This window comes from Notolepis coatsorum (genome assembly GCF_963971535.1).
Source record: "Notolepis coatsorum genome assembly, chromosome: 3".
NCBI classification, from domain to species: domain Eukaryota; kingdom Metazoa; phylum Chordata; class Actinopteri; order Aulopiformes; family Paralepididae; genus Notolepis; species Notolepis coatsorum.
The window spans coordinates 18,712,913-18,785,001 of NC_140167.1; the positions used below are offsets into that span (position 1 = coordinate 18,712,913).

Below are 72,089 nucleotides of genomic sequence, written 5' to 3' on the forward strand. Positions count from 1 at the left end.
AGGAACTCTGAAGACGCCGTTAGAAGTGTGTTCAGTGTTCACCGATTTCTGAAGCAGCTGTATTCTTAACCTGCATTTGGAATCCTCATCTTCTTATCTCAATAATTCAGTATAAGCAGCCTCCATAGCATTCATTAATCAAGAGAAAGATTATTAGTGGGTATTATGTGTATAACCTTACATGTGACACGATATGAATCGAGAAACCATTGATGCAATGGACAAACCAACTCCTAAATATGGCTGCTTTTTATTTAATTAACATTTTTTAATACAAACAGAATTGGAATGTATTTGATTAAAGGCCCAATCAGTGTTTTCTTTTTTAACCAAATGAATCTAGGGTATATATTAGCATACATTCTTGAAGGGTTTGCTCTGTAGATGGAAAATAACCCTTTTTTGAACCTTCCTTGTAAATCAGATTATAGGTCTGTTCTACTCAAGTGTTTATATTCGTTGCCATTTACATTCTACAGAAAAGTACAGGAAGTCCCAGGACTTATTCCTACTATCTGTCCGTAAAGCCTGTACGGAATTAGGAAAAAGGGCGCTTAAGTCGCTCCCTTGGAATGCTTGGAATCAGTTGCAAAATTATCAGAATCTTCGGGAGCTGGTCTCACTGGATGCGTTTAAACTTTAAAGTAATTCTTAAGGACTTGGAGGCACATCTGGCTGCAGATGTTTTGACTAATATATATTGCCCCTGTATGAACCCTGATGTTGATGACTTGTGACGAATATTGATGGTTCGTGTTTATATTTTGTGATTCTGCAATACATTATTTTATTTGATTGTAAATTTTTGTATGGTTTCATGTTTGCAACCCTGTTAATTGGGCTGCTGACGTCCTGGCCATGACACTCTCAATTCGATATTTTTCCTGGTTGAATAAAAAATTATAAATATAAATGTAAAAAAGTATTTTCTGGCCCCAAAATACAGCAGATATGATTTAAGAACTCATATTTAACTGTTTAGTGTTAGTCCTTGTATGAAGAACATGTCTTCATTCACATTTCCCATCTTTGATGCTGGGGCTTCCCACTTGTTTACATCTGGATCACTGATTGGGCCTTTAACTTACAAAGTGGCAACTAACCCTCCCTGGGGTTGCAATAAGAAGGTAGCGGACAAACTGCCGCCTGTCTGATCATTCATAAATGACTTAAAAAGGTCCAGACACCGTGGCAATTGAATCTAAGTACTAATGGTCTTGTCCATCTGTATCATTAGAGGACTGGATTTGCGACCCCCCCCCCCGACTCTCCACCCCCTCCCTCGGCTGAAGTGATCATCTTGATACATTTTTCACAGGGAAACAAATGAGTGCAACGATGTGTTCCTGAATTTAAGAAAAGAGTGATTGATATGATCTGGAAAAATCCAAACAAAGTTGTGGTCTATAAAAGGGCCTTCATGGGGGCGGGTCTCGCCCCTGTGATGCACCATGTGAACTCACTAACTGGGGAATGAGAGGAAATAACTACCCAGCAGCCTCGTGCCACAACTGGTCTGAGAACAGTGCTCACTCTGACTGTGCCTTTTGATGAACTAGTCTGTATAGTCTGATATAGTATCTGTAGATAGATCTATATCTGTACATATCCCTTTCCCTACTCTTACTATTTACGCTGCTGGCCAGTATGACTTCTACCATAGTGTCTTTATACCTGTATCACTGTACATATTAATACTACAACTCTGTACATACATCTGATTAGCACTATACTCAATAGTACTCATTTATATATTTTATACCTAGTTTAATCACCTGTATATTGTATATTACTATTGGTAAATGGCTGCATTTATATAGCGCTTTTATCCAAAGCGCTTTACAACTTGTTCCTCACATGTTACCCATTCACTCACACATTCACACACCGACGGCGGAGGCAACCATGCAAGGTGCCAAGCTGTTCATCAGGAGCAATTAGGGGTTAAGTGTCTTGCTTAAGGACACTTCGACACACTGCCCAGGAAGAGTGGGAATCGAACCGGAAACCTCCGGATTACCAGACGACTGCTCTACCTCCCTCTACCTCACTGTCACCCCCTAACTATTGCACTTTACTGTTACATTTTCACTCTGGTTAGATGCCAAACCTCTTTTCGTTGTACTGTACTTGTGCTGTATGATGACAATACGTTTGAATCTATTCTAATCTAATCTAAAAGATCACCCTTTTGTGGCTCTGATGACATTTCCAATGTCACTCAAAATTCCAAACTTTAAAAATGTCATCTTTTCGTTGTTTAATCTGACACAGGCCAGTTAGATTGGTGTTAAATATGATTAACAGAAGTCCATAGGCGTCTATACTGTAGTTGAGGAGATAACAGTGATGACTATGATCAGAATATATATTCTGAGGGCGGCTGAGTGGCGCAGTGGGCAAGGCGCTCGCCACTAACCATCAAATGCACACAGCACACACACCCACACGCACACACTCACTCAAACAAACAACACACTGCAGCACCCACTCTCCACACTTTAGATCACACAAACACACTTACACTTTATATTTATTGATAAAGGATTTGCACTACAACTCGTACACCTACTGTGAATTGTACCTAAATTGCACCTCGTCCCATTTCTCCATTTCTGCCTTGCACTATATAGTATTGTATATTAGTACACTGCACAGTATTGTATATTGTATGGTAACTACGTCTATTCTGCATCGAACATTGTACATATGTCTAAACTGAACACTGTGACCTCTTTTTTTTTTTACTTCTAATTTTACTATGTTTTTATTTCATACTTATCTTGTCTTGCACAGTCTCTGGAGCGCAACAGTAAGAAGCATTTTGTGCAAAAGTATTCTGTACTTCTGTATGACAACTATTAAAGAAACTTGAAACTTGAGATGCTGGTATCGAGCCCAGCTCTCGGCGTTGCTACCGGCTTGGCCGGCCGTCATACTAACACAATTGGCAGTGTTAGAGGGTGGGAAAGCCGGTGGGTGGGGATTGGACGTTGTGGACAGCGACTCCTACAGGTCGGTTGGGTGACGCCGGTGCGGCGGGAACAGGATGTATCAGGGGCAGCGTGAGCCTCCCACGCGCTACTCCTCGCCACTGAGAGTTCGAGCTGCTGCGGTGAAAAGATGCGACAGGCTGCCTCCTCGTGAACCGGAGGGGACACGTGATGCAAGGCTTCTATTCTCACTACAACCGACCAGTGGGAGGCATAGTCTAGCAACGTTCAAGACAGGGGAGGGGAGAATTGGAAATACGAAAATTTGAAAATGGGGAGAAAAAGTGGATTTAAAAAAAAATATATATATATTCTGGTATATATATATTCTTATATATTCTCTTGCTTCTATTAAATATTGAAATTATCGGATGCATGGAACCCCCTTCAAGGAGCCCACACTGAGAACCACTGCACTAGAGATCCACGTTCTGGAAGAAATACCAGTGTCATAATAACTAACTTGTATGTCTGGACTTTATGCATTGTTACATCTAAAATACTGGGTTGATAATATGTCTATTTTATGTGTATCTGCCAATATCATGATTTTATATGTGTATCAGTGACAATCAAACCGTAAACAAAGAGGCCTATTAAGATGTTCGATCCTAATATGAAAAACGATGTGATTTGATGTTCTATGCCTTATGTTGACTTTGTCTATTTTATGCTCATGTTATGCTTATTAAATGCCTTTTATGTCTGCACTTTATGCATTGCTCTTGATCTGCCAATTTTGTGCTCATTTTATGCCTATGTCCAAATAAAGTTGATTATTATTATTATTATTATTATTATTATTATTATTATTATTATTATTATTATTATTATTATTATTATAACTACAATCCTGGCTGCCGAGGGCCCTGGTCTGACACCAGCTCTCAAGTTCTTGACTTCGCTAGAAAGAACAAAGAGCTATACTATACCCACAAGGTCACACTATGTTCACTGTTCAATCCAATTTTCTCAAAATGAATTATACACATGGGTAATTAAAGGCACAGTACAAGTTATTAGTCAAGACTGCCACTGCTCTCACTTTTTTCAACATTTGTTGTCACTGGCCAAGGGTTGTTAGTACTTCAGGGGGGTGTCATGGGATAATCATGTGACAGTAATCTCTCTCTCTCTCTCTCTCTCTCTCTCTCTCTCTCTCTCTCTCTCTCTACAGTCCAAAACCTCCCAAGGCTGTTTTAGACCTTTTGGACGCCTCTTGTGTTATGAATGGACTCCGTTGCAACTGACACTAATAGATTTTGAGAGCTAATTTCAGAGAGGCTCAGGTTGGAGAAAGTTCAGCATTTGAGAAGACAAAGTATCCTTTAGCTTGACTGGTGCCTTGGCCAGGTCTCTGAGATTTGAATCTCAACAGAACTAACGTGGTTAAATAAAGGTTGAATTAAATTTAAAAATCTGTTCCACAATGCAGATCACTCACTATCAGATTTTCAAACGTCAAAGGGGATGGAATAACGACTGTACAGTGTACACATACTTGGTCTTGTTGTCTTTCCCAAACTGAGGCCCTGTGCAAACCCTGCTTCAACTCCGAACGTCTCCTCAACGCCTGTTTTTTCACAAATCTCTTTCACAGTGCTTGAAAGTGACCAAACAAGTGGGGGAGGCATAGTACCAGTGACAGGACAGGAATGGAAGTGTCCCTGAGACAATCTGGGGTGGTGGTGGTGTTGGTGTGTGCCCTGAGACAATCTGGGGTGGTGCTGGTGGTGTTGGTGTGTGCCCTGAGACCATCTTGGGTGGTGCTGGTGTTGGTGTGTGCCCTGAGACCATCTGGGGTGGTGCTGGTGGTGTTGGTGTGTGCCCTGAGACCATCTGGGGTGGTGCTGGTGTTGGTGTGTGCCCTGAGACCATCTGGGGTGCTGGTGGTGTTGGTGTGTGCCCTGAGACCATCTGGGGTGGTGCTGGTGTTGGTGTGCCCTGAGACAATCTGGGGTGGTGGTGGTGTTGGTGCCCTGAGACCATCTGTGGTGGTGGTGGTGTTGGTGGGGTTAGGGTGCCCTGAGACCATCTGGGGTGGTGGTGGTGTTGGTGGGGTTAGGGTGCCCTGAGACCATCTGGGGTGGTGCTGGTGTTGGTGGGGTTAGGGTTAGTGTGCCCTGAGGCAATCTGGGGTGGTACTGGTGGTGCCCTGAGACAATCTGGGGTGGTGGTGGTTTTGGTGTGCCCTGAGACAATCTGGGGTGGTGGTGGTGTTGAAGTGTGCCCTGAGACAATCTGGGGTGGTGCTGGTGGTGTTGGTGGGCGGGGGGCACTACATTGATTATGTTCACTTGTAGAGTTGAGTTATTTCAGGAGTCAAAGGTCAAATGGTGTCCAGTTAAACTAACGTAAATACAAAGCGTACAAATGGGCAGGTCTGAAGATAATGATAAATGATAATACACTTTTATTTGTATAGCACTTTTCGAAACAAGAGGGGTTACAAAGTGCTTTACGGAAGGGAATAAAACAGTAAAAAATTACACACAAAAAAAGAGAATGAAATTAAAAGCACTTAACAAGGCAGAGGAAACGGCTTAACCCATAACAACAGAAAAACCTCTATCAGTGAGATAGGAGTTAAATTAATCAAAACCCATTTTCCAAGATGGTTCATTAAAAAAGTATGATCAACTGTGTCAAAATGATTAGAATGAGCAGCGAGCAGTAGATCATTTACGACCTTGACCTTGAGCTGTTTCGGTATGTGTAGAGCACAAAAGCCTGGTTGGAATTCCTCAACATTGTTATTGTTATTCATAAAAGAGATTAGTTGTAAGGAAATGGTATTTTCTAGAGTCTTTTGATAAAAATGGTAGTTTAGAAATTGGTCTAGAATTATGTAAAACAAGAGGATCTAGAAGAAAAATATGCTTATTTTGCTCTCTGATATCACATTCACATGTTCAGGGACAGGGCAAACCGGAAAATAAAATCAAGTCATGTGCACGGAAAGACATAATTCATTAACAACACTGACAAGAAGGAAGCGTGCAGTTGGTCGGAACTACTGGTTAAGAACTGTGTGTTCACCATATGATCTGATCCCTTTCACAGTTACATACTATTTAACACACCGGAACACTGAAAGGTGAATGAACCAGGCTATACAGTTTTGAAGTACAAAAGTACACAGATACCTCTTTCTGCTGACGAAATACCAGTACAACTACTACATTACTTGATATTGACCATTTGCAATGGCTAAGGGGGGAGGGGGCATTCTTCTTAGTTACATTTCACATTTAGAATCTAACCAAATGTTAACCTCCCATTTGATAGATAAATGTAATTTCATGATCATTAAATGACATTGTGCGCTACAGTAGTACTTCGGATGAGACGTTAAACCGAGGTCTCGACTGAATTCGGTCCTTAAAGAACCCAGGGCGTCTATCGCAAAGAGTAGGGGGTTCCCCCGACGTTCCTGGCCAAATTCCCAATCAGGTCTCCGACATCAAGGCCACCTAATCATCACCCCGCCCAGCTTAATTGGCTGATATTAATCCCTGTCTCCTGAGCCGTTCAGCCATTGTGTAGTGTGATGTGTGCCTGGTGCCAGTGTCTGGCAGCCATTGAGCCTGTGTAGCCCAAGGTCGGGTGCTACCCAGTGGTGGTGGAGGAGGCAATTTCACCCTACACTGTAAAAAGCACTTTGAGTCTAGAAAGAAGCGCTATATAAATGCAACGATCATTCACTCATTCATACTTGGTTATTGGTATCAGTGACATTCATCAATACCATATAGGCTACACCTGTTTTAGCCGGTCGACCTCTTACTTTGAAGGAAGTTGACGAGATAAAGTAGCCTATAAATCCATGACAGGAATCCAGAGCGTACACAATTCTCCTGCTCGGGACGAGAGCGAGGTGGTGCTTGTAATCGATTCCGTTGGTGTGAGCATGCAGATTCCAGCAGGGCAGTCATGGATGGATGAATGCCTGTCTGGAAACGTACGGCATTTTCATTTCATTTCAAACCTTTAAGCTCGAAAGGCAACTGAGGTTTCCTTTACAGTCACGTCGAGTGTACACATACGTACATAAATAAGCTTAAAAAAGCATATAAAATCACACAGCGTATATAAAATCATAACAAAGAGACAACAAGACGAGGCAAAAAGCAAGGATAACAAATCAATTAAAACACGTTCAAGCTTTAATGACTGTTGGAGATCATTCTATGAGCTATAGGGGCATCACAGCAAAGTTTACCCTGTTCAGAGCAAACTCTCTAGAACGGGTTTCATAGGTTCCAAAATTACATTCCAATAATGATGTAGTATAAGGAGGTAGCTTACCAATAAGGGCCTTAAAAATGATCGGGTATCACAGTGGCTAAAAAGCTGATAGCATCACGATGGTTACAACCGGAAAAAAATTGCCAAAAGGTCTGGATTATTACATATCTCGATGTGATCTATCAAGAAATATCGACAGCAAGAATTTTGGGTCTCAATGAATCCAAAATGACATTGTGGTTAGAAGTGGTGGAGAAAAAAAAAGCTAGCATATAATGGTAATGTCTGGTTAGGAGCGAGGGAAAATGGATGGATTATCCAATGGGGGGTCCGGGAGGGGGGGGGGGGGTACGAGCTGGAGCATATGTGTGTAGGTTTTTAGATAACAGGTATTAAGGGTATATCCTATATATGACAATTAACTAAAATGTGATTTCATTGGATGTGCACTGTCAACTAATGCTTGTATATCTTATCGTGTGTTGTCATGTTTGTTTATGTGTTTGTTTAAAAAATAATAAAAAAATAAAATACAAAAAAAAATGAACAAATACCAGTGTTTGTTGCGCCTCTCTGTCAGAGAGGACCAACCAACCTTCTCATAAAGGACACAGTGATGAATGCACCCACCCACCCCCTACTCAACCCCCCCCCCCCCACCTTCAATGTACAGTCCCCCCCCCCCCCACCCCCAACCCCACCCCACCTACCCAACCTCCCCCAATGTACAGTAAGTTTCTACGTCAAATGTATATACACTCTTTTTCTGGACACTTTTTGTATCACAAACAGTACTGTATTTGCAAATCTGGTATGTCATAAATGTATAGATGTAGCAGTACTGTCTATCTGTATGTCGTGTGTGTCATATATGTTATGATGAATTAGAAATGGGGGACCCTGATGTAAACAAGACGAAAGTCTTTCTCTGGTCTGCATCCGCTTAACAATTGTATGTATTGAGCTGTACTGTACTGTACCCATTCTGCAATCTGTTAATACACTTTTCAATCAATCAATCAATCAATCAATCAATCAATCAATCAATCAATCAAGGTCGTATCTATCATTAGTGATGAATCTGAGGGCAGAGTGATAGACAGAGTCCAGGGGATGTAAGTAAGTCAGTATGAGCCTACGCTTTGTGTTTGTGTGTGTGCGTGCATGCGCACGCAACTCATCCATGTGCGTATGGGTCTGTGTGTGCATTGTGCATGAATCCATGCACGCTTTTTGTTGTAGCTTATGCGTGTGTGTGTGTGTGTGTCTGTAAGACTGTGTGTACAATGTGAATATCTCTACACGGTCCAGCAGGCTTCCAGTGCCTTGTGATGCTGCAGATGTCTCTGGGAACATGGGGCTTGTTGGTTACATGGGGCTTTTACACTGTATTTCATGGAACTGATGCGTGATTACAAGCGCTGAGCGGCACTGACCTCTCCGGGAGCCCCAGCACACTCTCCTTATCGCTCCCAAAATCACATACCACTGCCTGGAATCCTTCTGACAGGAGGTCGGCCGCAACGGATCGATCTAGTGCTTCAGTTCAAACCTTGAGACTTCACTGTGTGTGCAAACAAGCCATGAAACACACACCCTAGGAGTTTATGTCTAGTTTACAGGGCTGGCCCAAAAAATTGCCCCATTAAAAAAATAAATCTTTCAAGGTTGGGTGGGGATTTTATTTTGGCTTTGGTTGAGGAACATAGGTACATAATAGATTCATCCTATGTAACACAAGGCATTGATAATTGATAATTATAAAATGTGATTAATATAATTGATTCATTATGAATATAATATTAATAAATTATTAATATAACAATTCATATAATATGATTATAATTTTGCATCTTGGTTGTAGACTTATCTTGCTATCTTTGCGCTGCGCCTGAAACAACGCGTACTGCTGTCCTTCTGGGCCCGCAGGTCTCTCCTGGAAAAAGAGATCACGATCTCAACGGGACTAACCTGGTTAAATAAAGGTTAAATTAATGAATTAAATAATTTAATAAAAGGTATTGGCGGCATGAGTCCACACTGCCGATACGCCGTTATTAAATTATATCATCGCTGCATCAAACACAAAGTGACGTTTCCTGTGCAGCGTTCTCTGGAATTGAATGGAGGTCTGTCAGTCAGTGTGCTGCCTACCACTATATAATGGAACTGAACCTTCTATCTGAGGGCCTCACATGTATATTCTACACCAGGGGTTCCCAAACTTTTCAGGCCAGGGCCCAGAAAATAAGGCGTCAGAGAGCCGCGGCCCAATGCACATCGTCTGGCTTTTTTTTTTTTTTTTTTTTTTTTGCCATGCGACCGATTTTTTAAGCCAAATATCACTTCAATCCTATTAAGTTAGTTCAAGTTAGTTATTCATTTATATGTGCTATTTATGAGAGGGCTAACTTGTTGCAAAATAATAATGATAATAATAATAGCCTCATTAAAATACTATTGTTGCTTCGGTTGTTTTCAGCGTTTTATGTGCATAATCTGTTATTTAGTTTGAAATGTTCGTTGAAATAAGTAGATTTTTCGTTTTTGTTTATTTATTAAGTTAATATAAAACCATATAGTCACATTTTAGAATACAATAGAATAGAATTTTAGAATACAACTAGAAACACTGTCCTGGCCTGCTTCTAAGTTCAGTGGCCTGACAACATTTTTATTTTTATTTTTTTATTTTTTTTATCATCTCGCGGCCCACCCGTGGCTGCTCACGGCCCACCTTTGGGTCGCGACCCCGACTTTGGGAACCACTGTTCTACACAGTATCTACCAATTGAGGTTTGTGTGTGTGTGTGTGTGTGTGTGTGTGTCTGTGTGTGTGTGAAGGATGGGGGGGTGCTAGGTCTTTGCTCATACTCGTCGTCTCGGACCGTGGTGCTGCATGTCTTCTCAATGTGTTCCCGCTGTTGTGTCTGTCTGCTTGGGTGTTTGGAGTCGCTGCCTTGCTGCGTGGCTCGTTTGGGCGTGGCTGCAGGTCCTGGGGCGTGCAACCTGTCATTCCTCCGTGGAGTTTGGGGGTTTGGGGGGGTGTGGGGTTCGCTGGTTTCCTCGTGGTGCCCCGTCGCCGTGCATGGCGGTGTGAGTGGCGCGCGGGGCTGTTTGTGTTTTCCTTCAGTCATGATATGCTTGATATATGTGTCTTGGATGGGGATGTGGTGGGGATTGATGCTTTTAAATACTTTTAAGAAATTACTCAAATATAAGGTGATACATAAATATAAAACCTCATTATTATCCTAATTATATTTTATCTATAACATAACTGTATTCAGGGGCGGCTGGGTGGCGCAGCGGACATTGCACTCGTCACCAACGCTAGAGACACCGGGTTCGACTCCGGCTGTCGGCGTTGCCTCCGGCTTGGGCCGGCCGTCATACTAACTCAATTTGGGGGACTGGCTGTTCCGGGGGGGGGTTCACATGCCTTCGAGCGACACCGTACTTATTGTAATTATTTTATTCTTATGTCTGTACTTTCTACGTTGCACTACTTTTATTGTCCTTTATACCTATTCTTATATCTGCACTTTATGCTGTCAACTGTATACTAATTTTACGTCCTATGTTAATTTTATGCTATTTGCTGTGGGGCACTTCTTTGGGCTGCAGTCCATGTCTGAAAGGTGCTATATAGATAGAGTTATTATTATTTATTATTATTATTATATTGTAAGTCTCGACGACATTGAAAATGAGGGTGACCTCAATATTGTCCTTTTTCGAGAATAAATAAAGGTTTGAATTGGATTGAATACCACTGTGGTCCTGGCTGTTCCAGCTTGGTGTGTGTTTGTGTGTGTGTGTGTGTGTATCAAGGTGTGTGTGTGACGTGTGTGTATCCAAGGTGTGTGTGTATGTATCATGTGTATGTGTGCGTGTGTGTGTGTGTGTGTGTGTGTTTGTGTGTGTGTGTGTGTGTATCAAGGTGTGTGTGTGACGTGTGTGTATCCAAGGTGTGTGTGTATGTATCATGTGTATGTGTGCGTGTGTGTGTGTGTGTGTGTGTGTGTGTGTGTGTGTGTGTGTGTGTGTGTGTGTATCAAGGTGTGTGTGTGACGTGTGTGTATCCAAGGTGTGTGTGTATGTATCATGTGTATGTGTGTGTGTGTGTGTGTGTGTGTGTGTGTGTGTGTGTGTGTGTGTGTGTGTGTGTGTGTATCAAGGTGTGTGTGTGACGTGTGTGTGTATCCAAGGTGTGTGTGTATGTATCATGTATGTGTGTGTGTGTGTGTGTGTGTGTGTGTGTGTGTATCAAGGTGTGTGTGTGACGTGTGTGTGTGTGTATCCAAGGTGTGTGTGTATGTATCATGTATGTGTGTGTGTGTGTGTATGTGTGCGTGTGCGTGTGCGTGTGTGTGCGCGCGCGCGCGTGCGTGCGTGCGTGTGTGTGTGTGTGTGGGTGTGTGAGGGATGGGGGGTATTAGGATTTTGCTCCTACTACACTGAGACATGCATGTGGTCCTGGCTGCTCCCGAGGCAGCTTGGTGTTAGAAGACATCTGCTGTCCGTCCCCCAGAGACACGACCCGTCCTTGAACAACATGTCCCGTGAGGGCGTCTGAATGAACGCTGCGTATACTAACATCTTTTTGGACGACGGCTGCTCTGAGTGCAAGTCTTTCCTTTTATAACCTGTTGTTAGGGATGTGACCCGTTTCAAATGTAGGTTCCCATCATATTGTCTACTTACAGTATAGCAAAACGTTCTTCACTAGGGTCAAAATCTTATACAATATCCTCTCACATAACTCCTTTAAAAAAAATAAGAAATGTATGTCAATTTGTTGGGCTGTTTACAAGTTAAGATAAGATAAGATATTCCTTTATTGATCCCCTTGGAGAAATGCAGGCGTCATAGCAGCATGGGGGAGGGGGGAGGGGAGGTACAGGTATGGGCAGGGTAATAGTAGAAGACATAAATATAGGCAAATTATAGTACAGATAAGAATAAACAGTGTAAACAATACAATATAACAATATAATAAAACTGTGAATATAAGAATATGAGATATAAGAAGTAGGCAGTGTAATCAAAGGTTCCGATGAGGGTCTGCATGCCCTATCAGTTATATTATACGTTACAATAAATATGGTCAATAACACTTAGAATCTGAATATATACTATGAGTAAGTAAAGTATACACAGGTGCACTTACCTCTCTACCTCATTTAGCATTTTTGCATTTGTTTGCATTTTTGTACATTTTTGTATAGTGTTTGGTCTTTATTCTTTTAACCTTTTTTATTGTATGAAGCATAATCTCAGGAGGCTCATACAGAACCAAGCATTTCACTGTAATGTACCTTTATTTGTGACAAATAAAACAAAACTTGAAACTTGAACTATACATACCCTGACTGGCGTGGTATACGTCATACGCTGTAGTCTGTGTAGTTCTTGAGAAGCACTATATCCATATACAACATATTATTAGAGAGACTAGAGAGAGAGCCGATATAGACTTAGGGGAACTTGTGTATTCAATATCGCAAAGGCAAGGACAAATATAAAAAGTCTGTATATCTGTTAAAGGGGCAAAACTATGGAATAGCTTTGACAAAGAAGTAAAAAGGTGTAGTTTGCTACATACTTTTAAGAAATTACTCAAATATAAGGTGATACATAAATATAAAACCTCATTATTATCCTAATTATATTTTATCTATAACATAACTGTATTCAGGGGCGGCTGGGTGGCGCAGCGGACATTGCGCTCGTCACCAACGCTAGAGACACCGGGTTCGACTCCGGCTGTCTGCGTTGCCTCCGGCTTGGGCCAGCCGTCATACTAACTCAATTGGCAGAGTTAGCGGGTGGAAGTCGATGGGTGGTAATCTGGACGTTGTGGACAGCGACTCCTACAGGTCGGTTGGGGACGCCTGCACAGCAGAGACAGGAAATGGCGAGGGTAGTGTGAGCCTCCCACACATTACACCTCGCCAATGAGAGTCCGCGCTGGCAGGTGAAAAGATGTGACAGGCTGCCTCCTTGTGTATCGGAGGGGACACGTGATGCAAGGCTTCTATCCTTCCTACAACCGGCCAGTGGGGGGCATATGCGAGCAACGTTCAAGACAGGGGAGGGGAGAATTGGAATCACGAAATTGGGATGGGAGAAAAATAGAAAAAAGAGGAGAAAAAGCGGATAAAAAAAACATAACTGTATTAAAATAGTGACAAAGGGAAAAAGAAAAAAGAAAAACATATATATATATATTATATAAAAATTTATAAAAAAGTATTAAAAAAAACATAAATAAATGTGTATATACGTTTTGTACATAAAACTATGAAACGTTTGTAACCTTTGCTAAATGATATACTGAATTATGTTTCTTTTTTGTAATTCTTTTTGTGTAAATTATGTAATGTAAAAAGGGTAGGCTTCGGCTACACCTCAAGAACTACACAGATGATCCAAATATACAACCATAAACCTGGAGAATTCAACTTTTGCCCTGTGCTCCATAACTACGAAGAAAGTTGTTTTGTTTACCATGTGACACGGCGGAGAGCATTTCTGTGTTCGCCAGACAATAATTGATTCATGCAGTATGGAGATGTTTTTTGAACCAGGGCCAAAACTAAATGCTGTATCATCGTGCAGCTCATAGCCAAAAGAGCCAAAAAGTCCACACTAAAACCGAATTCACGTCATTCCTATAATACTGTACAGCTCGGTTTTGACTTGTGAATATGAACCAGGAAGTCTCTCCTTAAGCTGAGCGCCAGAAAGACAAGGCTCTAGTGTTGATGTCATCAAGAGATAAATCCCGGAGCTGCTCCATAGACAGTGAATAACGGGACTGCTAGGACACTATGACAGTAACCATGGAGATTGTACTGGGATATCATCAGTACATTTCCCGGTTCAGTTTAGGGTGGATTTTTCCTTTAAAAAGAGAGACATGATCTCATTTCTCTGCATCTGTCCTGCCGTTACCGCGGATTCAGATATTCAGCAATTACTTATAAAAAAAAATGCACCGTCACCGTAACTGACACGTGTTCGATTGATCTATTGTGACATAAGTTCACAGTTCTTTCTGCACACTACGTGGGAAAAAACAACAACCTCATGATAAGTACATACACAAATGATACATGATGACCTGTTCTACTACAGAACAGAACACGGGATACGACAGCTACCTGAGGCTCAGAGCTGTCCTCCTCACAATAACGCTGCCTTGCATTTCTGCACTATCGACCCGGAGCACTCGGCCCAGCATAGCTAATGCACTGCTAGTTTCACTCTGGGGGTCTAAGCCTCACTTAGTGCTGCCCATCAGATACGACGTCGGCCTAAAATACTGGATTGGAGAGGATGACACACAACAACAGGGGGAATGCGTGTAAACGTTTTAGATAAGATAAGATATTCCTTTATTGATCATCCTGGGGGAAATTCGGGTGTCATAGCAGCATGAGGGAGGGGAGGTACAGGTATGGGCAGGGTAATAGTAGAAAGACATAAATATAAGCAATAAAATTTGATCTGAATATAAAAATATGAGAAAATAAACAGTGTAAACAAAGTTGCAGATGAGAGTCTTCTGTATGCCGTATCAGTTATATTATACATTCGATTAAATATAGGCAATAAAGAATTTAGGTAACCACTGTTCAAACAGGGTATGGCTTTCCCTAGCTCTATTGGCGTGCTTTGTATGCAGTGTATATATTAGGGGTGGGAATCGCCAGAGACCTCACGATACGATACTATCGCGATACTTGCGTCACGATACGATACTATCGCGAATCCTAAATATATCGCAATACGCTGAAAATCAAGTTCTTTAATAGTTGTCATACAGAAGTACAGAATACTTTCATACAAAATATTGCGATTTGATTTTTTTTTGCTCAAATTTAAGTCATTACCTTTTTTCAACTGCAAAGTAAAACTTTGTCAACATGTTTTATCTAATCAAATAAAGTTCAGTCTGTTCATCTCACTTCAATCATTTTTATTGCAGAACATGGTATTTTCTCAAGCAGACAGATGTAATCTGTGTTGCATGTACCTGACAAACTGAACTGTTTGTATTACAGTCATATTCCATGTGTGTGTGTGGACTACTGTACTATTACAGGTATTGAAATGAACAATGCAACTTCCTTATACAAAAAAAATAATAATTATATTTTTTTATGAATAATTAAATATTGATACTTGGCGTCCCTGTATCGATACAGTATCGTCACGCAAAGTATCGCGATACTACTACGTATCGATTTTCCCCACCACCCCTAGTATATATATTATATGCATGTAATATACAAAGCTGTATAACGAACCGCTGCAGATTCTGAGGGTTAAGTCAAAAGTCATTATTGCAGGTTGTGTTTTCGAAAATTACCCTTTTCTCATTTCAAATCCTCCAGTTGACGAACACTACTAGGAATGTTTGTATTGCCTTTTTTGTTGAATCAACTACAGTAAATAGGTGACATCAATTTAAAATGTTATATTCCCTCTCTCCTATTTAGTTGATTCAGCAAAAAACAAACAAAAATGTTCACTTGAAAATATTAATATTTTTTTTTATCCACTTTTTCTCCCAATTTCTATCTTTTCTCCCATCCCAATTTCGTATCATCCAATTCAACCCTCCCCTGTCACGGACGCTGTTTCTTGCCTCCCACAAGCCGGCTGCAATGTGGACTAAGTCATACATAGCACGAGTCCCCTCCGGTACTCGAGGTAACAGCAGTCGCATATTTTCACCTGCGCAGCTCGATCTCTCAGTGGCGAGGAGTAACGCGTGGGAGGCTCACGCTGCCCCCGACACTTCCTGATTCTACTGCGCAGGCGCACCAACCGACCTGTAGGAGTCGCTGTCCACAACGCCCGATCCCCACCCATCAGTTTCCCACCCCCTAATACGGCCAATGTGTATTAGTACGGACGACCAGCTAAACTGAAAGCAAATGTGGAGCGCTGGGCTCGAACTGACGAGCCCAGCGTCTCCAGCATTTCGTGGCGAGCGCCTTGCCCACTACGCCACGTAGCCGCCCTACTTGAAAATATTATTATTATATTATTATAAGACAACTTGTGTGATTTTTTTTACAGTGCTCACCAATTTACTAGAGGTGACAGTGGCTCAGGAGGTAGAGCGGTCTCTGGTAATCAGAAGGTTCCCGGTTCGATTCCCGCTCCTCCCGGGCAGACACTTAAGACACTTAACCCCTACTGCTCCCGATGAGCAGGTTGGCATCATTTACTAATTTCTTCAACTTTAGCATAGACAGTAGTAGACACTTTCTATTAACAACTTTATCATTTAAAGAAGTGCAGTTATGTTACAGTTAAGGGTGCATCGTTATCGGGTAGATACCATGTAAGAACCAGGTATCGGTATTGATACTGGTATCAGATATCGGGCAGATACCAGGTTAAAACAGAGTATCGGTATTGGATAATTTCACCCAATACCAAAATCAGATACAAAGAAATGTGTAACATGTCAGAATTCGGAGCAAGGTGACTTGATCTTCTGTGCACACACAGAATCACGTTTGATCTCTCTAATGCATAAACTAATGCTCTAAGTCTACACTGTCCAGATCAGTACTTGCTGTTGAACGATACTGAAAGATCGAAGATTCATTGGCGAAACATGCTTTTGGGTAAAAAAACCTTGTATCTCCAATAGTCAACTTTCAAGAAATGAAGATTCTTTTTACTGAGTTTATTAAACGTTTTATTGTTATTGACTTTTATTGTTTAAAAATCTCTTATTGAGTTTTTCGGATGCATGCACAGTCTTGGGGAGGCTTGTAGAAGAAGCATCTCACTGTCATTATACATGTACAGTATAATGTGTATGCGACAAATAATCTGCGACTGTGACTTCAGACTGACGCCCATGTACTTTCAAAGTTATACTACATTGGGTTTTGGGTGTGTTCCATGGGCCCAAGGCCATAAAGGACCATGTAACGTTTTAAAAACATGAAGATGACCACAATTGAAGATACAAGGTTTTCGACTACGATATTACATCTTGGGCCTGTGTGAATGCGCCGCTAGACATTCCTATTGTTTTTTTTTTTTAAAGTAATTTTGGCTTTATTAGGCTTGCATGATAGAGAGAGTGACAGGAAAGATGGGATATGACATAATGCTAAAATCAGAGGTCGAGAACCAGATCTATGTTATACGCCTTATCCCAGGCACCAAGACACCCGACAGGCCTCTCTCTCTATTATCATGAGAGGGGCCAATGCAGGTATCCAGGACCTGGGACAATATTTTACGTTATTAGCCATACTTATGGGTTATGGAAAGAGTTAATACTTAACGTTATTAACCATACTTATGGGTTATGGAAAGAGTTAATACTTAACGTTATTAACCATACTTATGGGTTATGGAAAGAGTTAATACTTAATGTTATTAACCGTACTTATGGAAAGAGTTAAGACTTAACGTTATTAACCGTACTTATGGGTTATGGAGTTAAGTTGCACTTTATTGTCCCAGTGAGGAAATAAGTTTGGCTTCCGGACTGGCCACTCCACAGAAACGGCCCTCATTGCGGTCACAGAGGCACTTCACTTAGCAAAAGCGAAAGGCCTCTCCTCTGTCCTGATTGTCCTAGATCTATCTGCAGCCTTCGACACAGTCAACCATCAGATCCTCCTCGCGGTCCTCGCAGGAATGGGAGTGGCTGGATCTGCGCTGACATGGCTGACATCATACCTCAACGACCGCTCCTACCAAGTGTCATGGAGAGGGACTCTGTCGGCCACCCGCCCCCTCCGGACGGGTGTCCCCCAGGGCTCGGTCCTAGGACCCCTTCTCTTCTCCCTCTACACTAAATCACTGGGTAACATTATCACGTCTCATGGCTTCTCATATCATTGTTATGCTGATGATACTCAACTCTTCCTCTCCTTCCCTCCCTCAGATATCCACGTCTCTGAGCGGATCTCGGCCTGTCTGTCCGACATCTCCGCCTGGATGACGACCAACCACCTCAAACTGAACCTAAGCAAAACAGAATTGCTCCACCTGACGGCCAAATCCTCCCCCCTGACCGACCTCTCCATCACAGTCGAGAATGCAGCTGTGACCGTGTCGCCGACCGCCAAGAACCTTGGTGTTGTCCTCGACGACCAGTTGAACTTCTCCGCTCACATCGCAGCAACAACCAGAACCTGCAGATTCCTCCTGAGCAACGTCAGAAGGATACGCCCCTTCCTGACAAAAGAAGCCACCCAACTCCTCGTCCAATCAACAGTCATCTCCCGCCTCGACTACTGCAACGCACTGCTAGCTGGCCTCCCGGCCACTGCCACCAAGCCTCTTCAACTCATTCAAAACGCAGCGGCCCGCCTGATCTCAAACCTACCGAAGTCGGCCCATGTCACCCCACTTCTTAGGGACCTGCACTGGCTCCCCATTGCTGCACGTATCCGCTTCAAGGCCCTCGACCTAGCATACCGAGCGGCAAAGGGAACCGCTCCCGCCTACCTCCGGTCAATGGTCTCTAACTACACACCCTCAAGACCCCTACGCTCTGCATCTTCTGGCCGCCTCAGACCTACTCCTATCCAAGCTCCCGGAGGGTCATCAAAGAGAAGCCGCCTATTCTCAGTCCTTGCCCCACAATGGTGGAATGAACTACCCATCCCAGTTAGGACAGCCGAATCCCGTCCAATCTTTCGCCGTCGACTAAAGACTCACTTCTTCAACCATTATCTGAAATGATAAAAAAAATATAAAAAAAATATAACCCTGACTAACCTTACTGTCATGCACTTGTCCTAATAAACTAACCTACACTGTAACACGCAACACTTTGATGAACATTGTTACTCAGCTGATAGAGTTGTACCCTTCTTGCTGTCTTGTCGCACAGAACTTGTAAGTCGCTTTGGATAAAAGCGTCAGCTAAATGACTAAATGTAAATGTAAGTTAAGTTAAAGGGGCACTTCACCAAAAATCAATGCTGATTTATTTTGCACATAATCTCACACACATCCAAATTCATTAATTTAGTTTGACAATTATTGAGAGTAAATTAGACATATAGACTATGGCCACCAGTGATGCCATCGGGGCACACTGAATCCTTGTGTTGTGTTAATTAAACACAATGAAATGATACGGTCCCTATAAGTAATTTTCATCTACATCATTTCATGGAGCTGTAATTAACACAACACAAGGATTCACTGTCCTTGATGACATCACTGTGGTGGCCATATTCAAACTCATTCACTCTCAATAACTGTCAAACTAAATGAATGTGTGCAAAACGGTTGAGAGTTTTTGGATGTGTGTGAGATTATGTGAAAAATAAATCAGCATTGATTTTTGGTGAAGTGCCCCTTTAAGTTAAGTTAAGAGTTAAAGGAACATGCCAACATTTTGGGAAAGAAGATATATACCAGTTTCCTCTCTGTGCGTTCAGTAGAAAGCTATCTGGCTGCACGTTAGCCTAGCTTAGCACAATGAAGCCTTCGGGAGAGGTGTTAGTTGGACAATGCCTAGGCTAACTGGCCGCTTCCGCTTCCATTCATTGTGCTAAGGCTACAAACAGTGTAGTACAGTGTAGTACCCTCTAATAGGCAAAAACAATTTTGAATAGATATCACTATGAGACTTTCCCAGTTTGTTATGTACATATAAACTAAGAAAAAATATATTGCAAGTTTTCTGAATTTCATGTTTATATATGCAAATGAGGCACTTCCCCATTAAATATGTGCACATTTATGGATGCAATCAGGCAAAATGAAGTCAAATAAACAACTAAATGTGTGTTATTGACATTTTATTGTCACTAGTTTCATAGAAGACATGTTTAGGAAGCAAAATATAACAAAATCTCAATATCGTCGGGGGAAAAAAAAAACAAAAAGGCAATTTTGGGGGTGCTGTCTCGCCTTAAGTTGTACTTTCTTGTCCCAGTGGGGAAATAATGTCCTCTACATTTGACCCACCCTCTAGCTCCTTGGGAGCAGTAGGCAGCCCCACAGTGCAGCACCCGGGGACCAACTCCAGTAGTAATGCCAGAGACTCAAGGGCAATGGCAGCATTATGTCTGAGTGTCCCTTATTTTCATTCGGTACGGGTACAGGCTCCTCTTGCCCCCATGGGCTCCAAGCCTGGGAGAGTTGTCCTCGCACGACCCCACAGCTACCCCCCCCCCCCCCCCCCCACTCCAGCAGCCCAGACTATGAGTTAGTACCGTCTGTGAGCTCAGGTGGCGAAATCATTCGGGATCCACTAAAAGCAAGGCATCTCGTGTATCGCTCCCAATGGGCGATGCAAGGTGGGGCGTGATGTCCCCAATGAGGTTAGGGTTAAGGTAAGGGTTGGGTTTATATGACACTTTATAGAATAGAGTAGAATAGAAAATACTTTATTCATCCAGAGGGAAATTTGGCACTACAGTACAGATCACTCACAGTAAACAGTAAACATTTAGGTAGTCAAAAACAAAAGTCAGGAATACGAATAAAAATAAGACTAAGAATAAAATACGGTCCGGGATATAAATGTTCTATGTTATGTATATACATTCTAATATAAAATATACAGAAATATACACAAAAAATTTGGAATTGTACAGTGTCGATGAGATGCCTGGCTTTTATGGAGTCCACACACACACACACACACTGGAAAATGTATTCCCCAAGTGGATCAATAAAGAAACATCTTATTTTATCTTAACTTAAAATGACCAATGTACTAACACCCTGGTCTAGCCAACATATCTCTCAACTTCTATTCCTGACTTTCTCAAGTTGTTTCTCTCTCTCCCTCTCTCTCTCTCTCCCTCTCTCTCTCCCTCCCTCCCCCTCCCCCCTCACGCTTTTCCCATCATGAAACAATATAATGCAGATCGTCTTGCTCTGCGAACGACACCGAGGAGATATGAGATTGTGTGTATTGTCTCAATCTAATCATCCCGCATCTTTAAAAAAAAAAAAATTACATCTTATTCCTCCCGTCCCGTCACAGTAGTTCCTGCTGGAGCCGGGGGCTTTAGTGTCCTTGTCCGATTAGAGAGATCGATGGAGCGGAGAGGAGAGGAGAGGAGAGGAGAGGAGAGAAGGAGGAGGAGGAAGAGAGGGAGGAGAGGGAGGGGGCGATGTAGCAGCCCCTCCCATAATTAGGTTAGCGTGCTGCAACCAGGGGGTTGGTGTTTACAGGGCAGAATAGGGGAGAGTTGTGCTTCACTCTACAGTGGACCGCTCTGGGCAACGGATGCAGCAAGCGAGTCCCTCTCCTCCGCCACTCGTTCGCTCCGCGCACCCTCCCTCCACCGTCTCTCTCCCCCTCTCTTTCTCTCTCTCTCTCTAACCCTCCACTCAAGCCTCTCCCGCTCTCTTCCTCTAGCTCTTGTTTTTGCAACTCATCCTACTATTGCGCTGTGACTGAGCGGGGAAAGAGAGAGAGAGAGAGAGAGGGAGAGACAGAGGGAGAGGGAGAGAGAGGCGTGTAGCTCCGGCCCGTCCGGGACCAGGGGGCGTAGGGGTGGGGTGTGGGGGGGAGAGAGAGGGAGACGGACATAGCCCCGAACCTGTCAACAGCGGCTCCAGCCAGCTGTCCCTGGAGGGACGAGTGTCCTCTCTGCAGCAGCAGCAGCAGTCATCCCTAACCAGCCATCATGTGTGACTGTTTCCACCTGGCCTTCCCCAACTGGCACGGCGCACCAGGCACAGGTGGGCATCCATCTCTCTATCTGTCTCTCTTTCCTCTCACTCTCTCTCTCTCTCGCTCTGTCTGTCTGTCTCTCTGTTTCTATTGTTTTCCCAGAGCGATTCACTGATTCAGCAGCAGGGTTCAGTAGTGCTGTGTGAGAGATTGTTTTTGTGTGTGTGTGTGTGTGTGTGTGTGTGTGTGTGTGTGTTTCAGTGTGTGTGTGTGTGTGTGTGTGTGTGTGTGTGTGTGTGTGTGTATGTGAGAGAGAGAGTGTGGCAGGAGTCTGGCGGTGCTGATGCTGGTGTTGTGTCACTGACCTGCTGTCTGCAGTGGGCGCAGGGTGTGTCTGCAGTGTGTGGGGCCGCTAGGTGGGGGGTGGGGGGGGGGGGGGGTTCGGAGATGCTGTCATCCTCCCGGGCCGCTCTGCGCTGGTGTCGCTTCCTCCCTGTGCGCGCAGAGAGAGAGAGAGAGAGACGAGGTTGATTATAAAAGGTGGTACTGGACACAGTTTGAGCAAGTTTTTAAAAAGTCATGCATACGGAATGTCAGCCGTTTATGTCATGAATATGGAGGAGCTATAAACTTCAGTGTTGTGGAACTGTCCCATAATGAGCCCCCTCCCAGATATTCCTAACATCCCGCATCTGCCTCAACTGAGGCAAGGTGTTGTTTTACATGTCTTACTGCCTGCCTCGTCATCATTATAGCTTGCAGGAGCAATGAAAATCCTATACGTTCCACCATGAATATGATTTTGATCAGTACATCAGTGCATCTTTCTTTTCAACATTTAAGTTGGAACTGATGGAGAACAGGAGTGTGTGTGTGTGGCCACCGCATCCCTCATTAAACCCACTGTATAGAACGCATTAGAGCTCAATGCGTCACACTTTGCGACTTGTGTGACTTTGCGATAAACCGCATCTTCCATCATGTTATAAAGTATGGGGATGAAAATCAATATGTCTTTAATCTATACTCCATATAAACATACGCTATCTAATAGTGTATGTAGTCAGTAGGAAGGAAAAATAAATGTAAAAAAAGATTTTGATCAATGATATGAAATAAATCCCTAAAATTGTAATACATGTCATTCACCATGTGGTTTGGAAGTGGATTGGATTCATATAAACTGCAGATCTGTACGAGGATTATATACTATAACTATAACTTTGAAAAAAACTCACGATACCGCCAGGAGCTCTGGTTAAAGGCGCCCACCGAATGGCGTGTGTTTCGATAACTAGCTTGTGTCGTTACTTGTGGATATTCAATGCACTAACTTTAATACAAGTTTCAATGGATATTTGTCGGGAATCTAAACATGGGGTGTATTGCGACAACAAGTTTAGTTGGTGAACATCAGCGATCCGCCCCATGCATTTTTGGCATCAGCTGCTCGTAGGCCGTGGATTTCGACGCTCGCAGGCGCTACCCTCGGAGAAGCACCGGCGCCACATTGACGTTAAAGGAACACGGCAACATTTTGGGAAATTAGCTTAACGTCTTCTCCAGAGAGAGACAAGAAGATAGATACCAGTTTCCTCTCTGTGCGTTCAGTAGAAAGCTATTGGATGCGACCCTCTCTGCGCCACCCCCATGCGTCAAATAGATCCGCCATCAGCTCTATTTTTCAATCTTTCAAAATGTTCAGTTGCTATTGCATGCACTTATCTGTGTTTCATTACACACATGAGTGCATGCTTACCAACTGTTTCGCCTGTTTTACTGCAACACACCGACATCTAAGAAGGGAGATCCCCCCTTGAACGTCCCTTCTAAGGTTTCTCTCCTCCACATTGCCTGCGGTGCATTTTTTCCTATTGCTAGGTTTTAGTGAGTTTTTCCTTACCGTCTGGGAGTGTTGCATTCATTTATTTTATTTTATTTATTTTAAAATGTTTGGACTTCATGGTGTTTTTGTTTTGTTCTTGATTTATTGTGATGTTTCTTCCTGACTTGTTTAAAGAAGACATGTCCGGCCCATGGGGACATTAACGTGTGTTGTTGGGCCTTACAAATACATTTGATTTTATTTGATCTGGCTGCATGTTAGCCTAGCTTAGCACAATGAATGGAAGCGGACATGACCGGCCCTTTAACTTTCCACTGAGGCATGACGTGACAGTGGAAAGTTACATAATATAGTGAATATTTGACCAATCAATCCTTTTTAGAATATTGTATTTTTTTGTTATTATGTGAACATTTAGGATACGTTCCTGTTTTTCCCCCCACATTTCCAATTATAATCTTTCATTATCATTATTATTATTAGTAGTAGTAACAGTAGTAGTATCATCATCATCATCTGTAATTATATAATTAAAGGCCACCTATTTTGAGATATTCACACATGTTATTTCTGTGCCCAAGGACAGTTCAGTCAATATTTGTGAACACGCACCACTCTCTCCTAAAGAGAGAGAAAGAGAACCCGCCCAGCGGTGACGTCACCTGGATGTCAAATGGAGCTGCTTCACAGACATCTTCTTTTAAATCTCTCAGAGGATGTTGTTGATGACAGAACTTGGCCGTGCCCCGGATGTCTAGAGGCCAGGTGAAGGTCACAGAGTGTGAATTTATCTGTTCCCAAGAGAGCCAGGCCTAATGCCAACGAGGGGCAGAGAGAGAGAGGAGAGGAGAGAAAGGGAGAGACATTGTCTATGTATGCGAGAGGGAGTGTATGTATTTGCGAGTCAGAGAGAGAGAGAGAGCTCCCAAGGACTTTGCCAAGACAGTTGATCAACAGTACAGCCTGTAATGTTGGCCTACTTGAGTGCTCAATGTTTTCCTACCATTATATACCATCAAGTGTATAATAGCTGATATATCGAGAGGTTCTCATAGGGGGTCTGACCAATACTGCCGTTTTAAAATCCATAATGCGGATAACTCTATAGCTGATAGGTGTATGTCGTTTGGTGCTTTATCCCTTTGCCTTTTTTTTTTTTTTTTTAAACAATATTTTTATTGTATTTTTTCTTTATATATACATACATACATACATACATACATACATACATACATACATACATACATACATACATACATACATACATACATACATACATACATACATACATACATACATACATACATACATACATACATACAGACAGTAACACAGGACAAAAACACATTTCAACCCCATCCCTTTGCTTTCTGAGTGAGATTGTTGTTGTGTTGTGTTGATGTTGGGTTGTATTGGTGGTGTTGTGTTTGTGTTGTTGTGTTATGTTGGTGTTGGGTTGTATTGGTGGTGTTGTGTTGGTGTTGTTGTGTTGATGTTAGGTTGTATTGGTGGTGTTGTGTTGTGGTGTTATGTTGGTGTTGGGTTGTATTGGTGGTGTTGTTGTGTTGGGTTGTATTGGTGTTGTTGTTGTTGGTGTTGTTGTATTATGTTGGTGTTGGGTTGTATTGGTGTTGTGTTGATGTTGTACCATGTTGGTGTTGTTGTGTTATGTTGGTGTTGGGTTGTATTGGTGGTATTGTTGTTGTGTTGGTGTTGTGTTGATGTTGTACCATGATGTTGGTATGTCGTGGGAACAGGGACAGATTAGAAGATCTGAATTCCACAGCTACGATGAAACTCCTTGCACATTAGATCCAGATTACTAGATTGAAAGCATGCGCCATCCTCAGTCCCATGCTCACATAATCCGTGGAGAAAATCGAATTCGCCAACCCCCGTTTGGCTGAAATCTTATTATAATTTGGATACAAACAAACTAACCCCAGAGAAAGGAGCTTGTGTGCTCAATAAAAAAAAAAGGTCGAACTCCAAACCCGCCGGTTCCCTGCAAGCAGAGGACAAGTAAACAACCGTGTCATTAGTTTAGCTACTTCAGTAACAGGCGAAGCTTCCCGATCCTCCCAGGTGCTGAACCTCTTCTGCCTGGGAGACGGATCATGGGGGGAGCTGGTTATGTCACAGGAGAGTGGTTTCTGGTCAGGGTTCTCACCCGCACCAAACCCTGGCAGCACCCTCATCTCTCATCCACCTCCACTGACTCCCCATCAAATCCTGCATCACCTACAAAACCCTCCTGCTCACTTACAAATCCCTCCACGCTCTGGCACCTCAGTACCTCACTGACCTCCTCCACCCCTACACTCAGTCACGGTCCCTGCGATCCACAGACACTGGTCAGCTCTCCATTCCCCCGAACCAGATTGCGGACCTTTGGGGACAGAGCTTTCAGTGTGGCAGCTCCCACCCTTTGGAACTCCCTCCCTGCAGAACTCCGCAACACCCCAACTCTGGACTCATTAAAAAAAACTCCTCAAAACCCACCTCTTCAACACGGCCTTTAACCCCTAATTTACCACTTTGTATGTTGTGTCTGTCCACTATGTTTGTTACTTTTTTTTTTTTTTTTTTTTTTTAATGTAAAGCGACCTTGGGTCTTTTGAAAAGCACTATATAAAACCAAGTTATTATTATTAGAGTTGGCTGAAAGAAACGGGAGAAAAGAAACTATGCTCATCATTCATTTCAAATAGACAGTAGCCTATACATTTTCCAGTGTAGCATCAAGTGCATCCAGTAGTGAAGCAGAGTGTTCGCTCTTACACACAAATGTGGTTTTAATTCCGCTTCAGACCTTTGCTAGCACTGCTAGAATATAAACCTCATTTGAGTGTAAGAGTTTACATCCCAGTGATGTCACCGATGGGAGGGGGGGTCTCTCTCCGATTTCTAGCTTTAGGAGAGACCGGCCCACTGTTCACAAATACTGACCGGTCTGTCCCGTGGACACAGGGAGAACATGTGAATTCATAAAATTAGGTGGCATTCCCCTTTAAGGACAGACCGTCGTGGGCCATGCGGTTGCAACCTATGCCGTCCCTATTCTCCAACACAGTAGTGGAGACTGAAGGAGCCACACCCTTTAGCAATGCTGCAGTGTGGCTCCCAAATATGAATCACACAGGATCAGCAGCACAAAGGGATCCAGGATCTATACTTAACTTCTGATCTGTTGCTTGCAGCAGAGACCTGTGCAGCAATCCTATCCCTTATACGTTTACACACACACAGTATATGTTTTCGCCCGTCGGTGTGTGTACTTACAGGGTAAGATCCTGCTTGGATCTGTATGGTTAGAGAGATACAAGTGCCCTTTACGAATCATTAATTATATCTAATCATCCGACAGCGAATCAAATGTAGAAATCGCTTCCCCAAGCGGTTTGTATTAAGTCACTGCGGCACCCATGACAAATATTTGAGAAGGGAGTTTCTACCACCCTGTGCCAGTCTTCAGGGCAGGCCAACTGGACGAGGCCCTACACACTAATGACTAGTGAGTAGAACACAAAATACATGATCTATAGGGGTGTAACGGTACACAAAAACCACGGTTCGGTACGTACCTCGGTTTTGAAGTCACGGTTCGGTACGGGTTTTCGGTACAGTGGGGGAAAGTTTGGCTTTCCATGTTCCACTCGGGGGTGATGTAGTGTGCAGTAACTAATTGTACTTGTAGGGCTGTCAAAGAATATTCTATATTGAAATTAATAATCGACTTGTAAAAAAAAAAAAAAAATAATAATAATAATATTAGATTGTGAAAAAAACAGCCCCGGTGGGCGGTTGTTAGTGGTACATACCGTTGTATTTGTTCGGTACACAGCCGTACGGTACGGTACACACTGACACGTGTACCTTTACAGCCCTAATGATCAAGTCACTGTATCCCCGCTGCTCCACAGACCCCAATCAATAGTCTCAGGTCTAGGATTTCAGATACTGCCACTCGGTGTCATCATTACCGATATGACGCAGTTGATACAGTGAGCTACCGTAACCGTCATTCATCTACACAGTGTCACTATTCAGATGCAACGGCCAGTATCATTTAGATCAGGGGTATGTACTGTATGTACAAAGAGGAGTGGCATCCCAGATGGGAGATTCAAAAACAAACTAGGAACTTCAGAGGGAGGGGGGGGGGGGGGGGTCCTGTGCAGTCGTCAGTGTCGCAGAGACAATTTGCAGGTGTCGGTGTGTGATTCACATGTACTAAAAGTAGGCTGTGTTCTCATGCCTTATTTGTCTGTCAGAGCAGAGGCTGGCCATTGTCTTGGAATAAATCCCATTATCCACTTTGCCAGCTGCACACAAGCCTGTAGGTTTACGCCGAGGAGGCACTAAGAGCTGGCTGTTTTTTTCCACTGACTTAGAACACATTGGCAGGTAAGGTGTTTGTGCCATTTGTATACTTTTTTTTAATTTTTTATATTTAAAAAGTACTCAAAATGTATGGGGGGCATTTGCTCAACACTTGTCTAGGTGGCATAGTAGGCAATTTAATGACATAGGATTTAGATGATTTGCTTTCACCTCTAGACTGTGGCGGCGTGTGAGAAAGCAGAAAGTCTACAGTGGGAAAATCTATCTTCTGTGGGACCTCTGTTCTCTGGGAGTGATGCTACGCTTGATTTGACCGCTTACCCATGTCAGCTGATCAGTATTACGCGCTATTACGCTCAGTTACGCGCATGAGCAGTTTGTGTTTTGAGCCTGTACCAGTGCAAATGGGTTGAAAGAACTGCTAATGTGATTTGACAACCAGCCTTCAACCTGGTTTGTTTTTTACTTGATATGACGCAATACTGGCGTAGCCACACTATCTTTCTCTCAACACAACACATATAAACATGCATGCACGCACACACGCACACAACTTTGTTTATTCCAGGGAAGCAACCGTTGTGATTGGAGGATCAAGAGGGCGGGGCTTAAGATAGCCTGAATAGATTTGTGTTTGTGTTCAAAGCTGTATGACACTGGATCTTGTGTGTAAAAAAAATAAAAAATGAAATTCCAGCAGCATGAGAGAGATGAAAAAAGAAACGTGTAATTTATCAGGCATGACAATAATAACAGCCACGGTGAACTGGCCAGATTCACTCTGAAAAATCCTCCTCCTCTTGTGCTCAGCCTCCAAGGCCAAACTCAGTAGCTGTAAGTCGGATATCAGGATCAATAGGGTGGATCACTTAACAGGCGGCTGCGTAAGCCGATCCCTGGGGGACATCTTGCCAGGAAGGACTCCGTCCAAATAGTCTCCTCCTCGGCTCCAGTGTCTCCAAATGCGGCAAGTGGTCAGACAGGATGGAATCTGTCAGTCCACTCCGCGCAATTACCCTTTATTTAAAGAATATACTTGTAAGAAAAGGTTTTGTGCATTTGAAGTCTGTGCATTTTTAAGTTTAAGGAATTGTAATTACGTTAATATACATTGAATATTTATTTGAGATAACACGTGATACAAAGTTGATATTCTTTTGTATTTGCTGCGCTTCTGTAATGCATTTAGAATCGTATAAATGTACATTCTGGGTGTACACTGATCATGGATTATTTGCGTTGCAGGAGCAAACAGTAAAAGCATAATTACTTGCCAACTGCTTTCTATATATTTTATACCCGACAGCTTTAATGGGTTTTTCTCTGCCTGTTGAACTCGGTGACATATCTTCTATATTTATGGTTTCTTTATGGGTTTCAACAGCCATAGCCCAATCTGTAATGTATAATTTATCATTTGATCATATATATTTGAGATATATATTCACATATATATGAGTTGTAGATGGAAAATAAGCATTTTCTATATTTTTGTCCATTTCATATACCGTAATTCCTCTAATAGTAACCCCGGCTTGTATTTGTTTCAACTGTAGCGGGTACCAGGCTTGTATTAGGAGGAGGCCTGTATAAGAGGGAGGCCTATATTTCAAATTTTCAAACGGATCATAATGAATAAATCAACATTTTGTGTCAGTTTGAACCCAGTAAAATGTACTGGGTTCATTTATTGAAACCAAGTACTGTATGAAATAGTAAACAGTGCAATTACAGGTGGTCACTGGTCATTTCAACGTTTTCAAAGTGAAATCAAGTAACTAGCTCAGTATGCAGCTCAGTATATTAGTAACCCGGCTTGTATTAGGAGGCCGGCTTATAATTGCTTAGCTCAAGAGCGCACCCGGCCATTAATAGAGACCCGGCTTGTATTTGAGACCCGGTTACTATTAGAGGAATTACGGTATGTACACTATTATGATGACTACAGGTGTAGGTGTATTGCAAGACAGACAGTGTGCAATTTATTGGCAGTCTATGCGTGTACTGTGTGTGAGCGTGTGTGCATGTGGACTGGTGACTGTTTGTGTATGTGCTCTATGTACTGTATGCACTCACTGTGTGATTTTGTATTTTGCTGTTACTGTTTATACTGTATATCCAAGACAAATCTCCTTGGGGATAATAAAGTCAATCTTATCTTGTCTTATCAATGTCTACAAACATTGCTACTCCAATGTTAACAAACATTGCCACTGTGAAACATGGCCTACTTGAGTGTTGCGCATAATTTAGTTGCGATAGCAGGTTCCAAGCGGTTTTGAATTTTGGTAATGGGGCTACCCTTTTGTTTATATTTGGATTTCAGGTTGTGCTTTTACATTTCCCCCATAAAGTTTGTTGTGTGCGTTTGGGCAGTCCTCAATCTCCTAACCCAGACCCACTCTATTGCAACGTGCCCCTCGAAGCCATTAGAGAGAACCTTACAGCATCTAGAAGAAACCAGAATTTAGTTGTTTGCTTTCTACTTAAATTGAATTCATTGACCGGTTATGTGTACAACAAAAATACACTAATGTAATTATCCACCAGGCTATTCACGTGCAATAAAATAAACAAATTAAGGCAATAAGATCATAAGATTTCACATTGCATTATAAGAGCAGGTTGTTAAATGTAATTGCGTTATTTAGTGGTATATACATATTTATTCAATAGTACACCATACAGGTGCAGAACACGTTGATGTTAAGAATGTTTGTTTTCTCTCTCTTCTCTGACTAGGAGGTGGCCGCAGACTGAGGGCACCAGAGCCGGGTGCAGATGATTCGGTGGGTGACTCCACTGATACTAGGAAACCATTAAAGCTGTACTCTGTCAAATGTTTGATTGTTCAGAACGAGGATGGTGTAGACTCAACCACGTACAATTATGTGGAATAAGCACATAATTTAACTAGGGCTGTCAGTTTATCGCGTTAATTAGATGAATTAATTACACGGCAAATTATCGCGTTATGAAAATTAACTCAAAATTAATTAAAAAAAATATATATATTTTTAATCTCATTCATTCCATGAGAACGTAGAATAAACATTTACAAATTATTTTTTTTTTAATTGTCCATTTGCATGTTCTTGGTATCTGATTCTAGGGACATCTATGGATCTCAGGGAATGTATTCCCGGTGTCAGAAATACTGTGTCTGTTACTAGGCTTGAGTAAATTGTAATGAACCAAATGAGAATATCAATTCTATTCAAATCCTGTAATTAAGAAGCTGGCTTGAGCTGGGTAGTGTCGTTTCTCGAAATTCCGACACTCATTGAAAGACCTGTCTGCCATTCATCATTATGACTACAAACAAGCGTCTATATTCGCTCGTTTATAAATGCATTTCCTAAACTGATATTTCATTAATAACACTTTAACCTATTGCTGTTTTGACTTTTGAGTTTTGCGGATTAGGGTCTTTACTCTTGGCTACATTTGAAGAAAAAAACGCAACATTAATCCATAGTCTGTAGACATGGATTTATGACGTGAAGATGTCATTTTGGGTCCAGTACCGGAGGGAGGGAGGATTACCTTGACTTTTTTAATGGAATGTTGAAAGTCTTCATGAGGCACTCTGCATTGCTAGCAACCTGTCTCTTTAGCTTGCAGCTAGCAGCATCCTTTGGATACAAGGAAGAATGCTAGCAATGCTAACAGTAGAGGCCTTACACAGAATGTTGTCCTCTTTTCAGTATGGCTGCCTGTAACCATTGGTAACCACTTTCAAAATGAAAATTCTGTGCAGTGGTAGAGTAGGTCAAACACTGGAAAAGCATGATATTACTGTTCTACTGTGACTTGTTTACACCAAATTATTATGTTTTTGTTGATATGCATCTCATATATCACCACACAGTAGCAATCGCTGTTTTGAACATAGCAACCGTTGTCTCATAATAACATTGTACAAAACAATGGTGGCTATGTTACAAGGCATTCATATTGGGAAACAGAAAACTACACAAACATTCTGTGCAAATCAGTTTTAGGTTATCTGAGGGTCAAATGTAGAAACCTTTCCTGAATAGAACAAGTGGCTATCAAAAGATAAATGCTTAAATTTTAAACGTCACGGTATCCCTTTAGGGAAATGTGTATAATTCAAAACTGCAAATAACAAATAAACATTTAATGGGAAAAGCCTAGAGGAAGTATAACTACATCCACACTAGAGCTGAGCGATATGAAATAAATTAATATCACCACTATCATAAGGATTTCCTTCCGATATCGATCACGATTAATTGCTCACATACGTGAAACATATTAAATAAATAATCAAATTGATTGTTTATCGTATTCAACAGCATGGTAATGCAGCAGCCGAGGTCATTTACACCTGACTGGGTCCTGCAGTAGACTCTCTTTAGCGTACGGCACAAGGGGAATAGAGCAGAAACAATTTTAAAGGGGAGGGGGTTCAACTATCAAACTGCCAGTTTACTGTAAATAAATACATAAAGAAACCATAATTGATATGAGGTTAACGGAAAATGGGATTTGGGGAAAATGTGCCTGCAATAAAAGCCAATAAACGGGGGTTACAAATCACAGACCTATGATGATTATTTCCTATTTCCTCGTAAATAGCAAATACAACACACAACAAACCTGTTAATTGTAGGCATTTTACACCTGCTTTGATGTGGTAATAAGATGTAAACAATATCATTAATATTCTAATTCTATTAGAAATGTGCCTAATTTCAACATAGTCGAACGGTAATCCTAAGGACCATTGACAGCCCTAACAAGGGATGAACGACTCCGTATCCCGGGTGCTGGTAGGTGTAGCTCAAAGGGCACCGGTGCAGGTAATCACACCTACCTGTGTGTCTTGTTGCAGGTATGTGACGAGCCGTCTCAGCACATAGAGGGAGAGAGGCCGCGACCACAAGGATCCTCGCCTGTGGAAGAATTCCCAGAGAAGTACTCAGATGTATGGAGCGTCACACCGCAACGCCCCCATATACTCAAGACTCACCTGCCTACTAACTGTAGTTTTATGCTTTTCTTTCATGTTCAGTCAAAATGTTCACGTTTTATTCCATATTTCTTTGTTGTACCTTACTGCAACAGCAAGTCTCGTTTTTTTGGAATTATGTTCGGTCAGTCAGAATATTTTTTTTTACTTTAGCTATATCTTCCCCCCCCCCCCCCTTACTGCAACAGTGATACGAGTTTATGGAAATGCATCCTCGGCTAGACCGGGGACACAAAAACACACAATGATACAATAAAATGTTGTTTTTAAGAAATGTTTAGCCTATGTTTTGTCTAAAATATTGAATTTATCCCACGTTTCTTGGTAGGGTGATGATGTTTTCCACAAAGGTGGAAAGAAAGGCAGAAAGGGTGGCTTCGGGTTCAGGCGCTCGGCTCCAAGGATGAGCAAACTGGAGGTGAGACATTTCTGCCTCAACATCTCCAGGATTATTATACATCCCTTACCGACGTTTTATAACTGGTAATAATAAGGTGCAAGACATTTCTATTCATTAATTTAATAATTAAATTATTTAATTCAATTTGATTAATTAACAAACTAATTAATCCATTAATTAATTTAATAATGACATTATTTAATACAATTATTTTATTAAATTGTATTAATTAACAAACAAATGTATCCATTCACTCTCAATAATCTCTTGTATTTATTTATTTAATAATCTAAGCTAACCTTTATTTACCCAGGGAAGGTTGACAGATTTGACTTGAGCACACAAATCAGCAACACCCTGCTTCACACAGTTACACACGTTCATACCAGGTGGCTGCCCCAGTAAAACCACATCACAGTCTTCTACTACCTGTAGGAGCAACTCCAGTGGAAACCTCTCATCTTTTTTTCATTCTGGTGTTGTTAAAGGAAGCCCACAGCCCGGAGGCCGGGGTAATAGTGAAGACGACGGAGGACGGAGACTCAGAGGGTCTCGTGGTCAGCGGAGGGGGGAAAGAGGGAATCTTCATCAAGACGGTGGTGCCAGAGTCACCTGCTTCCAAGAGCCTGAGTGTTAGAGAAGGTAAGCCGACACACCCGGAGTAGAAAGACACTGAGCAGTGACAACGTGAAGGAACACGCTGGCATTGTGGGAAATGCGAATACCGTCTTCTCCAGAGTCAGACAAGAAGATAAGATACCAATTTCCTCCCTGTGCGTTCAGTAGAAATCTATCCGGCTGCAAGCTAGCGAAGCTTAGCACAAACGAATGGAAGCGGATAGGGACCACTAGCCTAGGTGTTGGCCAAAAGCACCTCTCTCCCAGAGTTTTAAGTTAGGCTAGTTGTCCGTATCCTCTTCCATTAATTTGCGCTAAGCTAGGCTAGCTTGCAGAGAGGAAATTGGTATCTTCTCATCAGACTCTGGAGAAGATGGTAAGCACATTTCCCAGTGTTTTACTGACACTGTAAAATAAAACTGTGATCATCCTAAGCATAAAAGGCACTTGACTGATTATTTATGGGTATGTTTTTTTATATACAGGCTACAGCATATATCTGTGAAGGAATGTGGAAAAGTGTACAATCAAAGGCTATATATATGTATATATTCAATAAGTTGTACAGCTTTATAACGTGATTTAAAAAAAAATTAAGTCCAATATGTCAAAAGGCTATATAACATCATTTTCATCAGTCATTTATCATAACAGTTGCTAGTGGGACTAGTGGGGTATGTGGGGTCAATTAAATTAGCTATTTGTTGCTACATCCTTTTGAAAACACTTTCCATCCTTTTTCTCTCTTTGCACAGGTGATCAGATTCTGAGTGCCACAGTGTACTTTGACAACGTGACATATGAGGACGCCCTGCAGATTCTAGAACACGCCCAGGCTTACAAAGTGAAGCTGTGTCTGAAACGGCAGCCAGACATCGCAGATGAAAATGAAGCCGCGAATGTAACTATTCCTACATTCTTTAAAGACCTGCCCTTATTCCAACGAATCTCAAACACGGCCCTCTTTTCTTGATCCTCCAATTGGTAGTGGGCTCCTCCAATTGGAGGACCCAGAAAAGAGGGCAGGGTTTGAGATAGGTCAATTGGTTGTTTATTAACTAAAATGGTTGTTTGTTAACTAAAACTATAACAACTAAAGCTCTTTTTTTATTATTATTATTCGTTGTTGGTTTCTTTTATGCTGAATGAGATTTGTCATTAGTCATTCATAGAAAATTATATTCCCTTCTCTGGAATCACAAGCATATTCATATTCATATTATATTCATAATTCATATTCTACATTACCAAGCACTAGATTTTAATTTATGGCTGTAGACTGTATTAATTAGCAGAAGGACCATAATGTGGAATTGGATAAACTGTGTGTTGAAAAAAGTTAAGTGTATTGTCCCGAGTTATAAGGTTATATTAGATTAGATTAAAATGGTATTGTTGCTATACAGTACAAGTACATACAATCAAAAGAGGTTTGGCATTCAACCAGAGTGCAAATGTAACAGCAAAATGCAACAGTAACATAAAATGTACAGGTGATTAAATTGGGTAAAATGATATAAATTAGTACTACTACTGTAAGTATAGTGCTAATCTGATGTAGAGTTGTAGTATTTATTTTGTAGTAGTTGTAGTTGTACTAGTTGTACTATTTATAGGAGTTATTTCAAAGCATCTCTTTTTTTTAGTGCAGTAAGTATATAAGGTGTCAAACTGATATCTCACTTTTATGATTTTTTCTCTCCCCCCCCCCCCAACAGGGAGAAGAGAGCACCTCTCCGCAGATGCGACAGCATGGGAAGACAAAAAGGCACAGCGAGGCTCGTATCTCATGGCCCAAGTTCCCCTCGTTAGGCAGAGGACGCAAGTCCCCCTTCACCAGATCTCACAGTTCCTCAGAGGCCGACGAGCAGAGGAAGCTGGAGCTGAGCCCGACCACTAGTGACACAGAGTCGCCCATCAAAACCCAGGACGCTCTCAAGAGCAAGAAGAAGCACAAGATAAAGCTTTCGGGTCTGAGGAAGAAGGGTCGCATAAGCGCCTCTGTCGACGAGGAAACCGATACACTGACACCGGGAACGGTGAACGGGACTGGATCGCCGGAGGGATCCCCCTTGCAATCCCCTGAAAGTACCACAAGGGGATCTCCTCAAGTCTTTGCGATAGGAGATCCAGAGGCAACTGAGCAGGACGATCAGAGCCTGGCAGTAGTGGAAACCGGACAGCACAAGGTGGAGCTCATCAATTTGGAAAGCACTCTGAAAACAACAGATATAACAGTGGCTCTGGCGGCTCAAGGAAGTCTCTCCCCCAATAAATCTCCAGAGGGAAAGAAAAATAAGAAGAAAGAGAAGTCTGAATTAAAAATGAGAATTCTGGGTAAAGATAAAAAGAAAGAGGACAAAAAGAAAGAGGACAAAAAGAAAGAACAATCGTCACCAAAAAGACTCCAAACAATGGGGGCCAGCATTGACAAAGTAGAACCAACTGAAAATGTAAAATCCGCCATCATCTCGAGTGTCGTATCTCAGGAGGGGTGCCAAACAACAACCGATACCAGCATTCAAGTAATTAACGATAAGAATGCAGGGGTAACCTTGTTGAGATCTGTGCCAGAGGTGGACATAAGTATGCCAAAAGTAGACCTTTCTCTTGACATGTCCGGTGTGGGGCTTCTTAGGGAATCTCCTCAAATGTATGCAAAAGGAAAAACAGCCACACAAACGGCTCCTGCATTCAAACTGCCTACGGTAGACATGGGTGACATTGCCATGGAGGAAACCATACAAAGAATGGATGTACATGTTGAAGAACGTACAACAAAGGTCAAGCGTTTTTCAATGGAAGGTACAGAGGTGAAGGAAGAGTCACATGAAAGACGTATTTCCAAAACGCAACTTCCAAAACGTGAGGATATTGTGATACCAGGCATGGAGGCTGCATCATCGACCATCACCATTGTAACTGGTCGCGGTGAAGAAACGCAATCCGAAACGTTGCAACTGGCAATCGACGTCAACAGCGTCAAAGAGGCAGTTTCCAAACTGCCGGGATTTAAGCTGCCTCAGGTTGATGCCTCAGGAATGCCTATTCCTGAAGAGATTATGATGATAGATGCCAATGCGCAAAGAATATCAGTGAAAACACATATGACGCCAACAAAATTTGCAGATGGTAAAGCAAAGCAGGAGGCACATTTCAGCACGTTTGACAAAAAAGGCACTCCAGATATTTTAACCAGGACCTCGGTCAAGCTGCCAAAGGTGACACCTGCTGATTTAAGTGTCCATGAAACTATAACTGAGACCAAAGTAGGAGACGTAAAAATAAAATACGAAGCTACAACCACTTCAACGGCATCTGCAGAAATATCTATAGCAGAAAGAGACACCGCCGTAATAGGAGAGACTGTTCTTCCCAGTCTTAAAGGATCAGATAAAAAATCTAAGAAGTCAAAGATGCCTAGTTTCGGAATTACAACGCCGGATATAAGATTCCCTGACGTTGGATTCGAATTGCCTAAGCTCTCTGAACCTAAAGATAAAATTAAAGACGATAGCAATAAATTGGTGCAAGAGATGAAAAAGTCGAAAACTGAACCAAAACTCAGTAAGGACTCAGCCACTTTGCTAAGTGTTGAAGTACCACTGGTAAAGTCTAAATCTACTGATTCTGGAAAACATGAGATGGAAGCAACTGTCGTCAAACAGGAATCTAAAAAGGAGAAGATCAAGTCCCCCACTAAACATAAACTTCCATCTTTTAAACTGCCAAGATTTGGCAAATCTCATACACAGGACATTTCACTAGCGAAAACAGATGCCGATTCAGTTGACACGCAGAAAGATGCTGAAAAGACATCGGAAGTGGTTGTAACAGCCCCGGAAATTCAACTATCAGTGACGGGAAAGGCACCATCGTTTGAGGGTGGTGTAACTGAGGAATTAGTTGCGGAAGAAGATAAAAAATTCAAGCTGCCAACATTTGGAGTATCAGTAGGTTTTGAGATGGAAAAGGACGGTAAAGCTCCAGAAAGTGGAAGTGAAGTGAAAGAGGATGATGTTGACGGGCAAGGCAGCAAGTTTAAACTCCCCAAATTTGGAATATCATTGCCTAAAGTAAAAGGACCTGAGATTAACTTCGGCTTGTCAAGGAAAGATGTAGATGTGACGTTACCAGATGTGAAAGCGGACATCCGACTTCCTGAGGTTGGAAGTGCTACTCCTCATGCCACTGCAGATGTACCTTATATGGATGAGGATTTACACATTGATAGAGCAAAGCGAATTGACATAACAATTCCCAACGTTGAACTTGAAGGCCCATCCGTAGATGTGAAAAGTACAGGAGTTGAAGTCGAGGGAAAAGGACCCAAATTTGAAATGCCAAGCTTTGGGATTTCAATACCGAAGGTTAAAGGACCTGAAATTAACTGGAACTTATCAAAGAAAGATGTAGACATGAAGGCGGAAGTCCAACTTCCTGAGGTTGAAGTAAAAGAGCCTTCTGCTAAAGTGGAAATAAAAGCTCCCGGGATTGAGGTTGAACTGAAGGATGTGGACGGAGTTGAACTTGAGGGGAAAGGAAGCAAGTTTAAAATGCCAAATCTTGGCATCTCTATGCCAAAGGTCAAAGGTCCTGACATTGATTTTAGCTTATCAAAGAAGGATCTAGATGTCAAATTGCCAGACGCCAAAGCCGAAATCAAGCTTCCTGATGTTGAAGCGCCAGAGCTTTCTGCTGATATTTCAGTACCAGATGCGGCCACTATAGAGGTCGAGGCTAAAATGAAAAAGCCAGGGTGGTCAATGCCCAGATTTTCATTTTCAAAGACTGTTAAAGCTCCTGAAGTCGACGCAAGTCTTCCACACGTGGATGTCTCTATTCCAGAGGGAAAAGTGGAGGTGGAGGAGTCAGACGTGGATATTAAAGTTCCCGAGATTGAAGTTCCAAAAAAGGATGCTGACGGATCCCCCACCAAATTTAAAATGCCAACATTCAAGCTACCCAAATTTGGAATAGCTTCTTCAAAGGCCACTGTAGACGTCCCTGATGTGGATATCAAAATTGATGGAGCAGAGCTGAAAACTCCCAAAGAGGGAGCCACAGTTGACATTATAACACCAACTATTGACATCGAAGGTCCGTCTATAGATGTGAAAGGTACAGGAGCTGAACTTGAAGGAAAAGGAGGCAAGTTTAAAATGCCAAGCCTTGGTCTCTCTATGCCAAAGATCAAAGGACCTGAAATTGATCTAAGCACATCAAAGAAACATGTAGTAGATGTCACGTTACCAGAGGTCAAAGCAGAAGTCAAACTTCCTGATGTTGAACTCAAAGAACATTCTGCTGAAGTAGAAATCAAAGCCCCCAAGATTGATGTTGGAATGAAGGATGTTGAACTGAAAGGAGCCCCAGCTAAATTTAAAATGCCATCATTCAAACTACCAAAGTTAGTCGCGGCCACTCCAAACGTCTCTGTGGAAGGACCTGATGTGGACATGGATATACACATTGACGGAGCTGAGATAAAGATTCCTAAAGAGGGAGCTGCAGTTGATATAACAGTACCAAGCCTTGACATTGACATTGAAGGCCCATCTATAGATGTGAAAAGTGCAGGAGTTGAACTTGAGGGAAAAGGAGGCAAGTTTAAGATGCCAAGCCTTGGTCTCTCTATGCCAAAACTCAAAGGACCAGAAATTGATTTACACTTATCAAAGAAAGATGTTGATGTCACATTACCTGAAGCTAAAGCAGAGGTACAACTCCCTGATGTTGAAGTCCCAGAGACTTCTGCCACCATTTCAGTACCAGACGCACCTGCAATGGAGGTTGATGCTAAAATGAAAAAGCAAAGTTGGTCCTTACCCAAATTTTCATTTTCAAAGCCAAGTGTTAAAGCTCCTGAAGTTGACGTCAATCTTCCAAATGTGGATGTTTCTCTTCCAGAAGTAAAGGTGGAGGTGAAAGAGACGGAACTGGAAATTAAACCCCCAGAGATTGAAGTTGAACTTGATGGGCAAGGAAACAAATTTAAAATGCCAGGTTTTGGAATCTCATTACCAAAAGTCAAAGGACCCGACATTGATTTAAGCTTGTCGAAGAAAGATGTTGATGTCACATTACCAGAGGCCAAAGCAGAAGTCAAACTCCCTGATGTTGAGGCTCCAGAGCTTTCTGCCACCATTTCAGTACCAGACGCACCTGCAATGGAGGTTGATGCTAAAATGAAAAAGCAAAGCTGGTCCCTGCCCAAATTTTCATTTTCAAAGCCAAGTGTTAAAGTTCCTGAAGTTGACGCCAATCTTCCAAATGTGGATGTTTCTCTTCCAGAAGTAAAGGTGGAGGTGAAGAAGCCAGAACTGGAAGTTAAAGCTCCAGAGATTGAAGTTGAACTGAAAGACACGGAAGGATCACCATCAAAGTTTAAAATGCCAACATTCAAGTTACCAAAGTTTGGAGTAGCTACTCCGAATGTCACTGTAGAAATACCTGACGTGGACAAAGATATAAACATTAAAGGCCCCGAGATGAAAATTCCAAAAGCCACAGTTGATATTACAGCTCCCAGCATTGACATTGAAGGTCCATCTATAGATGTGAAAGGTACAGGAGCTGAGCTTGAGGGGAAAGGAGGCACGTTTAAAATGCCAAGCCTTGGTCTCTCTATGCCAAAAGTCAAAGGACCTGAAATCGATCTCAGTGCATCAAAGATGGATGTAGATGTCACATTACCAGAGGTTAAAGCAGAAGTCAAACTTCCTGATGTTGAAGTTAAAGAACCTTCAGCCGAGGGTCCTGCTGTAGAGATGAAAAGGTCAAGGTTTTCATTACCTAAATTTTCATTTTCAAAGTCAAGCGTGAAAGAACCTGAAGTTGATGTCAACATGCCAGGTGTGGATGTTTCTCTTCCTGAAGTAAAGGTAGAAGTGAAAGAGCCAGAGTTGGAAATTAAATCACCAGAAATTGAAGGTGAACTTGACGGGCATGGAAGCAAATTTAAAATGCCAAGTTTTGGAATCTCAATGCCGAAGATAAAAGGACCTGAAATTGATTTCAGCGTATCAAAGAAAGACATAGATGTCACGCTACCAGAAGCTAAAGCAGAAGTCAAACTCCCTGATGTTGAAGTCCCAGAGGTTTCTGCTGCCATTTCAGTACCAGAAGCACCTTCTGTAGAGGTGGATGCCAAGATGAAAAAGCCAGGCTGGTCAATGCCCAGCTTCTCATTTGCAAAGCCAAGCGTTAAGGGCCCTGAGGTTGATGTAAATCTTCCACAGGTGGATGTTTCTATTCCAGAAGGAAAGGTTGAGGTGAAAGAACCCGAAGTGGAAATAAAAGCTCCTGAGGTTGAAGTTGAACTGAAAGACACAGAAGGATCACCATCAAAGTTCAAAATGCCAACATTCAAGTTACCGAAATTTGGAGCGGCTACTCCAAATGTCTCTGTAGAAGTACCTGATGTGGACATTAAAGGGCCTGAGATGCAAATCCCTAAAGACAGAGCCACGGTTGACATTACAGCTCCCAGCATTGCCATTAAAGGCCCATCTATAGATGTGGATGTGAAAGGTGCAGCACCTGAACTAGAAGGAAAAGGAAGCAAGTTTAAAATGCCAACTTTTGGCATTTCTATGCCAAAGGTTAAGGGTCCTGAAATTGATTTAAGCATATCAAAGAAAGATGTAGATGTCAAATTGCCAGAAGCTAAAGCAGAGGTTAAATTACCTGATGTTAAAGTCAAGACTTCTGCTGACATTTCAGGACCAGAGGCATCTGCAATAGAGGTTGATGCTAAAATGAAAAAGCCAGGCTGGTCAATGCCCAGCTTTTCATTTTCAAAACAAAGTTTGAAATCTCCTGACGCTGATCTTCCAGATGTGGATGTTTCTCTCCCAGAAGTAAAGGTGAAGGTGAAGAAGCCAGATTTGGAAATTAAATCACCAGAAATTGAAGGTGAACTTGACGGGCATGGAAGCAAATTTAAAATGCCAAGTTTTGGAATATCATTACCAAAGGTCAAAGGACCTGAAATTAAACCTCCGGAGATTGAAGTTGAACTGAAAGACACTGAAGGATCGCCATCAAAGTTTAAAATGCCAAGTTTTGGAATATCATTACCAAAGGTCAAAGGACCTGAAATTAAACCTCCGGAGGTTGAAGTTGAACTGAAAGACACTGAAGGATCGCCATCAAAGTTTAAAATGCCAAGTTTTGGAATATCATTACCAAAGGTCAAAGGAGCTGAAATTAAATCTCCGGAGGTTGAAGTTGAACTGAAAGACACTGAAGGATCGCCATCAAAGTTTAAAATGCCAGCATTTAAACTACCTAAATTTGGAGCAACTACGCCAAGTGTCACCTCTGATGTGGACAAAGATATTAACATTAAAGGACCTGAAATTGATCTCAATCTGTCAAAAAAAGACAGAGCTGTCACGTTACCAAAAGCTAAAGCAGAAGTCAAGCTCCCTGATGTTAAAGGCAAAAAGCCCTCAGTTGCCGTTTCAGTACCAGAAGCACCTTCTGTAGAGGTGGATGCCAAGATGAAAAAGCAAAGCTGGTCAATGCCAAGCTTCTCATTTGCAAAGCCAGGCGTTAAGGGCCCTGAGGTTGATGTAAATCTTCCACAGGTGGATGTTTCTATTCCAGAAGAAAAGGTGGAGGTGAAAGAACCTACAGTGGAAGTAAAAGCTCCTGAGGTTGAAGTTGAACTGAAAGACACAGAAGGATCACCATCCAAATTTAAAATGCCAACATTCAAGTTACCGAAATTTGGAGCAGGAACCGTCTCTGTAGAAGTACCTGATGTGGACAAAGATATAAATATTAAAGGGCCTGAGATGAAGATTCCAAAAGCTACAGTTGACATTACAGCTCCCAGCATTGACATTGAAGGTCCAGGAGCTGAACTTAAGGGAAAAGGAGGCAAGTTTAAAATGCCAAGCCTTGGTCTCTCTATGTCAAAAGTCAAAGGACCTGAAATTGATCTAAGTGCACCAAAGAAAGATGTAGATGTCACAATACCAGAGGTTAAAGCTGAAGTCAAACTTCCTGATGTTGAAGTTAAAGAACCTTCAGCCGATGGTCCTGCTGTAGAGATGAAAAGGTCAAGATTTTCATTACCTACATTTTCATTTTCAAAATCAAGTGTGAAAGAACCTGAAGTTGATGTCAACATGTCAGGTGTGGACGTTTCTCTTCCTGAAGTAAAGGTGGAAGTGAAAGGGCCAGAACTGGATATCAAAGCTCCAGAGACTGACATTGAACTAGACGGACAAGGAAGAAAGTTTAAGATGCCAAGTTTTGGAATCTCAATGCAGAAGATAAAAGGACCTGAAATTGATTTACACTTATCAAAGAAAGATATTGATGTCACATTACCTGAAGCTAAAGCAGAGGTAAAACTCCCAGCTGTTGAAGTCCCAGAGACCTCTGCCACCATTTCAGTACCAGACACACCTGCATTAGAGGTGGAGGCCAAGATGAAAAAGCCAGGCTTTTCAATGCCAAGGTTTTCCTTTGCAAAGCCAAGCGTTAAGAGCCCTGAGGTTGATGTAAATCTTCCACAGGTGGATGTTTCTATTCCAGAAGAAAAGGTGGAGGTGAAAGAACCTACAGTGGAAGTAAAAGCTCCTGAGGTTGAAGTTGAACTGAAAGACACAGAAGGATCACCATCCAAATTCAAAATGCCAACATTCAAGTTACCGAAATTTGGAGCAGGAACCGTCTCTGTAGAAGTACCTGATGTGGACAAAGATATAAATATTAAAGGGCCTGAGATGAAGATTCCAAAAGCTACAGTTGACATTACAGCTCCCAGCATTGACATTGAAGGTCCAGGAGCTGAACTTAAGGGAAAAGGAGGCAAGTTTAAAATGCCAAGCCTTGGTCTCTCTATGTCAAAAGTCAAAGGACCTGAAATTGATCTAAGTGCATCAAAGAAAGATGTAGATGTCACAATACCAGAGGTTAAAGCAGAAGTCAAACTTCCTGATGTTGAAGTTAAAGAACCTTCAGCCGAGGGTCCTGCTGTAGAGATGAAAAAGTCAAGATTTTCATTACCTATGTTTTCATTTTCAAAATCAAGTGTGAAAGAACCTGAAGTTGATGTCAACATGTCAGGTGTGGACGTTTCTCTTCCTGAAGTAAAGGTAGAAGTGAAAGGGCCAGAACTGGATATCAAAGCTCCAGAGACTGACATTGAACTAGACGGACAAGGAAGAAAGTTTAAGATGCCAAGTTTTGGAATCTCAATGCAGAAGATAAAAGGACCTGAAATTGATTTACACTTATCAAAGAAAGATGTTGATGTCACATTACCTGAAGCTAAAGCAGAGGTAAAACTCCCTGATGTTGAAGTCCCAGAGGCCTCTGCAACCATTTCAGTACCAGACACACCTGCAATGGAGGTTGATGCTAAAATGAAAAAGCAAAGCTGGTCAATGCCGAAATTCTCATTTGCAAAGCCAAGCGTTAAGGGCCCCGATGTTGATGTCACTCTTCCAGATGTGGATGTTTCTCTTCCGGAAGTAAAAGTGGAGGTGAAGGAGCCGGAACTGGAAATCAAAGTTCCAGAAATGGAAGTCGAGCTGAAAGACACTGCAGGATCGCCATCAAAATTTAAAATGCCAACATTTAAATTACCTAAATTTGGAGCAACTACTCCAAGCGCCACCGTTGAGGTACCCGATGTGGACATGGATATTAACATTAAAGGACCTGAAATTGATCTCAACCTTTCAAAGAAAGACATAAATGTCACATTACCAGAAGCTAAAGCAGAAGTCAAACTCCCTGATGTTAAAGTCCCAGAGACCTCTGCCACCATTTCAGTACCAGACACACCTGCAATGGAGGTTGATGCTAAAATGAAAAAGCAAAGCTGGTCAATGCCGAAATTCTCATTTGCAAAGCCAAGCGTTAAGGGCCCCGATGTTGATGTCACTCTTCCAGATGTGGATGTTTCTCTTCCGGAAGTAAAAGTGGAGGTGAAGGAGCCGGAACTGGAAATCAAAGCTCCAGAAATGGAAGTCGAGCTGAAAGACTCGACTGCAGGATCGCCATCAAAATTTAAAATGCCAACATTTAAATTACCTAAATTTGGAGTAGCTACTCCAAGCGCCACTGAAGGAATTCCAGAACTGGAGGCCGATATCAATATTAAAGCACCCAAGATTAAAACACCTGAAAAAAGAGCCATAGTTGACATTACAGTACCCAGCCTTGACATTAAAGGCCCGTCTATAGATGTGAAAAGTACAGAAGTTGAACTTGAAGGAAAAGGAGACGGGTATATATTAACAAATATCGGCCTCTCTATGCCAAAAGTAGAAGGACCAGAAATAAGCTTGTCAAAGAAAGATGGAGATGTCACACTGCCAGAGGCAAAAGCAGAAATCAAAGAATCTGAGGTTGAGGCCACGATGAAAAAGACACGGTTTTCATTACCCAGATTTTCATTTTCAAAGTCAAGCGTTAAAGAACCCGAAGCTGATGTCAATCTTCCAGAGGTGGATGTTTCTCTTCCAGAGGTGAAGGTGGAGGTGAAACAGCCTGAAGTGGTGAAGGTGGAGGTAAAACAGCCTATTGTTGAAGTTAAAACTCCTGAGAGTGAAGTTGAACCGAAAAATGTTGCAGTATCACCATCAAGATTTAAGATGCCAACTTTCAAACTGCCTACATTTGGAGTAACTACCGCTAATATCACTGTGGACGTACCTTATGTAGACGAGGATGTACACAGTGACGAAGATTCTGCAATTGACATTAAAGCTCCAAGTGTTGACATTGATGTAGATGTGCCCAACACTGATCGTCTTAAACAGGAAACCATAGCAATAGACTCTGAAATGGCGAAGACAGAGGCTGGTAGTCCATCCCATGGCTCTCCAAGTAAATTCAAAATGCCATTTAAAATGCCAAGACTCAGTTTTTCAAACCCGAAACCTGAGGATGAACATGTTCAAATACCTGCTGATATCGAGTTTGAAGACGATCATTTGGAAATTCAACTCGAGCCACAAGGACCAGGGAAATTACCCAAAATGACTTTAACATCATTCGGTGAGATCCTAAAGGCCATTGATGTTGAATTTGATGTTTCCACAAAAGTTGAAGAGGAAGAAAAGCTTACACCCTCAAAAGAGGAAGCAGCCGTCCCTGAACCAAATGAATTTACCGCTCAGTCCATCGCCGAGAGTCAAACTCAAACAGGGCAGAAAGAGGACGAAGTAGTGGAAATCAAAAGCAAGCCGAGGTTCAAGTTTCCCAGGCTGAGTTTCAGTCGGTCACCGGAGGAACGTGAGGCGCTGGCCATTACAAGGACGACAGAAACAACCGGAATAGAAAAGGAAACAAATCTCAAGCAAGAATCAAGCAAAAGTCCAGAGAGGGTTGGCTGGTTGAAGTTCCCAAAATTTGGATTGACATCTCCTTCAGAACAAGTTGAAAAAGAGGAACAAGAGAGTGAACAGAGCCCCGCAGGTGACGATGACGTAAGCACAACATACTCGTTTCAGTCGTCGGACGCCTTCGCCGATATCAGCTCTACAGTGACAAGTGAACAATTAGGCTTCTCCTCATTCTCTCCAACCAAGATGACAGTCAAATACTCTGACCCTAATGCCAACGTGGGGCTCGGAGAAGTGCACGGCAGCGTCGTAACGTCCACCACAAGGACTGAGCTGATCTCCACCGAAGCCGGCTTACCCGAGAAGGTCACCATTCTATCCTCCAGGGACTCGTCGTCGTCGTCGGTGGATACTCTCAAACTGGAATCCGGAAAGATCCACGTGATCACGTCGAATATACAGGCGACACCGGGGGCGCAGCAGGCCACGCGACTAGTCGATTTTCATGTCGAATCGTCCGGGGGTCTGTCCCTGACACCGGAGTTCAAAGACGGTGCATCGTGGTCCGTGGAAGAGTCTCGCCGTACAGAGAGTGGCAAGAGGACAGTCGTTCAGAAGCATGTCGTGAGGGAAACGTCCGGGGAAAGCAGAGAAACCGTTGTCGTAACTAAGAAAGTGACGCGTGTTATTGGAGTAGAATCTAGCGGGCCCGTCTTAGGCGAAACAGCGGCGTCGTCTATTCGACGGTTGAAAGACTCTGTACACTATGACAAAATTAAGTTCTTTGAGGATGCTCAGAAGTGAGGTCATCAGTGGTGACGGGGGCATGATGATGATGACACTAGCTTTTCTTTGTCAACAGGCCTGAGGGTCAAGTGTGGATTCAAATTTTCACTAGCCATTTCTACCTTATCTGCCAAAGCCGTTTTGAGAAAAGGCTAATTGAACACGTGTTGGGAACTATCCAAAGTGGCTAGTAGAATTGGCAGACTTACCAGCCACGTAAAAAAAAGAATCTAGGCTACCGGCATTTGGATAGTGGCTAGTGTTAATTTCAGACCGTGGTTAGGATCTATGTGGCAGATGTGTAAAGAGAGGAAGAAATTATATAAAATCGTACTGCAAAACGTGATCAAGTTGTAATTATGCAATGTGATTGAGCATTCACATCAAGGCTTCATGAAATATACTTACTTATGATGCAGTTCTGAAGTAAGCCACGTCTCTGTTCTTCATTGCTGGTCATTTTAAAATGCTTCACTGTGTTTAGACAATGGTCAAATCAATACTGTTAAAGTGTGTTCTTGTGCTTAATTTCTCGAGAAGATTACGCTAATGAGCCAAAGATTTCATTCTGAAGATTGATGTAAAATCTGTTACCGCTACTGAGCAGTGAAACATTACGAAAAATGTTTACAATAGTTTCACAGTAAAACTGAGTGTAGGGCAAGCATAGGCCTTTGTAGTGCAGTATATGACCAAAAATACACATGTGCATCACATATTACCAAGATTTTCATGTTGCTATTGCTAAAATGTAGAGAAATAATGTAAATGCAAGGCTCAAATGAAATGCTTGGAATCAAATAGAGCAAGTGTGTTGATGCAAACTATATTTTGATTAATACAATGCTTAGAATTTAATTTGCTATGATGAAAAGCTGTCGTTATATTCTCTTTCAAATATATTATCATTGTACAAAGTGGGGGAACTTGACCAGGCTCTGTAAATAGTTGATTTTAATAACTTCTTTGGAGTTTCTTTGATTATTGCTCCTATTTGTATTCTGTCTCTGGTGTAGGCCTAATCGATGTGTTTGCAAAGTTATACACAATAAATAAAACTTATGAAATGCATTTGGCCTGATGTGTCTGCTTAGAATCAGCAGTGGTAGTAAGATCATTTCACAGCTAGGGGTAGACAGAGCTCTACTAAGAAGAAGTAAGCCAGCTCTGCCATAGGAAATCATGATTTACCAATGACCATAGAACCACCACCAGCAGTCCTGTTCAGGATAGCCAGCCACCACCAAGCAACCTACCTATATTATATACAATGAGGAACCTGAAGTGACCCATCAGACACAGGAATACCCTTCCGTTCATTGGTACAAAATTATTAATATTTGCTCAGTGCTACACTGTATATTTTGTCATACTTGCGATGTTTACCACCACTGTGTGTTTTCTATAATTTAGTTGATGTGCTCATTGCATTACCATTCAAAGTTGACAGACTGACTCACCGTCTCACCCTTGTAGATTTTGAAGAACGGTTTTGCAAACGGCTCACGTTACTTTCAGCCCAACTATTCAGGACCGCTGATATTTAACGTCACGTCGTTAATAGAACAAACAACATTTGCATAATCAGGTTTGCCGTTAATAAGTAGCCTCGTCTTGAACTTAATTCGCCTTTTTAAGGTATTCTTAGCAACAGGAAACTGCTTTTTATCGCAGATTTGTACCACAGACAGTGTATGGCCCCCACCGTGGAAGATCCACACGCTGCGCAGTCGCAGTGCGCAAACTCACACACTTGGTGCGCGGCGCGGCAACTTCACTGGAAACCTCGCCATCATCCACACACAGCATCTGTCATGACCTGGGAGTGGAGTCAGTGGACAATCTAACAACCGGGACCTGGCTGAAATACTGGATTTACAGCAAACATTTCATCTGCAAACAGGTAGGATGCATTGGTGTTGTATGTTATGAAATAGTTCAGTTCAGTAGTAGCTCATTTGAACTATGCAGGTCATATAATATAATATCTGGGGGACTTTTATTTTCAATGGAAATTAATTTAAATCAATTTACCAATTAAAATAATCATCCAAATCATGATTTACTAAATCATTATTAAATAATTGACCTGATATATTGAAATTATTTTATTGGGAAAACCACATTGAGATACAGTATCTCGTTTTCGAGAGGGTCCCAAAATCATATATTTACAAAATCATATATTTACGATAGGCAATACCAAAGGCTGGCCATTATGTGTGCTCAAGTGTGATATTAGAGGTTTAGTTTGTAGTTATAAAAGCAATATCAAATAGTAGCCTCAATGAATGAGGGAAAATGGCTCTTGTAATTGACTACTGTTAATTGAGGCGCAACTTAATGAACCAGACGCCACGACAGTGTGCCGTGGACACATCTATACTCTTCTCACTACTGTCAATATTCTTGAAACTATTCACTTTTAATTAAAACTTTTTTGCAATGATAATAATAATGATATATTAATAGGTCCGAATTCAATAATATGTAGTGTTTGCTCTAAGGAGGAATATCATTGAATTTCATTCTCATTTATATACTCTTCTTTATGCCATATTAAAGTTCAACCTGTATGTTACCTTTCACTGCTTCTCCTATAGCCATAAAAGATAGAGACAATTTAGTGTCACCCCTTAATTCTTTTTATTATTTTCTTTACAAAATCCATTTGGAAGTGGGAGTAGCAGTAATGAGAGAGTAGCAGTAACCAGTGTGATTTTCTTGGGATAAAGATACATTTCCTGTTCATTTAAGATAACATGGCTATAAACAATGTTTTTAGTGAAAAAGCTCAAACAGGTCTTCTATAAGCAGGTCTTGTTGTGAATGGTAAACCCACCTAAACTCAGTTTACCCACCTTTTTTATTTGTGAAATAGAGTTTACCCACCTTTTTCAGCTGATGAACATTTTACAGTCAGAGTATATTATAGTAAGTATAGCATCTGATTGATGCAAGTTACATAAATATGGTATTTTGAGGAAATAAAACCAAATAACACACAATTCTGAGAAAATATATTTGTAATGGTGATGATTAAGTTGTGGTGTTATTGTGATAATTGACTGTATTGTGAAAATGTAACCCTTGCACTGAAAAACCATTTAAGTCTGTTTTGAAATATTTTGGACAGCCCATGTATTTTCAGTTGTGAAGTTCATCTAAATCACTTGTGTGAATGTGATATATATATATATATATATATATATATATATATATATATATATATATATATATATATATATATATATATATATATATATTAGTGCTGTCAAACGATTAAAATATTTAACTCGATTAATCGCATGATTGTCCATAGTTAACTCGCGATTAATCGCAAATTAATCGCATTTTTTTTTTCATTTTTTCCCCCCTTAAACAGATCTTTTTCAAGTTCCAAGTTTTAATACTCTTATCAACATGCGAGTCAACAAATGCTTGCTTTATGCAGCCATTTAACACAAAAGGATGACCCTCATGCATTGCAAATTTGCATCAAATTCAAAACAGAGTGATGCACAAAATAACTTAAAAGAAAATAATAATTTAAAACAATGAATAAAGTGTGCATGAAATAATAGGGGAAATAAAACGTTAGGAACTTGTTACATTCACACACACAAGGGCTGATTAATCACACACCCCCCTCTCTCCCTCACACACACACTCTCCCAGCTCTCTTTCTCTTTTGACCCTTCCTCATCTCTCTCACCCCCCTCTCTCTCTATATCTCACTCACACACACACACACACACACACACACACACACACTTCAGAAACAAACATAGTATCAATGAGAGCATCAATAATACACCTGAGTGAAGTCTAGTAAAAAAAAAAAAAAATTTAGTTAATCTTGAGTTAAAAAAATTAGTGGCATTAATAGAATCGGGAGTTAACGCGATATTAACGCGATATATTTGACAGCCTTAATATATATATATATATATATATATATATATATATATATATATATATATATATATATATATATATATATATATATATATATATAACACTCTAATTTACCATCTTTACATGTTAAAGTTTGAAAACATTGTTCCTCTGAAAACGTAAAACTGACTTATATGGTTCTTCGTCTGAGGTTATTGACTGTATTGTGATAATGACTGGAGCTCTTATTTTACTACTGCATCACTGTCCAACATAGAAGCCCACAAAGAGCAACTCCAAGGCTGTCCATCTTGATCCTCTTACAAACGTATCATGGTATCTTGATGGTAATTTCAGTTTTACCAGGGTACCAGTCATTGTATAAATAATTTCCCATGCATTACTGTGGTAAAGGGCATATATTGACATGGTACCAATTGTGTACTTAAATAATCCCATCCAATTTGAATCATGATACAGATGGTATTTCCATATTTCTTTGGTCACTACCAGTGACCCCATAATATTGTTGGTCACAGAAATCATGTAAATGCTCCGATACTGTTTTGGAAACACCATGACACTTTTTGGTAAGGGTGACTCCACAGAAGTTTGGATCTGTCATGCTTTGGGGGGCGAAAAGATTCATGTTCACAAATAATAAAAGTAATAGACTACCGGTAGTTCATTTGAAAGTCTGTGTGGCATTCCCCTGAATGAGATGATTTGATTTTAAAAGGAATTATTTAAAAGATAATACTAATTGTGTTAGCCTCATTGCCTCAGGTAAGCTGTAGGGGCCCTGGCCTGATAATAAAGGCCATCGTTAATGTTCTAGATTTTGAAAAAGGCCACAAAGGAGCTGTTTGGGGAACTGTGCACTGAGCTATAGGGGATTAAAAGGTCTACAGGTTAATTTAGCTGGTGACTAGACCCAGCCCTGCCTCAAAATAGATCAGTAATATCTTAAAATCACTACTACAAGCAGGCAATCAAGCAGGCAAGGGTTTGTTTGAATCTAAGCATCAGTTAATAGCTGCTTGATGATTAATTCCGCTGGAGATGTCACAGGGACCATTGAGCCAGACAGGAATAAAGTGAAGTCTGAATGTCGAGAGATTATAGCATGGATGACTTTTGTCCAGATCGCCTTAAAATACCTTCATTTTGGAAATGTTTTAGCAGGAAAAAGACACGACTGAACACATACTTTTTTCCTGGCCACCAAAACATAGATGGTCGTCAAAAATATGGAATTTGAGTATTTTACTTGGAGTAGGACCTCAGAGTTATGTTAGTTCTTTGGAAATACGATCCTTAAAAATCGTCATGTGCTTGGAACAGTATAGCCTTGTAGCTATTAGTCCAAAGTCAGAGAGACCTTGTAGTCTGCTAGTGAGAGGAGGGCACACAAAGGTGACCACAGAAATTCTTTCAAAAGAACAAGATGCACCTCTGATGAGGAATAGAGGCACTATTGTCCTGCATGCCTTGGTAAGCTGAGATGAAACGGGCCAGAAACAGATCCAGGGTTAGAGGGAATTTCTCACAACAGACCTCAGCCCTATCATTAGTAATTGCCACATAATGCAATACATGAATACCCCCAAATCAACTCTCTTCCCTTGCACTGTGGCAAGTGCTCCACTCAAACAATCAAAGACATCGAGTCTCGATTGCTCGTCCCCATGGCAACAGCGACTGCCTCTGTATGTGGATTCTATGTATGGAAAGTAGTTCTGAATTTTTGGTCTCCGCCGCTCCGCGTACTACTCAGAAACATGAGTAATTTGTATGTGTAAAAAGTTCACAAATGCATGCTTTTATTAGATGTTCTACCTATTCATATTATTCCTCTCCCTGCTGTTTCAGGGCAATGTGTTCCATGTAGTATTTGTAGTAGTAGTAGTAGTAGTAGTAGTAGTAGTAGTAGTAGTAGTAGTAGTAGTAGTAGTAGTAGTAGTAGTAATAATAGTATTTCTTATTCAGTCATCACACACAATAGAATAATATTATGCACAATCATTCCAGACTGTCAACGGTCTTTAATTTCGGCATAATGCTTATATATGCCTGTCCTATATAAATTAAGCCTCCAAAACAAATGACTCATTCTTAAATTGATGTCAGCATTGTTCCACAAGTTAACCCCAACAATAGAAATACACCTTTTAATCCCTTTCTTTTTGAATTTACAAACTTACAAACGCCTCTCCTGTATTACTTTGTATTGTATTGTAACTTTGCGCACAGTCCAGGAGTAACTTTCCTTTAGCTCTGTACATTATTTGCATTATTTTATAATAAACCTAATAATTGAATTTCATAACATGAGACTTTATAAACAGTGGATTTGTGCAGTCATCGTAATCAGCCTTCTTAATGCTCCGAATGGCCTGCTTTTGCAGTAAGACTAGGATTTACTGGTCTTTTTAAATGTCTACCCCCATACACACTATGATTATGTCAGCCAACAAAAGACAATAAGCCAAAGCACCACCGAGACCCCTTTGTCCAAAGCTGAACGCTGATATCGATTTCTGAGTGCTGAACTTTTAAATATTGTCCTGTACCAAGTACAGAGCTGATCCCTTTCTTTCTCTGAAGACAATACAACCCATTTACTCCATAAAAGACAGCTAATACAATTTACAAAGTAATTTAGCTAACGCTTTTATCCAAAGCGACTTACAGATTGTGAACAACATGTCACCAGGAGGGGTACAACTCTGACAGCTAAGAGTCAGTAGCATTGTTTGTCAAATAATATCGAGCTTGAGTGTTACACTCTGGGTGCATAGTAGTACAGACATATTAGCAAGATAGGTAGTAGTATAAGATACAGTATAATACCTTTAAATGTCAAAAAAATGCAGAAAATCAAGTCCCTTTGCTTTTATTTCTGACATGACTCTCTCTTGGTATCAGGTGTTAGTATTTGGGGGGAAATTCTCCATGATACCGTTGCCCTATTTTAGCCTGGTATCAGACTGATATCCTGTATACCATATCGGTATCTGTGCATCCCTATACATTAAAAGAAGCAAGTGTTGTATATTTTAATCTGTTCAAAAGAACTTATAGATAAATATATTGAATACATTGATAGAAATGTCAGTTAACAGCTAACACTGCTTTGATAGAATGTTAGAGTTAATGGTTAATATTACAGAGACAGGGCCCAGTTGTGATGATCACATGTTAAGTAGTAGACAATGGGCAGCAGCTGGAGGGCGTCAGCTGAAAAGAAGTCAGCTGCTTTTCTTCAGAGGCCTGAAAAGACCTCCTGACCAAATCCTTAGAAGGTAACAGGAGATAGGATTAGTATTTGGGTGGGTTCTGAGTGAACAGGAAGAAGCAGGAAGGACCATTAATTAAGCCAATCATTTTGTGATTGGGGAGGGGCTTCATGCTAGTGTATATAAGCTTGAAGCAGAGAGAGAAAAGCTAAGCTCTGTGTGCTCCCTGCCCTGTTACTGTTGGTTCCTGTCTGCTGTAGAAATCTGACATCAAGGTGTGAGTATAGCTTAAGGCAGGCCTGAAGTCAAATGGGACTTCACATTTCTGTGAACTGAACTTAATTTGTAATAAAGTAAGAAGTAGCCTGAGAGTCATTATCCCACAACGGAAATTCACACAACACCTGGACCACCACTCGTCTTCAGAATTATACCACACAAGGCGTATTGATTTGAAAGCCAGCGTCATCCAGTTGCTCTCCCCAGGATGACTGAGGTGATGAACTCCCGGGAGCCTGGGAAGGCGGACTTCAGCGGGAGTGGAGCAGGGCGGAGCCAGGGTGCAGTATCCTTTCAGGTGGGTGCATTTCAAAGGTCTATCTATCTATCTATCTGTCTGTCTGTCTGTCTGTCTGTCTGTCTGTCTGTCTGTCTGTCTGTCTGTCTGTCTGTCTGTCTGTCTGTCTGTCTGTCTGTCTATCTATCTATCTATCTATCTATCTATCTGTCTGTCTGTCTGTCTGTCTGTCTGTCTGTCTGTCTGTCTGTCTGTCTGTCTGTCTGTCTGTCTGTCTGTCTGTCTGTCTGTCTGTCTGTCTGTCTGTCTGTCTGTCTATGTGAGAATATTTCTCATCTGTGACCCTGTGTGTCCTTTTTTGCTGCATGCTGTACATCATCGTCTAAAAGGAGAGGAGGTCCTTCAGTCTTTGCAGATAGAAAGTCTGATTTGTAGTAGACAGACGTTTCACCCATCAGGGCTTCATCAATGGCAACACAAGTATTCCAGCACAAGTACATATGTGATGTGTTTTCACCAACGAAGCCCTGATGGGCGAAACGTCTGTCTAAAGAAATCTGACACAAGTGTGGACATCCTTTAGATATGTAGTATGTTAGATAAACCCACCACAGGCGATTCAGAATAAATTGTTCGCTCCCATTATCTACATACCTGTACATCATTTTGAAATTATGCGTTTGACTGTGGATAGCACTCAGGCTGCTTCCTTTTGTTATGTTTCATTATCTCCCAACTCCCCTGCTGAAGTTGATGTGCGACTTGCTATTGCTAACGCCTCTTTGAAGGGATCTGGAGCCCAAGGACCCGTGAATTGAACCAAACCATAGCAGGATGAAGCTGACCGTGGGGGGGTGGGGTGATGATACAGATGGGTAATATTGCCTGCAGCAGGGATAGAACTTGACGGATAGGGCAAAATCAATATTATTCTGTTGGATCCTGATTTGTGAGAAACAATGCCTTGTATTTTGTTTGTTTTTGCACAACTTCTAACTTTTAATTTTCCTTTTGCCTGGCCGTTGAGCACATAAACAACAAACCAAACCTAAAACATAACCCTCCCTCCACCTCTCAATAGATTTTCCCAGATTCCCATGAAAGGTATCCAAAGCTATCCAAGAGGCTTCCCTCCATTGTGGTGGAGCCCACCGACGGAGCAGAGGTGGAGAGTGGGGAGCTTCGCTGGCCCCCAGTTGAGCAGAGCTGCTCAGAGGCCCAAGCTGAGAAACAGATCTCCACACAGCTGCCTCAGACCACACAGGACCAAGCTACTGCAGGTACAGTAACGTTGTACGCATGAGTGATAAGGGGAGAGATAAGTACAAGTAAGACAGTAGGAAGGCTGAGGGAGACAGAGTAGGGGAGACACAGGAGAGAAGGTTCTTTATTGAGACAGTAAAGAGGCTGAGAGGGACACAGAGTAGGGGAGACACAGGAGAGAAGGTTCTTTATTGAGACAGTAAGGAGGCTGAGAGGGACACAGAGTAGGGTAGACACAGGAGAGAAGGTTCTTTATTGAGACAGTAGGAAGGCTGAGAGGGAGACATAGTAGGGGAAACACAGGAGATAAGGTTCTTTATTGAGACAGTAGGAAGGCTGAGAGGGAGACAGAGTAGGGGAAACACAGGAGATAAGGTTCTTTATTGAGACAGTAGGAAGGCTGAGAGGGAGACATAGTAGGGTAGACACAGGAGAGAAGGTTCTTTATTGAGACAGTAAGGAAGGAGGCTGAGAGGGAGACAGAGTAGGAGAAACGCAGGAGAGAAGGTTCGGTAACACTTTATAATAACACTCAGTTATAAGACCTTTATAAGGTATTTGTAGATAATGAACTAATCATGAACAAATCATTTATATACATTCGTAAATTATTATTAAATATTTTATAACTATATTTGTATAACATTTACAAATTAGTTCTACATTATTTATAAAACTCATTATCAACATTGTTTGTACTTGATTTGCTCATCATTAAATAATGTTGTTTAATGTGTAGTAACACATTTGTAGATGCTTTGAAAAATGGATATGAAAAAAAACGACTATACTCTACCTCCATTTATTTATTCATGTTCAACAAATGATTTGTTAAGACATTCATAAAACATCTATAAATCATTTGCAGATGCTATTGTGTGCCCTAATCTAAAGTGAAGCCTATTCATCATTAACAAATGTCTAATACAGTTAATTATTTGTTTACTTTTTCATCACCTGTTACAAATGTTGTAGACAGCTTTCGGATACACCCTTATTTGTGACATCAAACAGTGACAGAATTAGGACTATAGATAAATGCAATTTTATTAACATATAAAATACATGTGCATAACATCATGTAGTGTAATGTGGGGGGGCACTAGGACCCAGGAGTACCCTGGCCAGGTATTGCCAGAGTATGTAGAGGAAGTATCACGCGAGTGAGATTTGAGATTTGTTGCCGTCTGAATAGAAGCACGATACATTAGCAGAGCCAGGTTATTCGTGCTGCCCCACACTTTTAAGGTATGAGCGGGCTAAACACCTTTTTTGTTGGTAAATCTATTCCATCATTTCCGACCTACAACTCTTATATGTTGTGTAGACGTACTTGTTGTGGTGGGCGTTAACGTTACATTTGAATTATGTGTTTGTTCCTAATGTGTGCTCAGTATATTGCGGTATGTGATGATGACACGAGGGTAATAATTATTTGTATTTTCAGGCTGTATAGGCGCCGCAACACACGTGAAGTCAAGTCTCACTCGCTTGAGACTTCCTCTACATACTCTGGCAGTACCTGGCCAGCGTATTCCTGGGTGCTACAGTAGTGCATAGCTGTCAACATTGGGATTTGAAAATAAGGGAGATTTCCCAGCAAAATTTCCCGGCGCCCCGTCTCACCTTGTCTTCAAATACACCGTACATATAGGCTGGCAAGGGTACTGCATAGTGAATCCTAAATCTCTACTAGGCAACCACTTTAAAAAATATATATAATATCAAACAGAAGACTGAGTCTGTGCTAACCGAATACAGAAGCCATGTTCGCTGTATTTAGGGGGAAAACAATATATTTGGCCTGTATTGGTCCCAGTGGCGTCATTTCAGTAAAAGCCAAGGTATGGCAAGGAGGGAGTTTTTTTTTGTGTCAAATCAGTTGTGCAATAGTAACTTTTGGTGAGTTGTTTCTATACAATATTTCTATTTTATACAATAATTCTATACAAACTTATATGACATTTAGGTATGACACAGGACTACAAAAGCATTTAGTATAGATATGTGTCAACAGATTAAAGCAGGGAACCACAATATTTTGCATACAAATTATGCTGAGCAGAATGTAATATCATAACTGTCTATTATTTTTCTTGCAATTATATTGATTTGTTACATTGTTTACACTGCTTTTTTATTCTATTTTATTTTTACTTCTCCACTGTACTATAATTATGTCACCTGTACCATGTCTTATACTACCTGTACCCCCCCCCCATGCTACTATGATGCCTGCATTTCCCCAAGGGGATCAATAAAGGAATATCTTATCTTATCTTATTCATCATAGCTTAAAATGACACGCACATCTACAGTAGCTAAATAATATGCTGAAGTCACCAACAGTGTTTATGAGCTTTTGAAAAGCAAAATCGTTCACAAAATGAAGCAATGAGTGTGAAAAACATGAGTGTCCCTGTCCTTTACAGTTAGCTAGCTAGGATAACTGAAGATAACGGAGACCTAGCTAGATAGCTAATGTTAGCTGGAGAGTTTGAACTATCTCACCCATTAATTAAGGCTATACCATTACTAAACAGTAGCTTTTATGCTCTACTTACCACTGTGTTTCTTTCTTTTATCCTCCTCATCTATTTTCTGCTCCAGATGGATAAGTCCTCTTAATTTTGCTTGTTTGTTTATTATATGTAGGTCCTAATTGCTGGCTCAAAGTTTCATTTTCACATGAAGATTTCTTTAGTTTTCTTTTCCAAACACAAGTGCCTACTGTCGTTTCATTGCATATCATCCATTTGAATTGTGGTCGCTTTTGTTGAGTACAGTCATTATGTCAGCCCTCGGGGGGCTCCCTACTGGCGGGGGCTCCAGGCTGCTGCCTGTCGTCTTCACAGCGGGTAATGTAGCCTTTTTAGTAAGAAGGGCAAAATACGGGAAATTTACGGGAAAATATTGAAACGGGAGGACGGAGGGAAAGAATGGTCAAATACGGGAGAATCCCGGGAAAAACGGGAGGGTTGACAGGTCCTAGTGCCCCCCACGTTACACTATATTGCACATGTATTTTATATGTTAATAAAATTGCATTTATCTATAGTCCTAATTCTGTCACTGTTTGATGTCACAAAGAAGGGTGTATCCAAAAGCTGTCTACAATATTTGTAACAGGTGATGAAAAAGTAAACAAATAATTAACTGTATTAGACATTTGTTAATGATGAATAGGCTTCACTTCAGATTAGGGCACACAATAGCATCTGCAAATGATTTATAAATGTTTTATGAATATCTTAACAAATAATTTGTTAAACATGAAAAGACAAGTCTGGTTATTGCTTCGTGTGTATTCATAAAAGTCCACAAATAAACAAACTATTAGACATTTGTTAATGATGAATAGGCTTCACTTTAGATTAGGGCACACAATAGCATCTGCAAATGATTTATAGATGTTTTATGAATATCTTAACAAATCATTTGTTGAACATGAACAAATAAATGGAGGTACAGTATAGTCGTTTTTTCATATACATTTTTCAAAGCATCTGAAATGTGTTACTACACATTAAACAACATTATTTAATGGTGAACAAATCAAGTACAAACAATGTTGATAATGAGTTATAAATAATGTAGAACTAATTTGTAAATGTTATACAAATATAGTTATAAATTATTTAATAATAGTGGGCGGCTGGGTGGCGCAGCGGACTAAGCGCTCGTCACCACCATACTAGGACCGCTACTGTTCCTAATTTATGCAAATGACATGTCGTCAGCTTGTGACTGCAACTTGTTCCTGTTTGCGGATGACTCAGCCCTGCTGGTCTCTGACAAGAACAAGTTACAGGTTGAAAAAACCCTCAGCTCGGAACTAGGCAAAATCTGCATATGGCTCGCCGATAACAAACTATCATTACACATGGGCAAAACAGAGTCCATTCTCTTCGGTTCAAATGACAAACTCAGCAAGACCGACGGCTTCTCAGTTACAGTGGGTGACAATATTGTCACAAGGAAAGATGAAATTACCTACCTGGGTTCCATCCTAGAGGCTAATCTTTCCTGTGACAAAATGGCATCCAATGTAATAAAAAAAGTCAACCAACGAACTCGATTCTTGTACCGGATCTCCTCTCTGGTAAACAAGAATACCCTGAAGACTCTGGCAGGAGCATTCATTCAAGGGTACTACGACTATGCTTGCACCTCATGGTACCAAAGCACCTCAAAGGCAATAAAAAACAAAATTACAAACATCTCAAAACAAACTGGTCAGACTACTACTTGACCTGACTCCTAGAACCCACCTCACCCCTGCCCACTTTGACAACCTAGGATGGCTTAGAGTAGACGACAGAGTACAGCAACTTGCAATGGGCCTGGTCTACAAGATACACTACACGACCAAGGTACCCATGTACATGTCAAAATACTCCCCAAAGGTCAGTGAATACCACAATCACAACACCAGAGGGAGCTCCACAAATCATGTTAAACCCAGATTCGGCTCAAACAAGGGACTAAACACGTTTCGCAATTATGTCACATCAATGTGGAACGCCCTACCCAAAGCTGTAAAGGAATGTGAATCACTACCCACTTTCAAAAGCACTCTCAAAGAACACCTACGGGAGACTGCAATTCGAAACTGGCCCCTGCAAATGTCCTAACCAACCCCCTCCAATGTACAGTAAATGACCAAGTATGGCTTTGTCAATACTCCAATGTACAGTGTACAGTGTCCCCCACCCACCCACCCCCTACCCAACCCCCCCCCCACCCAACCGCCTCCAATGTACAGCCCCCCCCCCCCCCCCCCCCCCCCCCCCCTACACCCACCCAACCCCACCCCACCTACCCAACCTCCTCCAATGTACAGTTTCTACGTCAAATGTATATACTCTCTTTTCTGGACACTTTTTGTATCACAAACAGTACTGTATTTGCAAATCTGGTATGTCATAAATGTATAGATGTAGCAGTACTGTCTATCTGTATGTCGTGTATGTCATATAAGTTATGATGAATTGAAAATGGGGGACCCTGATGTAAACAAGACTAAAGTCTTTCTCTGGTCTGCATCCCCTTAACAATTGTATGTATTGAGCTGTACTGTACTGTACCCATTCTGCAATCTGTTAATAAAGTGTTCAATCAATCAATCAATCAACCAACGCGAGAGACACTGGTATCGAATCTGGCTGTCAGCGTTGCCTCCGGCTTGGCCGGCCATCATACTGGCTCAATTGGCAGAGTCAGCGGGAGGGAAGCCCGTGGGGTGGTATTCTGGTTGTTGTAAACAGCGACTCCTACAGGTCGGTCAGGGCGCCTGCACAGCGAGGGAGGGAGATGGTGAGGGTAGTGTGACCTCCCACACATTACACACTCACCAATGAGAGTCCGCGCTGGCAGGTGAAAAGATGCTGCTGGCTGTCTCCTATGTCTCAGAGGAAGCATCTGATAGACTTCAGGGCTCCCTAGACCGACCAGTGGGGGGCATATGCGAGCAACGGCCAGGAAGGGGAGGGGGGAATTGGCATAACGACTAAATTGGGATGGGAGAAAAACACAGAAAAAGTGGATCAAAAAATTTGTTTTATTTATTTATTATTTATGAATGTATATAAATGGTTTGTTCATGATTAGTTCATTATCTACAAATACCTTATAAAGGTCTTATAACTGAGTGTTATTATAAAATGTTACCGAAGGTTCTTTATTGAGACAGTAGGAAAGCTGAGAGGGAGACAGAAGGAGAGACACAGGAGAGAAGGTTCTTTATTGAGACAGTAGGAAGGCTGAGAGGGAGAAAGAGTAGGGGAGACACAGGAGAGAAGGTTCTTTATTGAGACAGTAGGGAGGCTGGGAGGGAGACAGAGTAGGGGAGACACAGGAGAGAAGGTTCTTTATTGAGACAGTAGGGAGGCTTATGGAGACAGAGTAGGGGAGACACAGTTCTTTATTGAGACAGTAGAAAGGTTGAGGGAGACCGAGTAGGGGAGACACAGGAGAGAAGGTTCTTTATTGAGACAGTAGGAAGGTGGAGGGAGACAGAGTAGGTAGGGGAGACACAGGAGAGAAGGTTCTTTATTGAGACAGTAGGACGGCTGAGAGGGAGACAGAGTAGGGGAGACACAGGAGACAGTTCTTTATTGAGACAGTAGGGAGGCTGGGAGGGAGACAGAGTAGGGGAGACACAGGAGAGAAGGTTCTTTATTGAGACAGTAGGGAGGCTTATGGAGACAGAGTAGGGGAGACACAGTTCTTTATTGAGACAGTAGAAAGGTTGAGGGAGACCGAGTAGGGGAGACACAGGAGAGAAGGTTCTTTATTGAGACAGTAGGAAGGTGGAGGGAGACAGAGTAGGTAGGGGAGACACAGGAGAGAAGGTTCTTTATTGAGACAGTAGGAAGGTTGAGGGAGACAGAGTAGGGGAGACACATGAGAGATGGTTCTTTATTGATACAGTAGGAAGGCAGAGGGAGACAGAGTAGGGGAGACACAGGAGAGAAGGTTCTTTATTGAGACAGTAGGAATGCTGAGAGGGACACACAGGAAAGAAGGTTCTTTATTGAGACAGTAGGAATGCTGAGAGGGACACACAGGAGAGAAGGTTCTTTATCGAGACAGTAGGAATGCTGAGGGGGAGACACAGGAGAGAAGGTTCTTTATTGAGACAGTAGGAATGCTGAGAGGGAGACACAGGACAGAAGGTTCTTTATCGAGACAGTAGGAAGGCTGGATGGGAGACAGAGTAGGAGAGACACAGGAGAGAAGGTTATTTATTGAGACAGTAGGGAGGCTGGGAGGAAGACAGAGTAGGAGAGACACAGGAGAGAATGTTATTTATTGAGACAGTAGGGAGGCTGGGAGGGAGACAGAGTAGGGGAGACACAGGAGAGAAGGTTCTTTATTGAGACAGTAGGAAGGCGGAGGGAGACAGAGTAGGTAGGGGAGACACAGGAGAGAAGGTTCTTTATTGAGACAGTAGGAAGGCTGAGAGGGAGACAGAGTAGGGGAGACACAGGAGAGACAGTTCTTTATTGAGACAGTAGGAAGGTTGAGGGAGACAGAGTAGGGGAGACACATGAGAGATGGTTCTTTATTGAGACAGTAGGAATGCTGAGAGGGACACACAGGAGAGAAGGGTCTTTATTGAGACAGTAGGAATGCTGAGAGGGACACACAGGAGAGAAGGTTCTTTATCGAGACAGTAGGAAGGCTGGGAGGGAGACACAGGACAGAAGGTTCTTTATCGAGACAGTAGGAAGGCTGGGAGGGAGACAGAGTAGGAGAGACGCAGGAGAGAAGGTTATTTATTGGGACAGTAGGGAGGCTGGGAGGGAGACAGAGTAGGGGAGACACATGAGAAAGGGTTCTTTATTGAGACAGTAGGAAGGCAGAGGGAGACAGAGTAGGAGAGACACAGGAGAGAAGAGTTGTTATTTAGACAGTAGGAAGGCTGAAGGAGACAGGTGAGAAGAGTCTTTTTAGACAGTAGGAAGGCTGACAGGGAGACAGAGTATAGGGGAGACACAGGAGAGAAGAGTCTTTATTTAGACAGTAGGAAGGCTCAGGGAGACAGTGGTTCTAACCACTGACTATTTCTGGATATGTGATATAGGTGTCACTTTTGTGGAACAAACACCTCCACAGGAGTTCAGAAGCAGTTGATCTCCATTAGCTACCCTGGGGACCTGCTGTTGTTAACAGCATTCAGAGAGCCACTGCTATGGACCTACTGTATGTACTAAAACATTTAAATGTTCTAACTACCAAAGTGAAATAGCACTTTAAGAATCACATGACCCCCATTAACGGGTGCATACATTAACTAATCATATTTTTCTAAACTCAAATGTCTTTCAACTCTGCACTTTTAATTCATATGCTGTATAAAACAGCACACACTTACATCTTACAACTAATGTTGCCCTTATGCAATATAACTGTGGGTTGATGGCATTATGTGCTTTTAACTCTGCTGCTGTACCATGAAATATGCACTTCATCATAGGTGAGGCTTTGTTCATGTGATGTAACCGGGTTGATCGCTGGAATATGTGGCTGATATAACTGTGCACGTGAGCAATTGTCTATTCTTTTATGCTGTGCAACAAATGGGGAACCCTCATTGGGTTCACTGATTCGAGTTAGTGCATGCTCCGTTTCCATGGTAATAGTCTCAACATTCCCTATACTCATGTATGCGTGGCATATTAGCAATTGCGATATGAAAATACATATTAAACACCTTATCCTGTCTTTAGATTGTGATCGGGATATTCAACAGTATCTGGAATATAAATGAACTATAGTCTACCCATATGACTCTGTATGATAGCATGTACAATAATGCTGTATATACCATATATCTATTCATATATTCATATTTACCATATATATATTTATCCACATCTGTCTGAATATACCTGCATAATAATCCTTTTTATATACCTGTATATACTATATCTATATCTGTATATATCCCTACCTACTCTTACGAGTTATACCGCTGGCCAGTACGACTTACTACCATAGTGTTTTTATACCTGTATCACTGTACACAATACTATAACACTGCATACATTATTATTCAGTAGTACTCATTTATATATACTTGTATATTGCTATTGCACTTTACTGCGACATTTGCACTCTGGTTGGATGCCAACTTCTTTTTGTTGTTCTGTTCTTGTGCTGTGTAATGGCAATACATTTGAATCTAATGTAAGCTAATGTAATCTAATCTAATCACACTTATTGTGGCCATTAAAGTTTCTTCATTCAAATCTTTCAGATGAGGGGCTGAGCCTTGAGGTGGAGGAAGAAGCAGCAGAGGCCGGTGGGCAGGATTCCAACTGAGCAGGGCTCCTGGTGCCGGTGTCAGCCGTGACTGGGAGTGTGTCCAGAGATGGATAAGTAGAGAGAATCCAAAAGAAGAGGAGAGGACTAAGATAGATGGATATAGACGAAGAAGACCACAGAGGAGAATTTCTCGCCTCTGGGGCTTGGAGTCAAAAGGGCATGAATTCCTTCTGACTGACTTTACAGGAGACTCTTCTTAACGGCCTCCTCGCTGATCTCCGCTTTAAATCTTTGGGTCTTTGTTGCCTAATTAAGTCTTGGTTGTCATGTCAGCCATGCAGGTTTTTATTACTTGATATCGAAGACTATTCAAGAACTGTGATTTGATACATGAAACAAATGTTCACCAAAATGTCACTTTTGCGCCTTTCTGACTCCAAGACATGATCGGTTGATGATTGATATCATCTTCCCCTTACGGAAAAAGTATCATGGTATTTTAAAAAGTATCATTGTATTTCCAGACATCTAGCATGGTATTTCCAAAAGAGTATCACCCGGCTACTATGTAGCCTTGGTTCTCTGAAGGAAACGGCGTGAGACACAACTCACTCTATGGGTTGTAGCTTCGTCACACGCTATTGGCTTGAAGCTCTTATACACGCCTTTTAGGCAAAATGATTGGACAGCACCTGGGGAGCCCCGCCCTCCCCAGAGGTATATAACCATATGCCGTCATCCTTTACCTTCACTACTGATACAGCTCTTCAAGACGAGCCCGCTTGAGGGACACCCCGCTGTGCCTCGCTCCGTGTCCTTCAGAGAACCGAGGTTACATCATAACCAGACATTCTCTTTCGGTCAACTTCGTTCGACACTGTTCTCTCTCTCTCTCTCAAAAAAAATTAAACTAAACAGAACCCCGATACTCATCATGAGAGCCCATCCGATCAGGTCTAGAGCTCCTTCATCATCGCCTAGGGCAGGGGTTCCCAAACTTTTCAGGCCGGGGCCCAGAAAATAAGGCGTCAGAGAGCCGCGGCCCAATGCACATCGTCTGGCTTTTTTTTTTTTTTTTGTCAGGCGACCGATTTTTTAAGCCAAATATCACTTCAATCCTATTAAGTTAGTTCAAGTTAGTTATTCATTTATATGTGCTATTTATGAGAGGGCTAACTTGTTGCAAAATAATAATGATAATAATAATAGCCTCATTAAAATACTATTGTTGCTTCGGTTGTTGTTTCAGCGTTTTATGTGCATAATCTGTTATTTAGTTTGAAATGTTCGTTGAAATAAGTAGATTTTTCGTTTTTGTTTATTTATTAAGTTAATATAAAACCATATAGTCACATTTTAGAATACAATAGAATAGAATTTTAGAATACAACTAGAAACACTGTCCTGGCCTGCTTCTAAGTTCAGTGGCCTGACAAAAAAAAAAAAAAAAAAAATTATTTTATTTTTTTAAATCATCATCCGTGGCTGCTCGCGGCCCACCTTTGGGTCGCGACCCCGACTTTGGGAACCACTGGCCTAGGGCACAAGGACACTATGACCTGTTAAGATTCGCCTCCAGAACTGCATGACCTAAAGTTTGAAGCAGTTCCATCAAGATGATAATACTTAAGAAAGGCGTGGGGAGACACTCAAGTGGCATTCGCACACATCTCACTCACAGGGAAACCTTTGAACAGGACCCATGAAGTAGCCATGCCTCTAGTAGAATGAGCCCGTTCACCCAGAGGGGGGCTCTACCCTTACATGTGTATGTCAATAGCCTCCATTATCCAGTGAGAAAGCCTATGTGGTAAAAAAAAAGTGGTACCATGGGCGATACATAACTTTAACATGGCAGTACCATGGTAAGTTATTTATACAATGACTGGTACCATGATAAAACTGAAATGACCATCAAACTACCATGAGACTTTTCCGTAAGGGTCACGTCCAGTCAGGACAGAGATCTGGTCTCTGAATGCTGTCTTAAAGGTAGAATGTAGAGGTCAAACAGCGACCTATAGGCAAAAAAAGGCTCCGCATGGGATTGCACTTTGTTTAAATTGTTTGTTTTGGTCTGATGTGTCAGTTGGAGTAGAATGGCGAAGGGGCAGGGGTTGCATTTCAGGGCCACATCTCAGGCCCTGCCAAGAGACGTCTCTGGAGAAATTCAATAATAAGTTACTAAACTCCAACACATACATCATACCAAAACAAAAAAGGTCAACAAAGTGCAATACCAAGTGGGGCTCTTTTGCCTAGAGGTCGCTGATTGACGGAATTACAGATCCTACCTTTAAAGGGGCACGCCAACATTATGGGAAATGCGCTTACCGTCTTCAGACAAGAAGATTGACACCAATTTCCTCTCTGTGTGTTCAGTAGAAAGCTATCCGGCTGCAAACTAGCCTAGCTTAGCACAAATGAATGGAAGCGGATACTGTGTTTTTGGCCAACAGCTAGGCTAGTTGTCCGTATCTGCTTTCATTCATTTGTGCTAAGCTAGGCTAGCTTGAACCCAGATAACTTTCTACTGAACGCACAGAGAGGAAATTGGTATCTATCTTCTTGTCTGACTCTGTAGAAGACAGTAAGCACATTTCCCATAATGTTTGCGTGTTCCTTTTTAAGTATCTAGCTCACGTGTGCCATACTACTGATGGTAGCTATACTGTTTGTTTTGTGCACAGTTTTTACACTTACTCTAGATGTAAATTACATCACGCCATGATGTAAACCCATTCGAAAATGAACTCTAGTAAAACCTCCTGTTTCCCCCCCGTATGCACAATTATTACTATAGAAAAGCTATAGTGAATTGCTATAGAAATAACCATATACTTAGTATGTCTATGGTAAAACCATATTAACCAAAATAAATGTACAATAGAATAGAAATACTATGGTGAATCACTACAGTATCTCTGCTGTAAATCTATAGTATGTATGAAATAAACCACAGGAATACTATAAATCAATAGAGTATTTTTGTAGTAAATCTATAGTAGGTATGAAATAAACCACAGGAATACTATAAATCAATACCGTTTTTTGTAGTAAATCTATAGTATGTATGAAATAAATCACTACAGTATTTCTGTGATAAATCTCTATAGTGTGCGAATAAACCACAGGAAGACCATAGGTTTGACTGTAGTTCATTTTCATATGGGAAGTACTGAGCAGTTCAGTGACGTTCTGACATTAATTTATTGTTGTATCTCTTATTGGTGACGTCTACTTTGTAATAATAGCTGCAGTGTTTTGAGGAATAGTGTTGAGGTATAAGGTTTTCATCCACCTCTCCAATCGACAAGATGTATACTGTTGCCCACGGTAGTTCTGTTGTCGTTTTTCTCTTCTTGATTGTGATGATAATGAAGCAATATGTTCAAAGAGACTCCGAGCTGGTCCTATATGTGTCACGGGGCAGATGTTAGACGTGTGTGTACTAGCCTGTGTCGTAGAAATTATATTTTCTAAATAATGGATATCTATATATGGAAACATGAGACTACATTGTTGTACAAACAATAAACATTTAAAAATTCTTAAAACATTGTCATTCATGTTAGTTAAAGCTGTGGTTCTCGGCCTTTCTGGTCCGTGAGCCCTTGACACGGTCGAGCTGCGAAGACGGAACGTTGAACTGTGATAATGATTTCTACTTCCCCTTCTTCTGACGCTATTTGATTGATCGGAGGAGAGCTTTAAACTTCCAATATTCATTATTTCACAGGCATCTATGCCAAAGATGATAAACATGACATGGTGTATAGGTCTTTTCGAGACCCACGGGTGTCGAGAAGCACAGATTCAGATGTGAACAGTGTGAGGCAACGTTTTCCCTACGCCTTGACTAGCTACCCGGGCCTGGAGGAGCTGTCAGTCCAATGAAAGAATCCCATTAGTCCGTGGGGTTCCGAGGAGCAGGAGGAGCAACTAGTGTCGGATATAGTCGTGTTTCAGACACCTTTTCATCTCACCCCAGAAATATCTTGCGGAGGATATACTAGTTTAGTCACATCAGACGTTGTTCTCCGAACCAGAAGGGATTAATGCAGCTTCTTACATCATGTTAGACCCACATTTATTTTTTAAAGGAACACGCCAACATTTTGTGAAATTAGCTTACCGTCTTCTCCAGAGAGAGACTAGAAGATAGATACCAGTTTCCTCTCTGTGCGTTCAGTAGAAAACTATCTGGCTGCACGTTAGCCTAGCTTAGCACAATGAATGGAAGCGGACAGGTCCGGTTAGCCTTCGGGAGAGGTGTTAGTTGGACAATGCCTAGGCTAAGCCTCTGCCATAGTTCTTATCCTGCACCTTTTCTCCCACGAGTGCTCAAGTGTTCTGCTGCAACAGACACTGTGCACGAGACTAGTGTGCATTGAAGTGCATTTTGCTTGCCCACAACGGAAGATCGCACTTTCGACTCTGCGTTCAAGAGCTATGGTCGGATACGTAGGGTAACTGTAGCAAAGGAATTGGAAGCTGTGAGAAAGCTTTTCTTTTTTCCATTGGTACTGTTTACTATACTAAAACAAATAACTAACTATATAGCTAAAATTAACTGTATTGTAACTGTAAAGAATCTATGATATACCGGTAGCTATGTTTGCAATAGACTGCTGCAGTCATTCTACCAGTCTGTATGGCCAGCGTCCTCTTCTATGCTGTGGCATGCTGGGGGGGCTACATCAACTCGAGGGACACCAACAAACTGAACAAGCTGGTGATGAAGGCTAGCTCCGTGGTGGGAGTCGAGCTGGTCAGACTAGAGGTGATGGCAGAGAGGGGGATGAGAAGGAAGCTGGCTGCTATCCTGGAGAATCCCTCCCACCCCCTCTATGACGAGCTAGTCAAGATGAGAAGCACGTTCAGTCACAGACTCATACCCCCCCAACACTCAACTAACCGCCTCGGCCAGTCCTTCATACCAGCGGCCATCAGGCTCCACAACAGTGGGCATGGACTGCTGCCAGACATCCAACTACAACTACTAGGAACCTAAAAAGGACAATAACAGTACCTTATGCATACTGCACCTTATGTGAATACTGTATATTTCAGTGAGTTAGTTAGTTAATTATATTGACTTGTTATATTGTTTACACTGCTTGTTTTTACTACCTGTACCTCCCCTTCCCCTCCCCCATGCTGCTATGATGCCTGAATTTCACCAATAAAGGAATATCTTATCTTATCTTATCTTAACTATCAACTGCCATGCTCCCATGACCCATGCTCCCTGTCATGACATCACAACTCGGCTGCCGTCGCTGTTTCCCAGTATGACGTCTACACTTTGCTTGCTCTTATTCAGTCTATTTTATAAAAAATGTATGTCTGCGCTTCATGCATTGCTTTTATTTTACTATCATAATCAATACGTCAGAAATGTATTACAATCTTTTTTATATATATTCTAATAACAGAAATCTATATTAAAAAAAAAATTATAATGTTTATTCTCTCTTAAAAAATGTTTTTTTTTTTAATAGATTCTTTTGTATGGCATTTTTTAAGCGTGTTTTATTGACAGGACAGTTCGGAAATTGGGATAGAGAAGGACATGCAACACATGTCCTGGGCCGGATTAGAACCCAGGACGTTGCGATTACACTACAAGCGTATATACGCACGTGGTGCACCACCGGGGTGCCCTGTCAATTCTCATTCTATGTCTACTTTGTGTCTATATCACTGCTGTGAAGCACTTTGGGCTGCAATTCTTGTGTGAAAGGTGCTATACAAATAAAGTGTATTATTATTATTATTATTATTGATGGCCCCTGGAAGTCATAATGGACCTATCTCAAACCCTGCCCTCTTTTCTTGATCCTCCAATCACAACTGTTGCTTCCCTCGGATAAAACTGGGAAGCAACAGTTGTGATTGGTGGATCAAGAAAAGGGGGGCGGTTTTAGGATAGGCCCATTATTACTCCCAGGGACTGTTTCGCGTAAAAAAACGTGTCGTCATAGAAACGTTTGAAAATGGCTTCCACATTACCGCGGCGAGACGTTGTCTGCCAATGCTGAATATCTTCCTTGAGAACGTTGGGGCTGTGACCCATCCTCATTATTCTAGTCACGCACCAGACCAACGCTGATTTTCATTATGACAATAACACACGTTCTGTGACAGCCATTTTATGGTGTACCAGCCAAATTACCATTCATGAATGTAGATTTGAGTGGGAAGAAACAACACTTTATCATCAAGCTGGAGGCTGAGGCATGCTATGAACTTTCTTGTCCATAATGTTAGTCTATGATTTATGTGGCTTGGTTTACATGGTTATTCAAGATATTAACCAAACACCTGTTATAGCTGGTTTTGTAATATTTATCTCTCTCTCACACACATGCACATACACACACATTGTCTGTGCCAATCTGTACCAAGCCTCACACACCTTGCAACATGTTATTCAATGTTGCTACTTCAATGCTTCATACAGCTACTACTGCTTCTACTACTTCAGTGTTTCAATGCTTCATACAGCTACTGCTGCTTCTACTACTTCAGTGTTTCAATGCTTCATACAGCTACTACTGCTTCTACTACTTCAGTGTTTCAATGCTTCATACAGCTACTGCTGCTTCTACTACTTCAGTGTTTCAATGCTTCATACAGCTACTGCTGCTTCTACTACTTCAGTGTTTCAATGCTTCATACAGCTACTACTGCTTCTACTACTTCAGTGTTTCAATGTGTAGCACCCTGAATATTCAACTATTATTCAGAAGTGCTGACTTGGCCTTTTATCTCCCCTTTGTGCACAAAGACATGTTAACCAGTTTCCCTTGATATTCTCCTGAACAATGACGCGAGTTTCTCCTTCTCTCACCGGCTGGAATATGGATTATAAACACTAACTGAATCATATTCAATTCACCCAGTTCTTCCTGTGGGGCTAGTTGGCGGTGCCAGCAGGGGGCGGCGGTGGCAGGCGGAGCACAGGAGGGAGGCGTCGAGGAGAAGCAAGCCACCTGAACGGAAGTGGAGAGAACCAGCCTCTTCGGCGTTGAACGTGAATGTTGTCGAGGAGCCCCATCGTGAAGCACACGGGTGAATGTAATTGGACTCAAGTATATTTCGGGTTATGATAGAAATATGAGCGTTAGTAGCGTGTTGAACATCCGAACGGAACAACCCTAGTGATACAGCGAGTTATTCTAGAAGTAAGCGGTATATTAAAGTGGC

The 72,089-nt window shown here is 41.6% G+C and overlaps 4 protein-coding genes across 4 annotated transcripts; all 4 read left to right on the forward strand.

Moving 5' to 3' along the window:
* Positions 1-4,648: 4,648 nt before the first annotated feature.
* On the forward strand, positions 4,649-38,379 carry LOC311225706 (uncharacterized protein; the record flags this gene model as incomplete). Its single annotated transcript, XM_084311101.1, has 7 exons — positions 4,649-5,002; positions 32,934-33,026; positions 33,400-33,489; positions 33,960-34,113; positions 34,845-34,990; positions 35,808-36,524; positions 38,368-38,379. 7 exons carry the CDS (start codon positions 4,649-4,651, stop codon positions 38,377-38,379), a joined length of 1,566 nt encoding a protein of 521 aa, XP_084167227.1.
* A 128-nt stretch (positions 38,380-38,507) lies between these two features.
* On the forward strand, positions 38,508-40,971 carry LOC311225707 (uncharacterized protein; the record flags this gene model as incomplete). The annotated part of the gene is made up of 2 exons (XM_084311102.1): positions 38,508-40,853; positions 40,945-40,971. 2 exons carry the CDS (start codon positions 38,508-38,510, stop codon positions 40,969-40,971), a joined length of 2,373 nt encoding a protein of 790 aa, XP_084167228.1.
* A 104-nt stretch (positions 40,972-41,075) lies between these two features.
* Positions 41,076-45,033, forward strand: LOC311225709 (uncharacterized protein; the record flags this gene model as incomplete). Its single annotated transcript, XM_084311104.1, has 3 exons — positions 41,076-42,006; positions 43,642-44,885; positions 45,007-45,033. The coding sequence occupies 3 exons, from the start codon at positions 41,076-41,078 to the stop codon at positions 45,031-45,033; spliced, it is 2,202 nt and encodes a 733-aa protein (XP_084167230.1).
* A 564-nt stretch (positions 45,034-45,597) lies between these two features.
* Positions 45,598-48,118, forward strand: LOC311224590 (uncharacterized protein). The gene has a single exon (XM_084309626.1). It carries the CDS (start codon positions 45,711-45,713, stop codon positions 47,205-47,207), a length of 1,497 nt encoding a protein of 498 aa, XP_084165752.1. The 5' UTR covers positions 45,598-45,710; the 3' UTR covers positions 47,208-48,118.
* Positions 48,119-72,089: the final 23,971 nt, after the last annotated feature.

Coding starts and splice junctions, on each gene's coding strand:
- LOC311224590 (XM_084309626.1), top strand. CDS start 45,711: ATGCCAACTTTCAAACTGCCTACATTTGGAGTAACTACCGCTAATATC.